The sequence below is a fragment of the Camellia sinensis genome, chromosome 8 (assembly GCF_055761805.1).
Source record: "Camellia sinensis isolate YWXY chromosome 8, ASM5576180v1, whole genome shotgun sequence".
Lineage (NCBI taxonomy): Eukaryota > Viridiplantae > Streptophyta > Magnoliopsida > Ericales > Theaceae > Camellia > Camellia sinensis.
Genome location: NC_138968.1, coordinates 193755031 through 193825500, shown reverse-complemented (window position 1 = coordinate 193825500; position 70470 = coordinate 193755031). Strand labels below are relative to the sequence as shown.

The window sequence follows — 70470 nt, the reverse complement described above, 5'->3', positions numbered from 1 at the left end:
TACAAACAATAAATAAAAACAATTCCAAAATCACCAAGACCTCCTATACAACAACTAGCTTCTCAAAGAAACTACAAAATCCAATAAATGATCAATATTCACCAATTACCAACAACACAAAAGTGCTAATTTGTAAAAAAATCTACTATTTTCAACTTAAACAAAGGTTCCACCTCCACCCATCAAGAACATTAGTTGTGCTCTCACCCATAATCCACAACATCAAACACAAAGGCCCAAAAAGCCAAGCCTTGCTTCCTTTTCTTCCCCTCTCCCCCTACTAACTATGAATAAGGTTTGCCACACAACTTGAGAACACCCAATGAACTATATACATGCTTATAATCATTACCCAAAGTTCCCTCGCCACCGGGCAATGGATAGAAGATGATTGACCAATTCACCATCTTGCTTTTTGCCATCACCAAATCAAGTTGCCAACAATATGAATATTTCCATGTCCCCAAAAAGAAATCTACCATGGAAGGTGACCTAGACAACTAGAAGAGTGACCTACCTTGCAATGTGCTGAACCAACATGTTGTATAGACCAAAGCAATGCATCACAAAGTGGAGGCGTGGTGTGAGCCACCTTTTAAATCACAATAGAACATTGACACGTGAGAATGTGTGGTCCTAAGAGGGCAAGTGTAGAACCCAGTCCCACATCATTAGGGTCAAAAAATAAAGTTCTTGCTCTTTATAAGTGAATTCACATCCCTTCCTAGTATTTACACATTTAAAGCCACAAGAGTTTAGCCCTAAACAAACAAGGACAAAATTGTTAATGATTGAGATTGAGGTTGCCTCTGTTTTTTTCTTGGGATGCCCCCAAGGTGCAGGAGACGATCTTGCATTTCTTTGTTTATCTAGTGCATTCATTCTCATGTATTTGCTTCCTATTTTCTCTGAATGATTTCTCATCCTTCATTTTTTTTACTCTTCACTATCCATCTATAATTTTTTTTACTCTTCACTATCTATCTATAATGTTCTTTAGCTCTTGTCAAAGAGAAAAAGCAAAGAAAGTTATATATTGAACCCAAGGGTGGCAATAGGTCAGGGATACCCCCACAGCCAAGTTTTCTCCTCTCTTGCTGAAAGCTGAAAGCCACACACACCCCAGCATTGGAGCCATGTCACATCCTATATTTAGGCTGAAATTTCAGACTATTTGACCCGGACCAGCATTATGGGCACAAGTTCAAGAAGAACCAAACACCAAGTCAGGGCAATCAGCATATGCAGTGAAACCCAAATAAAAACAATAGAATATCAAGAAACAAAAGAAACAGATAGCAGACACAGTAGATAAACAAGGTAAAACATCAACTATCTAATGAAATAACTAACCCACAATTGGTTATATCAGGAACTGAAATATTCTCTCTATGAATTTCTGAGCCCTAACTTTCAAAAGAAAACACTAATCCGCTGTTGCTTATCTAATATCCAACTCCAAGAAGCTTCCTCCACCATACAAATGTCACCAATGTTATCACCCAACAGATTCCATCAATAAGTAAAGTTTCCAACCATATTCCATTACACCAAACACCTGAGTTGTATGAAATATCTTACATTCTCCAGATGACATACACATTATGATTCTCCTATAACTATCCAGAGAATAAGACAAAGAAAGTTGAGATGCTGACTTAATTCTTTTAGACATAGAAAAACAAATAGAATGACAGAGACTTTCATTATAATTCCATCTAACCACAAAATTTCTGAATTCTTCCTTGGCAAAATTTCAAGGGCACAAAAGAGAGGAGGTTTTTTTTTTTTTTTTTTTTTTTTCAAGAAAGAAAGAATATCAATATGTCATCTGTTATTAAAAACAACATCACAAAAACAAAATCAATATACTTGGCATAAAAAGCAATTAACTTCGTTATAATTTCAACAATTTCCAAAACTAACAATCCGTGCTTAGTGTCAATAAGAAAAAAGTTAAAATTCTTCAATCCGATTCTAAGTGAAAGAAACAATCTTTAGACCATCAAATTCTGGATAAACAGTGGGTCAATCGCTTTCCGATCATTGCAAACTACGGAAATTACTTTGATGGTTCAGTGAAAACATAAACCCTAAATAATCACACACTGAAAAAACTAATACATTCATCAATCAAAAGATTAAAAAAGAGAACACTTATTGTACCACTTCCGAAGCCCTCCTCCTCTTCAACTTCATCTTGAAATCAACAAACTCAGACCATTGCACGATTCAAAGAATCAAAGGCGAAATCGATCGATTCTCAACACTGTGATTGATAAACAAGAAAAGTTAAAAAAGATTAACAAGATGAAGTAAAAAATAGATCGGAAGATGGAAAATTGAAAGATGATGGATTGATGATTGTGAAGTGCGAAGAGGTTTTAGAGATCGAATTTTCTAGGGTTTTGTTTTCAATTGGCTATCGATCGCACATATAGGTAGATAAATATAGAGAGAGAATAGAATTACTCAGCGAAAGCTAGAGAGTAGTGTCGTATATAAAGAAGAGAGAGACACAGAGAGAGAGAGAGAGAGAGAGGGAGAGCTAAAAGAACGTAAGCACGGGTAAACGAGAGATTGGGGTTTGGGAGAGGGGAGAACATGAAAATGCGACTCCGAATAATCGAGCCGCTTTCAGGTGTTGGAACTCAATTTCTTTAAAATTAGTCATAATTTTTTATATTAGGCCCTAGGGACTTGCTTTTTAACTAATTAGCTAAAAAGTTATTAAATTAACTAAAAAGTCAACAATTCATATTAAAAAGTTAGAAATTTTCTTTTCTCTCTACTTTTTACACATCTTTTTGTAATTAGTCAAAAAATCATCTCAAACATACAAGTTTTTTTTACCTACCTTTTTAACTAAGTAGTCAAAAAGTTACTAAATTAGCCTGTTCCCAAACGAGGCCTTAATAAAATTTATATATTATAAACATTTATAATTTTTATTAAATTATCATAACTAAAATTTATTTATAAAATAATTTTAATTTTTTTCGCCCTCTCCTACCGATTTCAACTACTACTCACAATATCACATCTGTCGTGTTTTCAAAACAAATTTTTTTAATGTGAGTAATAAACGTTTTTTTTTGTTTTGTTTTTTAAAAATTAAATATAAATATATTTAATATTTTGTGTAAATCAAGAACCGTAAATTATAAAGGTAGTGATAAAGAACTCTAATTTAACTCTAGTGACGTCGCAAATAAAAAAAAATTACACAAGTCAAAACATCACATTATTATGTGAGACCCACCATTAGAGTTCTATTAAAAATGTAAGACCCATCATTAGAGTTCTATTAGAACTCTCAAATTAGAACTCCCAAACATTATTCACTGTGTTTGGTTTAAGTTTTCTAAATTAAGTTTTTTGAAAATTAAGTTTTTTGATTTTCGTATTTTTTTGTTTTTAGTGAATATTTTTAAAATTTAAAACATTTTTTTTACTTTTTTAGATGCACCTTACTTTGATGTATCTAAAAAGTAAAAAATTTGTGAAAAAATATTTTAAAAAATTAATAAATACATAAAAATATAAAAAAATGTACTGAATTCTTGTATTTTTTTATATTTTTGGTATTTAGTAAATTTTTAAAAGATTTTTTTTACAATTTTTTTACTTTTTAAGTATATTTATGTTAGGTGTGTCTAAAAAGTAAAAAAAATTGCTTAAAATATTAAAAAAATTCAGTAAAAATAAAAAAATACAGAAAATAAGAAAGTAAAATTTTTTGAAAAGTGTTTTTTAAAAAATGAAAACAAGTAAGCTGATTAAAATTATAAATGTTGCCAAATGGTCTCAACCAAACGGATCCTCGTATCCAACATATTTTCACTAATATTTTTTTAAAATCTTTGTTAACAATTTGTCCTTGGAATACAATATATGAAAATAAAACAAGAGGAATATGGGACAATTTCCATGAATTGCAATAAATTTTTAACCTTTTATCTTATATATTTGGAGTCGACATTGACATTCAGCTCATTTGTTAACGTTTTATTTTTTTATTTATTTTATAAATCAATAATAAAAATTTAATGTGCATTTCATTTTTCCTTTTATAATAATTATATGTTTTTTAAAGTATTTTTTTTTTAAAAAAAGAGCTTAAACCATGTCCTCACTCACTCCCTCGCCACCTTTGGAAACCATCCACCATCGACTTGCCAATGGTCAATGTCTTGCGCTAACCAAATTACGCTGCATCCAACAATCCTCTCGTTGGCTTTGTCGCCTCTGTGATCAATCTCCTATGACTGCTAGAGGCATTCAACGACACTTCGATCTATTATGTCTAATGCCCATGTCTGGCTACTTAGTCATCGAACATTACATTTAGTCACCCCCACCAACAGTTATTATTTTCGACAACTTATCAAATATTTTTTATTTTTATTTTTATCTAGTTTTAAATATTCACACATTTAAAGACATATACATTGGTCCGCTTGAGAAGAGGGTTGGAGGTTAAAATAATTAATAAGACAAAATATCCTATCTAAATCATAATTATTTAATTTTTTTCTCTCACAACTATCAAATCAACTATAAAAAAAAAAAATTAAAAAATTAACTATATTCTCAAATACAACTTTTTAAACTAGATTAAAATAACTAAAAAATCAACTAAAATAATAAAATTCTCAAACAGGGTCATTGTAACAATTTACATCTTATCAATGAAAAAAGGTGTCTTTATGATGTTTGCTCTTGATTTTAAAAACCTAAAGAAAGGAATAATATGCTTTCAACCAACCTTTTTTCTTGCACCCTTTGCAAAGAAAATATAAAAAGGCTCATTAAGGAATCAAGTCATCCAAAGTAACAAGAAAACAAGTGGGAAAAAAAATATATATATATATATATATATTTTTATTAGTGAGAAATTTAGCTAATGTGGTTATCATTTTTAAATGACAAAACTAGCCAAGTATTGATAGCCTTGGATCCTTTCAAAGTATAAAATGGACGGTTCAAAAGTGATTAAAAAATATATGGCAAGTACTCGATAAAAATACATAACTTTTTCCTCACAAGTCACAACCGAGATGACTGCTTTGCTTATATTACTTCCAAAGTAAGCAAATGTGCAAAGGTTTTGCCTATCCAGTGGGAGGTGTGAACTAACGGATTATTTGGAAAGTATTAGATTAGTAAATTTTTTAATTTTTTATAAAAAAAATGTAAAATATAGATTGAATTTAAAGTGATATAATAAAGAGGTGATATGATATAAATAAGATAATTGTGACCCGAATAAAATAATATACTAATATAGTATGTGTTATTTTAGTACATGCCAAACAAAACCTAAATTTAATTAGTGAGAAAATGTCCTTTTTTTATACTGTGTAATCAGTTTCAGAATCATCTAAGTAGATATTACAATTTAAAGTATTGTAAAAAAGTGAATCCTTCAAACAGATTTGACTATTTCTATCATAAATATCTCAAATTTATTATTGAGTTTAGGACGAATTACATTAATAATCCCTATAATTTGAGATTTATATAATTTTAGTTCTTAACTTTACAATTGTGATACATTTGATCGTGAATTTTGAATGTTATTTTAAGTAAAGACAATCAAAGATATTTTCTTCGCAAACGGTTTATTTCAAGGACAAAATCGTCACACAATTTATTTGTATTGATTAACTTGTATGTTATTTGAAATGTGGTGGCCTTATTTTAATGAATAATACTAACACTTTCTTTGTTATAAAGTTCTGTTTAGTTTGGTTTTCAAAACCTATTTTCAGAAAAAAAAATTCTAAGAAACTAAAAATTAAATTGATGAAAAAAAATTAAAATCACATAATTTGTATATAATTTTATCTTCCAGGAGGGTAAAGATAATTTTTGTTTTATATTTTATTTTCGTTAAATTAGTTTCTAATTTTTCAAATGTCAAACTATTGACAACTTTGATGTCATTATTAAACCAATCCATTAAATCAAAAACTAAAAATATTTCATATATTAAATATATCGATTACATATTAAAAGTCTAATAACAATCCATTAAATGATAGCCATCAAAAAATATTTGTCAACAACAAATGATAACTATACAAAAATATCAATAAAAATGTGTGTGTCAATTTTTGACCACACTGCCAAACTGGTACTCAGCTGGAGAACACTAGCAGAATAGATTGATCGAACGACTTGTCACAAAAAATAAGAGACTCCGGCGGTGGTTCGTCCGCCCGGGGGCACTCCGACGATCAAGTCAGTTATCTCTCAAAAATAGCAAAAGTGCTTAACTCACAATTCAGAGCATAAAAAGCATACCTTAAACCCATGGGGGTGCCTCTCTTTTATAGCCAACACTTACCTAATTCCAATAGAAGCCTAGTTTCAATGGACTTAGGATTACTACTAATCTTTGACTCCCAGTATGATTAGGATAAACTCTCTAAGAGTCTTATCTTTACCCAAATTGAAGTCCTCTCTCATTCTAGGACTCTTGCCCCTTATCCACTTATCCCAAATTCTGGTATCTTCGCAAATAACCTCGGCCTAGCCGAGATAATCTCGGCGTCATGACCAGGACACGTGGCACCTTGTCTGGCACTTCAGTGACACTTCGGCCACGTGTTGTCATTCAAAAATTATGTCCCTACAAAAAATATAGATAATTGTTGAAAAATTCAAGGTAAGAGGGGTATAAGGCATTAGGTCAAGTGGATTTTTTTTTTAAAGAGAGGTTGTAATAACCTCGACCTGTGATTAGCCTATAATCCTTAATTAAGAATACTTAATGAGTAATTAAGGAGAAATCATGTGTTAATTATGCATTAAATGTGTGAATTATGTTTATATCTGTTCATAGTAGGAATATTTGTCTGTATTTCTGATTCGGCACGCGAATTGAAAACCTTATCAATATCTGATTACAATATTGACCTGGCTTATGTGTCATTTGGAATTTTTGGAAATTTATAGTAAATTTAATTGAAATATGATTCGAAACCAAATAATTAGAATTAATCATGACAATTTGATTAGTTTAAACCAAACTTGATTAGCCAACACTAAAACAAGCCTATATAAGGCTTCTAGATTACAAAACACTCTCATTTTGTCATCCTTAAGAGCAAAAACGTGAGAGAGAAAGAGACCAAGAGAGATTGAGATCAAAACTTGAGGTTTTGAAGGAAATTGCTTGGAGATTTGGATAGGTGCTCAAGATTATCAATAAACCTCAAAAAATTAAGAACTCTAGATAAGAATCTTGTCCTTAAGTTTTGTATTCAAGACATTAGTGTAAGAATTCAAGAAATTAAAGTGGTTACACATGAGAATTAAGCCTAGATCAAGGAATTTGGGAATAGTTCATGCATGCATGTATAATTCATAAAGTTTTGAGCTCAATTTCCAAACATTTACACATGCATGAAGCTTTACTTACATACTTTGAAGAATCCAACTTGGTTTCACTTATATTCCTTAAATTGTGCATGTTTTAGAAGCTTTAAAATTAAATCATTGCATGCATGTTATATACTTATACATTTCAAGTTTGGTTTTGCATAATTGATTTGATTTTGGGCTTTGATTTTGCGAAATGATTTTCAATTCATGATGTTATATTAGTTTAGACATGTTTTCTCAAGTTTTGGATCCAAAATATGTGTTTTGACACTTTAAATTTGAGTTAATCTAAATTCAGTCCCCAAAGTTTGTTGCAAACTCTACCAGAATCTCAAAGTAAACTTGGGGTTTCTATCAGATACAATAGATATCAGTAATTTGTGCAATCTCACAATCTCATTCATATATATGTTAACCAACTTGTCTGCATTATAAAAGGTTTTCACAAACAAAAAATGAGCAGATTTAGTTAAATGATCAACAATGACCCAAATAGAATCCATACCTCTGGAGGAGCGAGGCAGTCCAACAACAAAGTCCATCGTAATATGCTCACATTTCCATTCTAGTGTTGGAAGTGGTTGAAGTAATCCAGTGGGTCATTGATGTTCAGCTTTAACTTGTTGGCAATGCAACCATTTAGGTACAAAATCAACAACACATTTCTTCATTCCAGGCCACCAAAAATTTTGTTTCAAGTCATGGTACATCTTTGTATTTTCTGGATGTATAGAAAATTTGGGATTGTGAGCCTTAGTCAATATACGCTTTCTTAATTCTGAACAATCTGGTACACAAAGTCTACCCTGAAATTTCAACACATTATTTTCATTCACAAATCCCGACCTTGGTTTTGATTTAATTTTGTCAACAATCTTCTTCAGGAATTCATCTTGTAATTGCTTTTCTTTTACTTCCTCAAGTATAGCTGGTTGTGCAAAAATGGCGGCTAAAACTCCACCATGTTCACGTAAAACAACTTCAATTTCATCTTTTTCTAGCTCATACAACAATTCTTTTTGACCAATAAGCAAACATGCCAAATTCCTAATAAATTTTCTACTCAAAGCATCTACAACTGTATTTGCCCTTCCCGGATGATACAGAATTTGTAAATCATAATCTTTAATTAATTCGAGCCATCTTCTTTGTCTTATGTTCAGTTCTTTCTGAGTGAAGAAGTATTTCAGGTTTTTACGGTCTATATACACTTCACAAGTTGCCCTAAACAAGTAATGGCACCAAATTTTTAAAGCAAACACTATAGCTATAAGTTCCAAGTCATGGGTTGGAAAATTCTTTTCATGTGGGCGGAGCTGCCGAGAAGCATAGGCAATTACTTTTTTGTTTTGCATTAACACACATCCCAAACCTTTGTACGAAGTATCACTATAGATTTGGAACCATCAGTACCATTGGGCAAAGTTAAAATTGGTGCAGTCACCAATCTAGTCTTTAATTCTTGAAAATCAGACTCTCTTGATCATTCCAATCAAATGATACATTTTTTTGTGTCAACTGTGTCAGTGGCATGACGAGTTTGGAGAAATCTTTCACAAATCTTTTAAAATAGCCAACAAGCCCCAGAAATCTTCTAATTTCTGACACATTTGTTGGTCTTGGCCAATTCACAATGGCTTCATTGTCACGCACAGTCCTTTCAACCATTTCCTCCACGTGTCCCTTCCTCATTGGTTTGTACCTGACACGCGTTATCAAGTCGCGTCGTTTCTGCCCACGCCGCCTGACAAGCACGTCGTCCAAGGCTAATTCATTATGGTTTGCCGTCTTTTCGTATTTTTGACAAAATTCCCTCTCTCTCTCTTTTTGCCTTTTCATTTCTCATTCTCGCATCCTCTCTTTGCTCAGACTTTCTCTCTCTAAAGTTCCCAAGCCTCCATTTTCAAGCCCATCGAAGCTCTGCAACTGCTCCGTTTATGTCACAACCCAAACCTACCCCTAAAAGTTTGGACATGACCGGCTTGAACTTAGGCTTCAAAACCAAATGACCAACACATACTTTATACCATATTGGGGCCTAAACGAAAGCAATTATAGTAACAAAGTGAAACACCCATTAAGCAGTGTCTAAATGTCAGGATCTCAAAACATTTTTCATCACAAGGCCATAATACGTACATAGTCCACATATACATACAAGTCTAATTCATGGGGATATAGCCAAAACGTCAAGGATTTAAAAGTTATACATATTTACAGATTGTTTGACAAAAACACCAATGACTCGACAATGAGTGCTATAAAAGGGGACTTCGCAAAAGGCAAAAGGCTTTACTTAACCGGCTTGACACAATAGGGTCAACAAAAGGCTTTCGGAGCTGAACTAGGATTAGCCCCCAGGTTGATTACCTACATAAATATACATAAATCTAGAGTGAGCAAGGCTCGTGAATAATAGCAATGTAAGGAGCTTTATGTGTATGAGCATAAATCATGTAAAGCATAATCATAAGTCATAAGTCGGGCTTATGCATATTCTTATTTCTGAACGGCCTCGGGCCCACATATAATAGAATGGCCTTAGGCCCAACACAATACATAACGGCCTTAGGCCCATCATATCAATAGCTGTTCGGAACATTATAGGGTAGATGGAACATCGGCATGTCCCTATCTCTCTCGACTTGCAGCCGTGAATCATAGCTAATCCATACACTTACAAGGTGGATACAACATCGGTATGTCTTCATCACCCTCGACCTTAGTCCATGGATCATGAGTAGTCCATATCATAACGGCCTCTGGCCCATTCTTTACAATTAAAGCAGAACGGCCTTGGGTCCATTTCATGTATCATTGTTCAATCATATGCAGTCCAATCAAAACACAATTGTTATAACATGCGCCATTCACAAGTAGCAATAGAAGAGTCGTAATCACAATACATAAATGAAACATATTGTTACATTACTATTATTCACTGTGATGTGGCTATGCAACGGTCCCTTCTGTTATGTGACCTACATATGACATACAACTTGTAAGTAAGTCACTTTTCATTAGCCTTTTCTCTTTATTCAATGTCCGATTCATTTAATTCGTGTTCAATTAAAGGTATCTCAAAAGGATCAAATGTACACATTAATAATTTTAGAGGGTCAAACAGAGGTAAAGAAGCTGACAAAAATTTCCCCCACTGACCGCACGTGCAAAAATCCCCACCACACATGTGGGAAGGTGTGCCGCATGTGCGGCTCCGCACGTGCTTTTATTTTAGAATGCTCAATCTAACTCCCTTGTTTTCTGCACGTGCGGCTGTACATCCCACACGTGCGGCCATAGGCCTCACACGTGCGGTTCTAGGCTTTGTTTGAGTAGTCCGAAAATTTAATAATTTCTGCTTTTGAAAGGCATTTCGAGGCCCTAATTCAAGCAATCACATTTCAAAAACATAATATATGATCACAATAAACATAAATCTCAAACCCAAGCAAACCATAACTCATCTCAATTGCATATTTACAAATCAATTTACCACATTCACTCATTTCTTCATCTATGCATGGTTCATCAAAATATATACAAACATATATGCATATAGGAGCCAAAGCATGCAAGATTAAAGATTAGAAGGTATTTCCTCTCAAACTAAATCAAATAAATTCCAAACATAAGGATCAACTCCCAAATTAAACAAAAACAATGAATCTTAATGATTTTCATGGATATTTACTCTAACATGATTATTATTTCAAAACCGTAAGTTTAATGAGTGGAAAGACTTCATTTTAAAACTTGATGCTATCAATTAGAGAGAGCTTTTGGGTAGTTTTCTTAATTTACACATACCTTGAACTCCACTCTTCCAATCTCCTACTAATTTCTTCAATCTTCAAGCCTTGATTGATCTTTTCTCCCTTTCTCTCCTTCCTTTCTCTAGACCTCTCCTAGGAGATATTTTTGTTTTGCTTTTATGAGGCTAAGTCCTCTAAGACTTATATAAGCATCCACTATATTTACCAAGGCTTAAATGGTGAGTCTAAGTAAGCCTAGTTAAGATTTGAGCCCAAATTAAATCAATTTAATTCATTACGAATCAAATTTTTATAAAACTTCATATCATGTCCTTAAAATCATGCTGATCATAATTGTAAAGTCAATTTCAGGTTATCGTGCTTTTAAGGCTCTCAATTTCTAGTCCAAATATCTAAATTTTAACAGATTTTCTCATAACCGACAGATATAATTTCATAATCATTTAATTCACATAATTAAACATAATTTCACATGGAATTTCACATCAAGCATATAATTACACATATAATTAAAGACGTAAAGTATGTAAGAGGGTCAGGTTATTACAATTTACCTCCTCCAGTGAGTTCCTTATTGTTTGTTTCTAGTCATTACCGTCGTTTGACTTCGGCGAACCTCATCCTGACGTCCATTTCTTCAGCTCCAATCGGTAAGTCCCGCATTTCTTCCTTCTCATTCTTTTTTTTTTTTGTTTTTCAATGGTCTGCAAATAATTTATTTCTGAACTGTTGTACTCATATAAAATTTCCATACAAATCTTCTTCAATGATGCTTGCTGCTTTTCATGTCTTTAGATCACATCCTGTTTGTGACACACTAACACCATTATATGTTGGGATGGTATTCTGGTTGCCATTCGTATTTCTGTTTACATTTCTTCACCATTGCACTGATCATGGCCGTATTCTTGAATGTTTGGCACAGTTCTTGTCATATTGTTATTTGTCTTTGTCCTTTTCTAAATCAAGTTTTGTCTCTGCTTTTCTTGTTTGTTTCCAGATTCTTGCCTTCAAATACTGTTCACTTGCATAGATTTCAAGGTTTTGGGATTTAGCTTAGAAATCTTTACAGTTTAGGAAAACTTAAACAAAAATCCTTCCCTCAATCTTTAAAAACCCTCACCCTAGTGCTCTCTAATGTTTAGCCGAGGTCTTCAGACCCATATCAATCACTTTTCCCTGAAATCCAGTACCGATTTCCTCAAGCCGACATTGTGGGTATGTTTAGGTGGAGGGTAGATACCCCGACCAAACTATAATACTTTAGGAAAGAGTTCTCCATTCCAACTGACGTTCAACTCCGGTTAGTTGGAAAGGAGGACTCTATTATGCCTGAGAAGGATTACATGCCCTTTCCAGTAATCTCCATCATTGAGGGCGGAGTCAAGTTTCCCCTTGACATCCTCTTTAGGGAAGTCCTCAATTACTACAAGCTCAATCCCATGCAACTGGCCGTAAACTCCTTTAGGATCATTAATGGCATTGTTGAGTTGGCACACCGACAGAATACTAGAATTACCCTATCTAACATCCAGTATTACTACACTATGCGTGGCCTCAAGACCAACACCAGTTACACGTACTACCTTAAGCCGAGATCTACATAGTACAAGTTAATAGCCGACATTTCAGACTCCAATAAGGGCGCCACAGACGACTACCTAATTGTCTTAGGCAATTAGGAGTTCGCGCCAGACGATGAGCTCCACCTTTTTCCATTGCGCTGTGAAGTTTTTAGGGATGACAAAGGTAAGGACTTAGTCCCTCCCCCTAAAGTCCCTTCTCTACTGCCTTATTTAACAATCTTTATGTTAATCTATTCTAATGCTCTCTCTTTTTATTTTTACAGCCTTTCCTCAGCTAGAAAATAACTTTCGACAGACATATGTGCCAAGCAAGGACTTGGTTTGCCTTTTTGGCTTACCAATTGAAGTTCGCAAAGCTCTAATTCTGCGCAACTACATTCCGACGTACCAAAGCCCTCTGTCCGACGTCCCTAGGAGAAGTCAAACGCCTCCTTCTGCCACCACTTCACTAGTTGATTCATCACCAAGGCCAGACCAAGCCTCCACCTCAGATCCAGTGGACCAGCCATCCACTTCTGCCCCCCAACTGATTCCTCCGGCCCAACGCCAGCGCCGACGCTGAGCTCCTACTAACACCCTTGCCGACAGAACTCGCAATCACAGAAGCCAAAATCCAGTTTTCTCGACCATAGACCCATCTAATCCTCTCCTTGCCTTATTAACGATTTATTTCGACACTAGTGTAACTGTTGCCGCAACTACCGAGGATATGGGCCGACAAAATCTGGTAGCCAAAGACCTTCTTGCCAATATCCTAGGCATAGTCACCGTTCAGTCTTCTTCCCAATCGCAGCCAAGACCGAAACCTAAAAATGTTAAGGAGATGAAAGCCAAGGCCACCATCACCCAGCTCCCTTCTGACTCTGAGAAAGACCTAGAGGATTCAGTCTCCATATCAAAGCTTGCCGAAACCGAGAAGAGGCAGGCCAAGGTTGAAGCATCTGACCCTCCGCCGCTCAAGAAGCTGAGGTCTGAGGGTGTAGAAAGCCCAAGTGCTTCTCATTCCAAGGAGTCCTGGTCTCTTACGCTTATGATTGGGGACTGTCCTGTGTCGGCTGATGACAGTGCTATAGATAGCATCTAGGTCGGCGCTACACTTTCCACAGCTGTTCTCCTACTAGCCGACATGGTTCGAATAGCCAAGATCATGGAGTATGAAAAGTTCACGCTTATGATGCAAGACTATGTTCTAGTAAGTCTTTAATTTAGGCATTTTTCATTCGGTTTTTGTTATCTTTGGTACTGTACTTAGCTAAGAAGTTTTTCATAACTTGTTTTTCACTTGCAGGCCATTCAGCATACCCACTCCTTTGTAGTCAAAGCTAAGGAGGTGAATAAAAAATTAGTGCGCAAGACCGATGAGGCTATCAAACTCCTTTCTTCACTAAATTAGGTCGAGGCGCGTGTCCACCAATTTATGGACATGGCAAAGGCTGCCTAGTCTGCTCAAAGTATAGCCGAGACTACTAAGACTATCGCCGAGGTCGCTAAAGCTAAGGCTAAGGAGGCTAAAGCAAAGGTAGCCCAGGCCAAAGCTAATCTTAAGAAAGCCCTTGAATCCAAAGAAGCTGATATCAAAGCGGCTAATGAGAAGGCTTATGCCGTGGTGGTCGCTACCGTTCGTAATGATTACAAAGCACAAGTGAATCTGGCCTATAACAAGGGATATTATCTCGACTGGATGGTGGTCCTCAAAAAGCTATATGTGTCTGGCGACTTCCCTCTGCGAGATACCAATCGTCTCAACGTGTCATTCCCTCCTTCATCCAATCAACCCGACAAGGATGATGAGGCTGATGAAGAGGAAGCCAAGAAAGAAATTGAGAGTGCTGTTGGGGCCAAATCCGTAACCCTTAACGATCAAGTTCTGGACTTGATTGGCGATGATGATAACGAGATGCCCGAGAGTGCCTCTCCCAAAAAGACAGCTTCTGGGGCCGAGGTCCAGGCCGTCGAGAAGAGCCTTGATGAGACCTTACTAGAGATTGACGTCGAGATTCAAGCCGAAAAATCTGCCCAGCTGACTACCAAGGTTGAAACATTGCCAATTGCCACAGCAAGACAATCTGAGGAAAACATTGGAGATTCATGTACTTAGGATTTTTTTTCTCTTTTCTTTGAACTTTTCTTTTTTCAATGTTTGTAATCTTTTTGCTTGTGAACAATGCTTGCTACTTTGGCTAATGTGCATTTTGTTATAATCCAAAACTCCATCTTTGAATGCAAGTCTTCTTTTTCACTAAGTGTTGAATGCCTATTTCCTTATGCTTTATCTGTCTTGTATGCTTTTATACTTGGAATATGTTTTCACTTTTCATAAGTACAACTTACTTGTATAATCATTTTGGGTTGAAACATCTCAGACCCATATCATCTCAAGTGCAGCTTTGATTAGTCACCTCGGACCAACTTATCTCGGAGTACATCTTTTAATGTGATCTTAGCCAACTGGCACTTTATAAAAATTCTTTGAATAACTTTCAACAAGTGTGGTTTCTGTATTTATACTTGCTGTCTTCTAGCAAGACTTCACCCTTCCAAGTCTAGCACCTTGGCTGGGTATCTCAGACAATTACACTTCGAGTATAATATAGTACTCTCATCTTGGATTAACTCATCTTGGATAATTCCATCTATCAATGATCCCGACTGAAATTTATTCTGTTTTATGCATAACTTCAATTTGAAATTTCAAAAAATTTTACAAGTGTTATGCTTATTCTCACTTCTTGCCCCCCTAATGTGAACCTAAGTACCACTTATGTTCACATTAAGCATAAATCCCTAATTTTTGCCGAAGTCTGATTCAAACAAATCTTAGCCGAGATTTTCTACCTCAGTGTCTCTGTTAATCTGACTAGATCGAACTTAGTTCAACTTTACCGTCATGGCAAGTCTAAGTTATTCGTCATGTTTCATTCAAAAACATTGTCAACTTAGTTTAACTCTACCATAGACAAGTTGAGTTCAACTCTACCATATGGCAAGTCTAAGTTATTCGTCATGTTTCATTCGAAAATATCGTCAACTTAGTTCAACTCTACCATAGGCAAGTTGACTTCAACTCTACCATATGGCAAGTCTAAGTTATTCGTTATATTTCATTCAGAAATATCGTCAACTTAGTTCAACTCTACCATAGGCAAGTTGAGTTTAACTCTACCATATGACAAGTCTAAGTTATTTGTCATGTTCACCATGGGAACATCGTCATAAGACTGTCTATTGCACAAGTGTCAACAATAATCCCAAAAAAAAAAAACTAATATTTTATTAAAACTTCGGCTAATAAAATTATTACATGAATCTCAAAAAACAAAAACTAATGGTAGAAGAACTTTAAATTACAAGTGTTCTAGGGTCTTGGCAACTCCTTGCTATCACTGTCTTCCAGTCGATATTCCCCATTGTCGGTAATCAAGATGATTCAATACGGCCTTTCCCAGTTTGGGCCAAGCTTGCCCTCCCTAGAATCCTTCTTATTGCCAATGACTTTTCTAAGGACAAGGTCCCCAACCTCGAACTCCCTTGGGTTGACCTTTTTGTTGTAGACCCTAGCAAGTTGTTGCTGGTATCCCCCCAACTGAATTGTTGACAAATCCAGATCTTAGGCAAGGAATGCCTCATTAGTTCCATTCTCCACTTCCTAGGTTCTGATTCCAAGGATACCGACCTCCAATGGGATGACTACTTCAGTGCCATATGCCATGCCAAAAAGAGATTCCCCAGTTGATCTTCTCGGCGTAGTCCGATATGCCCATAACATGTTGGGTAATTCTTTTACCCACTTTTCCTTAACTGTTTCCAACCTCTTTTTGATCCCATCCAGGATGGTCTTGAGTGGAGTAATAGTTCTTGATCTTATATTTTGTACATAAGCTTTTGATCAACTTACTGTCAAACTGGGTGCCATTGTCTGCCACAATAGCTCTTGAAATCCCAAACTTGGTGATTTTGTTCTTCCAGATAAAGTTCTTCACATCAATATCTCGAATCTTAACAAGGGGTTCAACCTCTACCCACTTTGTAAAGCAGTCTGTGGCTACTCGCAAAAACTTTGTCAGTCCAGTTGCCTGGGGCAGTTGTCCCACTAGGTCCATGCCCCACTGGACAAACGGCTAAGGACTAGACACTAGGTTCAAATCTGTTGCTAGCTGATGTATCGAAGGTGCAAACTTTTGACACTTTTCACACTTCCTGACATAAGCTTTGACATCCTTCTGCATGTATGGTCTCGAGTATCCCTGGGATATGGCTCTGTGGACAAGTAACCTGCTCCCTGCATGGCATCCATAAACTCTATCATGGATCTCATATAAAAAGTCATTTACCTGAGAGGGGTGCACACACCGCAGCAAAGGTCCAGCGAAGGATCTTCTGTACAGATGGCCTTCTGTCGATAGGCAAAACCTGGCTGACTTCAACCTGGTTTTGTGTGCCTCTTTTCAGTCATCTGGCAGTTTGCCCTCTCTGAGGAACACAATGTTGGCGTCCATCCAACTGGGACCCATTTTTACGTACGTACTCCGTTATCAAAGGCTCTACACTTGGTCCTGTCAAATAATCGACCATGATTGTCCTTAGTTCCCTTGACTTTGTTGCACTAGCCAGGTTTGCCAAGGCATTGGCATGACTGTTATCATCTTGGCTGACCTACTGTAGTCAGCAATTCGGGAACAGTGTTCACAGCCTGGCAACCTCCTTGACATAGGCTATCATCCTTTCATCTTGGGTTGCATACTTGCCTATTGCTTGATTCACAATAAGCCGTGAGTCACAAAAGACTACCACCTCATTGGCTTCCTTGACTACTGCTAGTTTCAGTCCCGTAATCAGTACTTCATACTCTACTTCGTTATTTAAGGCCTTAAACCCCAAATGAATAGACTGCTCTATCATCCGCCCATTTGGTGATACTAACACTATTCCCGCTCCTGCTCATTGTTAGTTAGAGCTGCTGTCGATGAAGAACCGGAAGGAGTCTCCAATATAGATATCGTAGGGCTTTGGCTTCTCTTTCTTCTTCTACACTGCTGGTGTGGGGTACTTTGGCCCCAGTTGGGTTTCTTCTTATTCGTCTGGACATCCTAAGTCGCGGCTCATCGAAGCCCATCTTGGGATGGCACCAAAGGGTGAACTTCGCCACAAAGTTGGCCAGAACCTGGCCTTTGATTGCTGTTATAGGCTTGAATTCCAAGTCATATTATCCCAGCACCACTGCCCATCTGGCTACTCTGCCTGTCAGATCTCCATGCTGCAATAGGCACTTTAGGGGATGCTCTATCAACACCACAATCTTGTGGGCTTGGAAGTAGTGATTCAACTTTTTGGAAGCCATCACCAGGGCTAGTGTTAACTTCTCTAAGGACATGTACCTAGTTTCTACACTTGGCAGGGTCTTGCTCACGTAGTATACCGCCTTTTGTTCCCCCTCCTCTTCGCGAATTACCACCGCGCTGACAGTGTGGTCTGATACCGTCAAGTACAGGAATAGTTATTCTCTAGGTTTTGGACTTGACAAAACTGGAGTTGTTGTCAAATATTTCTTTAAGTCAGCAAGGGCGACTTCGCATTTTTCTGTTCATAAAAAATCTGTGGCCTTCTTCAACAATTGGAAAAATGGTTTACATTTATCAGAACTTTGGCTGATAAACCTATTCAGGGATGCTGCCTTGCCAGTCAGGATCTGGACCTACTTTGCTAACGTCGGGTTCTTTAAATCAAGGATCGCCTTGATTTGATCCGGACTCGCTTCAATGCCCCTTCTTGTGACCAAGTATCCCAAGAACTTGCCTGATCCAACTCCAAATGCACACTTTGATGCATTAAGTTGAAGTCGGTAAGTCTTCAATATGTCAAAGACCTCCTGCAAGTCTGCTAGATAATTCTCTAGTTCCTTGGTCTTCAAGACCATGTCGTCAATGTAGACCACTACTGTACTCCCTATTCAATGCTTAAACATCTTGGTCACTAATCTCTAGTAGGTTGCTCTTACATTCTTCAACCTAAAAGGCATCACTCTGTAACAATAGAGTCCTTTCGGGGTGATGAATGCTGTCTTTTTTTCATCTAGGGCATATATTGTTATCTGGTGGTTGTCTCTGTATGCGTCCAGAAAACACATCCTCCCATGCTCTAAAGTGACATCTACTAATTAATCAATTTTGGACAGTGGGAAACTGTCCTTAGGGCAAGCCTTATTCAGGCTAGTGAAGTCTACGCAAACCCTCTACTTATCGTTCTTCTTTTTCACTACCACTATGTTGGACAGCCAGGTAGGGTAGTTCACCTTCCTAATAGCCTGGGCTTTCAACAACTTATCCACTTCTTCCTCAACCGCCTCTACATATATCAAGGTTAGCCTTCTTACTAGTTGAATAACAAGCTTAGCCGACCTGTCCACATTGAGCCTGTGACAAGTGACCTCGGGGTTAATGTCAGGCAACTCATAGGGCGTCCAAGCAAACACTTCTATGTTTACTCGTAGAAAAGTCTCTAACTCCTTTTCCTCATCCTCGACTAAGCCTGAGCCGAAGAGGAAGAAACGCTCTTCATCATCTTCTTGGACCAGAATCTTCTTCAAAGCTTCCTCACTCTTGTCGGTTGGTTCTTTGCTGAAATCATTTAAGACCTCCATATCCTCGTCATCGATTTCCACTGTCTCTGTTTTTCGTATGTTGCAAATGGACTTTATTGCTGTCATGGAGTAATTTTTTGCTTGCACCTGATCCTCTCTGATCTCTTCAATCCCCTGTTCGGTTGGGAATCGCAACAGCTAGTGCAGCATTGAGGGAACAACCCTCATTGCGTACAACCACGGTCTTCCCAAAATAACATTGTAAGAGGAGGGGGTATCAATTACTGTAAACTTTGTGCTTACCTTCTTGGTGCCTGTCTGCACTTCCAAACTCGTGGCTCCTGGTGGCTATGTTGGCATCTTGTTGAATCCAACCATCGGGCTGTCGGATTGTTCTAGATCATCTAGGTGAAGGCCAAGTTTCTTGTAACATCTAACATACATGATGTCACAAGAACTGCCCTGATCAACCAATATACGCACCACCTGGCATTCTTCAATCTTCAGTGTTATCACCAGGGCATTGTTGTATGGAAGCTATACCATATTGTCATGACCCAAACCCGTCCCTATAGGTTTAGCGTCGTAACTGACTAGTAATCCTTGGATTACCAGAGGTCTCTTAACATAATAACATATAATAAGGGGCTGGGGAAGCAAATATAGAAAATATACAATGTCTATAGAGTTGTGTTAACGTATATGAGACAGAAAACTTCAAAACAACTTATATATATGTGACGTCATAAATATACGAGTCTTACGTCACCCAAGTACACAGATAATGCCAAAAGGGAACTTAACCCAATGTACAAAAAAACAAAAACATTTGTAGCAAGGTTACAAAACTAAACATTTCAAAAGGAAACCTCCCTGGGAGGCACAGTAGCTGGTTATCCCAAAACTCCAAGCAGCAGCTTGGGCCTGGTCATGTGCCTGTTCACCTATATACATAATATAAACAGTGAGCAAAAGCCCAGTGAATAATAATAGAGTAAAGGGTTTAAATGAATGATGTCCATAATAGAATCGGAAACCAAAGTTCATATTAGAAATAGATTTATATTCATTTTCCTGTTCAACTTCATACAGAAATTAAAGTTCATGCTTCATTATACATGGTACATCCAATAACGTTATCATGTTTGTTAGTTCCATAAGGAACCTCCGATACCAGAAACTTGTAATATACTCGGCCCACGGTATTGTTACCCCTGGATGACGGCCATGAGACCATGGTATTATTACCCCTGGGCAAGGGCCTTGCTTATAAGCAACGGTATTGTTACCCTCAGGTAAGAGCCTTGTGCTAAGGATGCCACGAATATTTGTCAAAAATTGAACAATCATTCATTTGATAGAATATAACATTTCATAAAACAGAGCATTTCTTGTCATATCATATCATATAAGAAATTACTTAGGCGTAAACATAGCTTTACAAAGTTATTACTCATAGATGGCCCCACTTGCAGAACAGACAAATCAGATAACTGGTGGCGCGTAATCTACACACACATAGCAGAAACATATAATGAAACACACACTCGATTAGTACTTAACTTCTTTCATTTCTTTCTTAGTGTGTTTCTAATTCTTAACCTCTTATTGAGTCTTAGGGGTTGTTTGGGATAAACTAAATAAGTGCACTTTTTGACTTTTTATGAAATATGGGTTGGGTATGGGTTGAGTTTGAAGTAATGTGATAGAGAGGTGATGTAACTTAAATAAGATGATGTGACTTCAATAGGATAGTAACTTTTTGACTTTTTGAGATTATGCCAAACCAAGCCCCTAGGAATGCCTAGGATGTAATGTAGATGCCAAAATGCACTTTGGAACCTTAACAAAACTTGCTGAAAATAGGGGTCTCGCTCTTACGCTCGAGCAGACATGCAATCATGTGAGGGGCCACTTGAGTGCAACTTCCTTCGCTCAAGCGGTCTGCAAACTTTGAAAAGTACTGGTTGTGTAATTTTTACGCTCGACGGACGCTCGAGCGTGAGACTCAAGTCCTCGCTCGAGCGTAACTCTTGTCACTAGAGTTGTCTGCAAAAACATGAAACTTCTGGGAGCTCGCATTTCACGCTCGAGCAGACTTCTAGCCGCTTGAGCGGAAGTGTAAGATCACAGAGTGGTCACTCGAGCGCAGCTTCTGCCGCTTGAGCGGAAGTGTAAAATCTGGAATTTCCAGATTGCACTCCCAAGCTCTAAACTCGAATTACATACTTCAAAACTTATTTTTTTGGGCCAAAACTCCAGAAAACATTTAGAAACTTGTAAAATACCATGGTTTGAAGATCATTTCACTAAATCAAGGCCCAAAAGCATGCTAATTGACCAAAACTCCAACTTGAAATTTATGAATATGCCATGAACATAATATGCATGAATTACTTTGAACTAAAGCTTTCCAAAACATGATTAACTAAGGTCAAATGATAAGAATTATGATGAATTCTCAAAACCAAGTCAAGATAGGCACATGCATGTGACAATCCTTTAGAAATCTATTCAAAATGCCATGATATATGCATGCATGCATGCATGGAATTCATTCATGAAAGCTCAAGTCTCTTACTTAGTCACCAAAACTTCTTGAATTGTCTTTATTAAAAATTTAAATACAAAGATTAAGAATCGAACACTGACCTAAGACCTTCAATTGAGCTCTAGGTTGTTCTATCTTTAAGTCTTCAAGTCAATTTTCCTTAGATGGCTAGCAATTTCCTTGTTTGATTTAAATTTTCTCGGTCTCTCTCTCTCTCTCTCTCTCTCTCCCTCTCTCTCTCTTCACACGTTGGAGCCAAAAGATGAGGAATAAGAGTGTGTAAAAGGTTCTAAGGTTTATATTAGCCTTATATAGGCTCCACTAGTGAGCATAATTAATCTTAATCAACTTAGGCTAGGCAAGGGTATTAATTAATCTAAATTGATTTGTTTCGAATCAAATTTTAATTGAACCTACCATAATGTTCTAAAAATTCCAAATAACACATATACCAAGTCAATTTCGTATTCAGTTGCCGATAACGCCTTCAATTCATAAAATGAAACAGAAACACAAACATATATTTCTACATTAGACAAATATAAACACAAATAATGCAATGCTGTCACGAACCAAACCCGCCCCTATGGGGTTAGCACCGTAACCGGCCAGTAATCCAAGATTACCGAAGGCCTGCTTAACAGTAATACAGTAAAACAGAGTACAGGGGCATGACAGAAGCCAAAACAATAAATAAACAATGTCCAATGAGCTGTGACAGTCTGTATGCCAAAAAGACTTTTCATACACATATACATGAACAGTACAGAACAGTATGTACATATTAACAATCATTCAGTTCAGGGACCTAATCCCTATCAAACAGTACAGTAACAATCTATATAGTTTACAAAACAGTTATAGGGACAAATGGGGGAAATTAAAGCACCCCTAAGCCATAGCTTGACAGGCTCGGAACCTCGCAGTGAGGCACAGTGGTTGGCTTGAGAAAACTGGAGCTTACCCCGACACTTCTAACCACGGTCTGGTGCCTGTACACCTACATATATATATGAGCAGTGAGCTAAAGCCCAGTGAATAACGTAATGCGTAAAGAGGTTAAGAATGAATGTTCTTACAGTAATGAAAACAGTTCATTAATTCAGTATATCAGTCATTCAGTCATATGTTATACATCCATTAGCGTAACAGTACAATAAACAGTAGGTCTTAAAAGACCGAACAGCAAATGATGGCCATCAGTCAGTAAACAGTAGTGGTTCCAACAAGGGAGCCGACAGAGATCTTTGTAACAGTAACAGTAAACAGTAGTTGTTAAGGATGCCACAATACAGTTCAGAATATAGGACATACATTCATTCAATTAACAGTATTAGTTCAGAAAGCAGTACAGTTCAATTGTTCAGAAGATAATCATTTTGAACATATCTTTACACAAATGCTACTCACAGAGTTCTGGGCTATAGTAAAGCTAAAGCGCATCCTCAGTCGCCAACCTTACACAGTTACAGATTGAACACACACTAAGCTACACAGTTGGGAAAGATAATAACTTAATCCCTAATTTGCCTTGGTGTGTTCTATATCCTTATTAAGATGTCTTAAACTAGGCCTAGGAATGCTTAGGATGAGATGAGGATGCAAAGATGCCCTTAAAAGTATTTTCAGAATTTTCAGAAAATAGGGGTCACGCTCGAGCGTAGATTACTCCGCTCGAGCGGACATGCAGACAAAGGTTTCCGCTCGAGCGTAGACTTACCCGCTCGAGCGTTCTGCAAAACAGTCAAAAGTGCTAGAAATGTGAAAATCACGCTCGATTGGGCGCTCGACACCCGCTCGAGCATGAGACACAATGTCCCGTTCGAGCGTCAATTATTCCGCTCGAGCAGAATTCAAAACAATACAAAGTATTGGGAGCACGAATTTTACGCTCGAGCGCCAGTCACCCTGCTCGAGCATGAGTTCAAAATCTGGAATTCCCAGATTTGAATCTCAAGCTCAAATCCAAGTTTTAAAACATAAGTTTCGATCCTCTTGGGCCAATTTTCCAGAAAACATCCCAAAACTCATAGTTTAACATGATTCCAAAGCTCAATTGTAAAATCAAGCCCAAGGGTGTTTCAAACAACTCAATTTCAAACCAACTTTCAAGAATATGAAAAACATGTAAACATGCATGAATCTAACCAATTCAAAGCTTCAATACAAGCTCAAATGAGCTAACTCTTACAAAAACATGATGAAATCATGGTCTACTCTCAAAATATGGACATACCTGTGAGGAATTATGGACTACAACCTCAAAACTTCAATACATATACATGCATGCAACAATTGAGCTCTAATTCAACACTATTGAACCAATTCTTGACTTAACTCTTTAAACTACCATGATCCATGCTAGAAAGAACTTAAATACACAATAAGGAGGATGAAATTCATACCTAGGTTCCTCAATTACAAGTCTAGAGGCTCAATATGCAAGAATCCTTTAATCTCTACAAGACTCTAAGCCAAATTGTGAAGAACTCAAGCTTTCTCTACCTCTCACTCTCTCAAGTCGGCAAGAACAAGAAATGGGCTGATGAAATGTTTTGTTAAAGTGCTGTGAGGCTCAAATATAGTCTAGGTAGTGGGCCACTCATGTGGCAAAATGGTAATTACGCCAACTCTTGACATTAAGCTTATTTTAATCTAATTTAATCATATCAAATCACATTTTAGATAAATACGCTATAAAATCATATAAATTCTAAGGATCACAAATCATCAATCAATTTCAGATTCGGCCGCTGATAAGGCCTTCAATTCGCAATTTAAATACAAAGGCATGAACAGATAATCAAACAGTCAACAGATAGACATACAATTAAACAGATATATTTAATCAATTCAGTTCCAAATTTCAGTCAGTCAGTTCAGTACTTCAATCAATTCAGTTACCAATCATAATCAGTCTCAGTTTAACAGTAATCAGTGGTTAATCAGTAAACAGTGACGAGGGTTGTTACAGTCCCCCCTCCTTAAAAAGAGTTTAGTCCTCTAAACTCGAGTTACCTTCATTTTGGGGAGAAAACAGGATTCAGTGAAAATAGTTCAGGATATCTTTTAGCCATGTCATCTTCCCTCTCCCAAGTGGCATACACGTCACCATGGTTTTGCCAGTCAACTTTCACTAATGGGATCTCTTTGTTTCTCAACTTCTTGATCCGTCTGTTTACAATCTGAATAGGCCGTTCCTCGTAAGTGTAGTTATCACTTAGCACTACACGAGTAGGCTCTATCACATGGAAAGGATCCCGGAGGTAGTCCCTCAACATAGAAATGTGGAAGACGTTGTGCATATGCTCCATTTCAGGAGGAAGCGCAACTTGATACGCCATCGGATTGATTTTCTCAATAATCTCATATGGTCCGACGTACCTCGGCGCTTACTTGCCTTTGACTCCAAAACGAGTCTGGCCTTTCATCGATGTCACTTTCACAAATACGTGATCACCCACTTCATATTCTCTATCTGGTCTTCTGACATCAGCATAACTTTTCTGTCTGCTCTATGCGGTTTTCAGTCTCTATTGTATCAGTTTCACTTTCTCAGTTGTTTCGTATACAATCTCGGGCCCAAGCAAAGGCCTATCTCCAACTTCTGCCCAACAAATCGAAGATCTACATTTTCTGCCATACAATGCCTCGAAAGGCGCCATACCAATACTTGAATGATAACTGTTGTTGTAGGCGAATTCAGCCAATGGCAAATGGCTTTCCCAGTTTCCCTGAAAGTCAAGGACATACATTCTCAGTAAATCCTCCAGAGTCTGGATGGTCCGTTCTGACTGGCCATCGGTCTGAGGATGATAAGCACTACTCAGTCTCAATTCAGTACCTAATGCAGTCTGTAATCTTTGCCAAAATCTCGATGTAAACTTCGAATCCCTGTCAGAAACAATGGACACAGGCACTCCATGCAGTCTAACAATTTCATCAATATAGAGTATAGCCAATTTGTCCGCATTATAAATTGTCTTGACAGGTAAAAAGTGAGTAGATTTAGTCAGTCTATCAACAATAACCCAAATTGAGTCCATACCTTTACTGGATCAAGGCAATCCCACAATAAAATCCATGGTGATATGTTCCCATTTCCACTCCGGTATGGGTAAGGGCTGCAATAAGCCTGCGAGTCGTTGATGTTCGGCTTTAACTTGTTGGCAATGAAGACATTTCGATACAAAATCAGCAATTTTTTTCTTCTTCCCGGCCACCAGAAATTCAGTTTCAGGTCTTGGTACATTTTTGTATTCCCTGGATGGATAGAAAATTTTGAATTGTGGCCCTCTTGCAGAACTCTTCTTTTTAATTCAGTATCATTTGGTACACACAGTCTTTCTTGAAATTTCAATACATTACTTTCAAATTTAAAACCCGGTCTTAGTTTAGTTTCCTTTTCTTCAATGATCTTCTTCAAGAAGTCATCCAGTTGCTGTTTCTTTTGAATCTCTTCAATCAGTGCTGGTTGAGCAGAAATAGCAGTTAAGGTTCCATCTTGTTCTCGCAAAACGATTTCAATTTCAGATTTTTCAAGGTCACAAAGCAATTCCTTCTGCCCGGTGAGCAAACAGGCTAAATTTCCAATCGATTTTTGGCTCAGTGCATCGGCAACGGTGTTGGCTTTTCCCGGATGGTACAAATTCTGTAGGTCATAGTCTTTAATCAGTTCTAGCCATCTCCGCTGTCTCATGTTCAGTTCTTTCTGTGTGAAGAAGTATTTCAGACTCTTGTGATCTGTATACACCTCACATGTCGCCCCATACAGATAGTGACGCCAGATTTTCAATGCAAATACCACTGCGGCAAGTTCCAAGTCATGGGTTGGGTAATTCTTTTCATGCGGTCTCAGTTGTCGAGAAGCATAAGCAATAACTCTCCCATTCTGCATTAAAACACATCCCAAACCCTTATGAGAAGCATCACTAAATACAGTAAAACCATCCATACCTGAAGGTAGGGTAAGAATCGGTGCAGTTACAAGTCGAGTTTTCAACTCTTGGGATGCTGATTCCCTTTGGTCAGTCCAGTCAAATGATATCCCCTTCTGAGTTAACTGAGTCAACGGTAAGGCAATTTTGGAGAAATCTTTGACAAATCTTCTGTAATACCCGGCTAGTCCCAAAACGTTTCGGACTTCTGTCACATTTGTTGGTCTAGGCCAGTTTACTACAGCTTCAATTTTCTGCGGATCAACAGAAATTCCATCTTTGCTAACAACATGCCCTAAAAACATAGCATGATCAAGCCAAAATTCGCATTTAGACAGTTTAGCATAAAGTTTCTGTTCTCTTAGGGTCTGTAGGGTAAGTCTCAGATGATGTTCATGTTCTTCTATACTTTTGGAGTAAATCAGCATGTCATCAATGAATACTACAATAAAGTCATCAAGGTATGGTTTAAAGATTCTGTTCATGAGGTCCATGAATGCAGCAGGTGCATTGGTAACTCTGAAAGGCATAACTAAAAATTCGTAATGTCCATACCTCGTTCGAAAAGCAGTTTTATCAATGTCTTCTGGTTTAACTTCCAACTGATGGTATCCTGATCTGAGGTCGATCTTAGAGAACACTTGAGCACCCTGTAACTGATCAAATAAGTCATCAATACGTGGCAATGGGTATTTATTTTTCACAGTTACCTTGTTCAGTTCACGGTAGTCAATACACAGCCTCAGTGACCCGTCTTTTTTTTTCACAAATAAAACAGGAGCGCCCCATGGCGAAGTGCTAGGCCTGATGAACTTCTTATCTAACAGTTCTTGCAGTTGCACTTTCAATTTCTTCAGTTCAGTTGGAGCCATTCGGTAAGGAGCTTTAGATACTAGCTGCGTTCCTGGAATCACATCAACGGTAAATTCAATCTCCCTATCAATCAAATCCCCTGGCAGATTATCTGGAAAAACATTTGGGAATTCTCTGACTGTAGGAATACTGTTCACGTTAGCATTATCATCAGTAGATACAGTCAATACAGAACACAGATATCCCTTACACCCCTTTCTAATCAATTTAACAGCTTTCACAGATGAAATCAAATACGGATGAGGTACTACTCCAACCCTACTAAACACAAATTCGGGTAAACCCGATGGTGGAAAACTACTTGTTTCGTTACACAGTCTATGGTAGCATGGTATTTCGTTAACCAGTCCATTCCCAATATTACATCAAAATGATCAATGTTCAGGGGCAGTAAGTCAATAAACAAATATGCATCTCCAACAATAATTTCACAAACAAGGTACATATATGCACAGGTCATAGATCCCCCAATGGGTGATGATACAGCTAACAGATAATTCATGGGTTCTAATGGTCTATTCAGTTTCGCGAAAAAGCATGCGACACATATGAATGCGTAGACCCCGAATCAATCAGTACTTAAGCATTTTGAGTACAAATAGAGAGAATACCTGACACAACAGTCTCGGTATTCTGCATGTCTCCTGGTACTAGGGCAAAAACTCGGCCCTGCCTCATGGGCTCTTTCCCGGTAGCTTTGGGGTTCGGTTTTGGTGCAACAGTTGATGCTACCACGCTCGGTGCAGCTTTACTATTGGCTTGTGGAGCAGAGGGGTAGTCTTTAACCATGTGGCTCACCTTGCCACACCTGTAACAGGCTCCAGATATTTTGTAACAGACCCCTTTGTGCTTCTTGCCACACTCAGAACAGGGTGGTATGAAACCACTCCCTTGGCTGGGGCTAGTTGTTGACCTCGTATTCTGTTTCTTGTTCAATGGGTTATGCTTGCCTTTCTTGAATTTAAAACCCTGCCTTTTACTACGCCATTCAGACGGTGGTGTTTTAGTTTTCAGTGCCTCGATGTTCGATTTAGCCATCAAGGCTCGGTCAAGAACATTTACATAATTCGGTAATTTCAGAACATTTATTCTGTCGAGTATTGCAACATTAAGTCTGCCTTCAAACTTTCTGGCCTTTTTGTAGTCAGTGTCAACCATATGTGGTGCATATCTAGCAAGCTCGGTGAACTTCATTTCATATTCAACAACGGACATTGTACCCTGTCTCAGCTGTTCAAATTCAGTTACTTTTCTGTCCCTAACACACTGAGAGAAGTACTTTTCAAAGAAGACTCCTTTGAATTGAGCCCAAGTCATTACAGTGTTGTCATCACGGATAAGCATCCACCACTTTCTAGCTTCTTCTTGCAGAGTAAAGGTGGCCAATAGCACTCTATGTGCTTCGGAGCACGGAAAGACCTCAAACAATTTTTCTGTCTCGAGAACCCATGCTTCAGCTTTTAACGGTTCAAGGCCTCCCTGGAAGGATGACGGTTTCATTTTGCTGAACTTATGGGTGAGAGCAATTATGTTCCCCATCATTAACATTCACATTCTGTTCTGGCTGTACTAGAGGAGGAGATGGGGGCTGTTGATTCTGTTGTTGATCTAGTCTTTCAGTTATTAGTTCCATCATTCTTTCCAGTCTTGCCATTCTTGCCTCAGAGGATGAGGATTCAGATTCATTTGCAGTTCTTGTATTATCCATTTCGCTATAAGCAGTTAAAGCAATTTTAAACATAAGCAGTTGCATACTTAAACAGTTTATCACATTAGCACTATTCCACATTAGCACTATTCAGTCATGTCATAGCCACACACACTTTTCATGCTCATGTAATGCCCTAATCGCTTTTCTAGGACATCCTATAGCTCATTTGGACATATGTGTGCAGTATAACTCGTGGTAAGTATCGCTCTGATACCACTTTGTCACGACCCAAACCCGTCCCTTTGAGTTTAGCACCGTAACCGGCCAGTAATCCAAGATTATCGAAGGCTTGCTTAACAGTAATACAGTAAAACAGAGTACAGGGGCATGGCGGAAGCCAAAACAGTAAATAAACAATGTCCAATGAGCTGTGACAGTTTGTATGCCAAAAAGACTTTTCATACACATATACATGAACAGTACAGAACAGTATGTACATATTAACAATCATTCAGTTCAGGGACCTAATCCCTATCAAACAGTACAGTAACAGTCTATACAATTTACAAAACAGTTATAGAGATAAACGGGGGAAATTAAAACACCCCTAAGCCATAGCTTGACAAGCTCGGAACCTCGCAGTGAGGCACAGTGGTTGGCTTAACAAAACTGGAGCTTACCCCGACGCTTCTAACCACGGTCTGGTGCCTGTACACCTACATATATATATGAGCAGTGAGCTAAAGCCCAGTGAATAACGTAATGCGTAAAGAGGTTAAGAATGAATGTTCTTACAGTAATGAAAACAGTTCGTTAATTCAGTATATCAGTCATTCAGTCATATGTGATACATTCATTAGCATAACAGTACAGTAAACAGTAGGTCTTAAAAGACCGAACAGTAAATGATGACCATCGGTCAGTGAACAGTAGTGGTTCCAACAAGGGAGTCGACAGAGATCTCTGTAACAGTAACAGTAAACAGTAGTTGCTAAGGATGCCACAATACAGTTCAGAATATAGGACATACATTCATTCAATTAACAGTATCAGTTCAGAAAGTAGTACAGTTCAATTGTTCAGAAGATAATCATTTTGAACATATCTTTACACAGATATTACTCACAGAGTTCTGGGCTACAGTAAAGCTAGAGCGCGTCCTCAGTCGTCAACCCTACACAGTTACAGATTGAACACACACTAAGCTACACAGTTGGGAAAGATAATAACTTAATCTCTAATTTGCCTAGGCCTAATAATGCCTAGGATGAGATGAGGATGCAAAGATGCACTTTAAAAGCATTTTCAGAATTTTCAGAAAACAGGGGTCACGCTCGAGCGTAGATTACTCCGCTCGAGCGGACATGCAGACAAAGGTTTCCGCTTGAGCGTAGACTTACCCGCTCGAGCGTTCTGCAAAACAGTCAAAAATGCTAGATAGGTGAAAATCACGCTCGATTGGGCGCTCGACACCCGCTCGAGCATGAGACACAATGTCCTGCTCGAGCGTCAATTATTCCACTCGAGCGGAATTCAGAACAGTGCAAAGTACTGGGAGCACGAATTTTACGCTCGAGCGCCAGTCACCCCGCTCGAGCGTGAGTTCAAAATCTGGAATTCCCAGATTTGAACCTCAAGCTCAAATTCAACTTTTAAAACATAAATTTTGATCCTCTTAGGCCAATTTTCCAGAAAACATCCCAAAACTCATAGTTTAACATGATTCCAAAGCTCAATTGTAAAATCAAAGCCCAAGGGTGTTTCAAACAACTCAATTTCAAACCAATTTTCAAGAATATGAAAAACATGCAAACATGCATGAATCTAGCCAATTCAAAGCTTCAATACAAGCTCAAATGAGCTAACTCTTACAAAAACATGATGAAATCATGGTCTGCTCTCAAAACATGGACATGCATGTGAGGAATTATGGACTACAACCTCAAAACTTCAATACATATACATGCATGCAACAATTGAGCTCTAATTCAACACTATTGAACCAATTCTTGACTTAACTCTTTAAACTACCATGACCCATGCTAGAAGGAACTTAAATACACAATAAGGAGGATGAAATTCATACCTAGGTTCCTCAATTACAAGTCTAGAGGCTCAATATGCAAGAATCCTTTAATCTCTACAAGACTCTAAGCCAAATTGTGAAGAACTCAAGCTTTCTCTACCTCTCACTCTCTCAAGTCAGCAAGAACAAGAAATGGACTGATGAAATGTTTTGTTAAAGTGTTGTGAGGCTCAAATATAGTCTAGGTAGTGGGCCACTCATGTGGCAAAATGGTAATTACGCCAACTCTTGACATTAAGCTTATTTTAATCTAATTTAATCATACCAAATCACATTTTAGATAAATACGCCATAAAATCATATAAATTCCAATGATCGTAAAACGTATATCGATTTCAGATTCGGCCGCCGATAAGGCCTTCAATTTGCAGTTTAAACATAAATACACAAACAGATAATCAAACAGTCGAACAGATAAATGTACAATTAAACAGACATACTCAGCCAATTCAGTTCCAGATTTTAGTCAGTCAGTTCAGTATTTCAATCAGCTCGATTACTTACCATAATCAGTCTCAGTTTAGCAGTAATCAGTAGTTTATCGGTAAACAGTGGTGAGGGTTATTACAGTCACCTACATATAAAATTTAAATAGTGAGCGGGAGATCAGTGAATAATAACAAAATAAAGGGGTTTTAATGAATGATGTCCATCACAGAGTTAGAAATTAGAGTTTACATCAGAAACAGAGTCTTATACATATTCATTTTCATTTTCAAAGTTCATACATTTCACATCATAGTACGTGGCACATCTATTAGTGTTAAGAAATTCGATGACCCATAAAGGGACAGCTATGAAGGCATTATAATGACCATAAAGGGACAACCATAAGGCATTCCGATGACTCATGTGTACAGAGACGTTTTCGATAACCCATAAAGAAACGACTGTAAAGGCATTCCGATGACCTATGAAGGGACCTGATCATAAAGGGACCTAATGACCCATAAAGGGATGCAAAATATCACATGATACTATGGATGCCGCGAGTACATTTCAGAAACTTGGACGATCATTTATTCATACAAAACATAGCATTTCAGAAAACTAATCATATCGTATCATCAAAAAATAATCAAAGTCTAACATAACTTTACAGAGTTATTACTCACAAATAACAGATGGCTCCAAATAGACGAATAGAGGCAATTCAGATATCTTGCGGCGCGTGACCTACACAAGTACAAAACGAATACATACTGAATTACACACCTGGAAACATTTACTTTGTTATTTCTTATCTCGATGTGTCTTTATTTTTATCTTCATTATTGTGCCTTAATCATGGCTTAGGAATGCTTATGATGGAATAAAGATGCAAAAATGCACATGAAAACACTTAACAAAACTTACTGAAAACAGGGTCCTTACTCGAGCACAACTTCCTACGCTTGAGCAGACATACAAAATGTGAGTGGTTGCTCGAGCGCAAGATCTGTCGCTCGAGCGGTCTGTAAACTTTTGCAGAAGTGCTGGTTACTTGATTTTTCTGCTCGATGTTTACTCGACGCTCGCTCAAGTGTAAGAGACATGTCCTCGCTTGAGCATAACTTTTATCGCTCGAGCGGACTGCAAAACATAAAAACTTTTAGGAACATGCATTTCACGCTCGAGCGGACTTCTGGTCGCTCGAGCGGAAGTGCATGCACTCAGAGTGGTCGCTCGAGCGTAGGAGCAGAATTTTGGAATTTTCAGATTTGCTCTAAAGCTCAAAACTCAATTTCAAAACCTTCAAATACATCATTTTCGACCAAAACTTAGTAAAACATTGAGAAACTCATAGTATATGGTGAATTACAAACTATTTTGCAAAATCAAACCCAAAAACTATGTCAATTGTAATAAACAAAACTTGAAACTTAGATCACATGACTTGCATGTAATGTCATGGATTCCAACTTTCCAATACATGATCGAATGAGTCATTAAGCTCAAAAACAAGTTGAATTCTTTGAACAAAACTAAGATATGAACATGCATGTGAGAATTCTTGTAAAAATAACTTCAAAACTTCATGATATGCACATGCATGTATGATTTGAGCTACAATTCTTTAATTCTAGCTCATTCTCATGTTAGTCCACCTCCTTTACTTGAATTCTTTCAAAAACTAACTCAATTACACAACTAAGGGGTAGATTTCTTACCTTAGATGCTCAACTATGGTCTCTCTAGAGTTATTTGGTTGAAATTCTTAGCCAAATCTCCAAATTCTCAATCGACTCCTATGTTGAAGCCACTTTCCTCTTAGTCTTTCTCTCTCTCTACACGTTTGAACTCAATCAAGAGGAAATGAGAGTGCAAAAAGTGTATATGAGGTGTTGAGGTGGCCTTATATAGGCTTGGTTAATGACCTAATTACTTTGTTGATCAATTAATCAATTGGGGATTAATTTATTCTAATTTAATCGTTCCGAATCGAATTTCAATTAAACCTACCACAAAATTCTATAAATCCCAAATAACACATAAATCAAGTCAATTTCTGAATCGGAAGCTGATAAGACTTTCAATTCACAAACCAACACGGAAACATGGACAGATCTTCCTACGAGAGACAAATAAAAGTACAAATAATGCATCACATATGCAATTAATTTAGGATTTGATCTCAATGACTTATTAGACATATTAAATCATGGATTAACGTTAATCATGGGTCGGGGTTATTACATTCATCCAGGTCATTTTTAAAAGATATGATCGCAACTCCTGGTTACAAGCAGGAATTCGGTTGAACACCTCGTAGTAAGCCTTGAGACTTTTACCATCGCTAATGTTCACAGTTAGCAAGGAGTCTACCCTTAGTGGCTGCAACTTGTTCATAATAAACCTGGCCACAGACATCTTGGCCATGCCTTCCCAACTCTTCATAGTTCCTTTCGGCAACTTATGAAACCAGTCAGATATTATCTTACCAAAAGATGAGGGGAACACCTTGCACAGTAGCTGCTCATTCCCGCTCCACAAAGTCATTGAATTTAAATACAAGCCGACATGAAAGTTCGGATTAGACTTACCGTCATAAACCTGGAACCTCGGCATATGGAATCTCTTTGGGGCCTCAAACGCATCCAACTCCATCGAGAATGACGTCATCGGCTTGATGGGGGATGTGATATCGGCGTTATGCCACTTTCTTTGGAGATAGTCTCTCAAATCCTCCTTCGTTTTACCCGGAGCTCGGCTATCAATAAATTTCAGTCTCTTTGGCACGCTGCTCCCGGTGTAATTATGCGTCTGTTTGGACTTCTCTTCATCCACTGCATCAAAACAAAGGCCCTTTTCCTAGATATGTTGAGGTTTTTTGACATAGGTCCCCTTGGTTCATGGTGTCTTCTGCGACTCACCTCTTACTGACTCTGATCGCCCAACATCCCGTGATGGCTGATGTGAATGTTCTTTTTCCTTGCCGTGCTGCGAGACTACTAGGATTGTTTTCTACCTTCTTTTCTGGGCGTTAGTCTTAGCCACTGGTACCGCGTGTTCAGCAACAGGAATGATGGTTACATCATGTTGTTCTATATCATAAAGTTGACAACCGACTGTAGGTTTGCCAACTTGTTTTCCATCCCTTTTATCTTGTCAACCTTCTTCAGGCATCTATCATTCCATACCTAAAGGTCGCTTTCGTTGTAATACTTATCTCGACCACTCTTCTTCAGGGGTTACCCTATTTGAAGACATCATTCTCCCCAGGATTCGGATCCTGCTCTCCTTCATTGTTGTTTTCCTCCCCGAAGTTAGGATCTACATGCTCGCTACTCTCACTGTGGATGTCATCTATAATCTTTTCTTTCTGCCGGTTGTTGGCCATCTATTCTCCTTAAGTTTCCACAGATAGCGCCAAATTGTAGGTGTTGATTTCCTAGCACACAACTAAAAGGGGAACTTAGTTAGAGAGCACCGACAGAATAGATTAAACCCAACAACCTGCACAAGAATCTAGCAGTAGTTCGTCTACCCGGGGGCACTCCAACGATTAAGTCAATAAACAATATCTCTCACAGATAGCAAATAATGCTTAATTTCACAAGAAATAACTTACCTTCGACCCACGAGGGTGCCTTGTTTTTATAACCAGCAGTGACCTGATCTTTTTAGAAGCCTCACTTCAGTGGACGCAGGCTTAATGCTCATCCTGGACCTTCATTTAGATAGAGATAAACTTTCCTGAGCCTTATCTTTATCCAGACTGAGATCCTCCCCTGTTCTAGGACTTTAGTTCCTTATCTGCTTATCTCGAATTCTGATATCTTTGCAGATAACCTTGACCTAATCGAGATTATCTTGGCAGCATGAACAGGCCATGTGGCACCTCGACTGACACTTCTGTGTCACCTTAGTCACGTGCTGTCATTCATAAAATACTCCTCCATAGTGGAGTCAAAAAGAAAAAAGAAAAAAAAAAAGAAAAAGAATGGGCTTTGTGAGAAAAAATATATATATAGTGAGGAAAAAAAATAAAGATAAATATGATAAATAACAAGAAATAAAACTAATTTATTTACCATCTAAAAAAAAAACCTAATTTATAATGCCTAATTCGTGTTTAATTAAAAAAAACAACGTTGCTGTAGACCTCTAATTAGAGTTGCAGCCGTACAGCTCTAGTGAGCTGTCAAGTAATAAAAAAAAAAAAAAAACAGTGAAGTAAAAGACAAAAAAAGGGGAAAAAAAAGACAAATTAGATCTCCATTAGTGATCTTTTTTTAGAGGTTCGAATCATTTTTCTTAAAAAAAATTTAAGATTTGATGTGAAACAAATTAATTAGTGGTAAAATATTTATAAATCATGATTGCCTTTAAATGAGTATCGCGATACACTGGATCATAGCCAGGCATAAGCCAGCCGTCCATTTACTGCTCTTTTGATCCCAACCATCCATCCGCACGTATCAAAAATCGCGCTATCATCTCTTCACTGGTCTCTCTCACTCTGGCTCATTCACTCTCGCAATAAACCCCTCAAATTTTGTTCTTTCAATGGCGTACTTGCTTTCAAATTCGATCAGAGTACTCAACTCTGCGGAGCTATATAAAGCTTCTAAGCCATCCAAGTTCGCTAACGAGAATCGAGGCCTCAAATCAACAACTTCTCCTCGCGGTAGAGGTAATCTCTCAGTTCTTTGGGTTTGGTTTCCTAGAATCTGTAGGAAAAGAATCTGGATACAATTTGGGTCTTGGCTTTTCAATAAAACTAAAAAACCCAATTAAGTATTCACGGAATTGAAAGTAGCAAGAACACAGTGTGTTGTGGCAACACAAGCAAACATTTTATCTTAATTGATACTCATTCAGTTTCTTATTGTATTGGATAGCTCACACAATGTGATTTGTAGGTCCTGTACACAAAACCCAGAAGCTGAATTTGGAGGTTTCTCCTCATAGAGCTGGTAATTTTTAGTCTATTTTTATTTATATTGTTCTTTAGGTTCAATTTAGCATTTTCTTTTCACAGTTGCATGATACAGCTGGTACTGTTTGTTTGTGTGCCTCCCCAAAGTAATTGCTTCCATCACCAGTCTCTGCACACAGTTGCCAAAACAGAGTTGTAAAAGGGTGTGTGAATTTGCACTTGTTTGTTGACTTATTAATTGTTCTTGTTTTTGGCTCATATAGTGTCTGCAGTGAGATTGATGCGCATAGAATTTGGTGGTGCTTTTGCGGACCTTTTGAATGAGAATGGAAAGGGTTCAGGTGATAATGAGATGGGATATGTTGAAAGGACTCTGGGATTTCGTACTCGTGCTTTGGATGATAGAGATCTCAGACTGGTCTTACTCTTTATTCCTTTCTCATATTTTGTTTCCACTATAATTTTTTCACACCTCAGTTATTATTGGCAGCAAGTTCAGTGAAATCTCCAAAGTTTATTCCATATTAACCTTGACGATATACTTATATAGAAGCTTTCCTGTAGTGCATTTAATCTATGGGGGCTACATACTAGATAGACCAAAATTTCATTTGATGACATTCTCGATTCTGTTATTGAAACTAACTCTTTCTGAACTTTCTCACTTCGCAGGTCACAGACATTGTTGGAGGCACCATTCGCTGGAGAAGATATCTTGATCATTTGATTCTTGCATTATGCCACGACGAGAACACTTTTAGAAGCATGGAACCTCTGCTGTTACAGGTGGATGATAATAGAACATTCTCATGGTTATAGGACTGTGGTTGACAAATATATTATTGCTTAAATTGTAAATTGTAAAGGTGGATTTGCAGACATCATGAATATATCTGTTTATTGGCCATCGAAGCTATACCTTGTGAATATCTGGGTCCTGCTGTATGAGGAACGGTAGGAATAGTTTTCCAAATAAAGCTCTAATTGCCCATATTGATAAAGTTTGGAGGCATTCTCACAATTGAATAGTATATGGATCTCCTTTCTGTTTGTGTAGTCTAAATTGCTTGCTTCCATTTGGTAAAAGTTCATGTTTTTGTTTATATGTTGTAGTATGTGGACAGATATGCTTAAATTTGCAGTGGCTTCATTATCCATTTGATTTGATTGTTGTTTATGAAAATGCATATTTTTGGACCTTAACATTACCAAAACATCTCTTTCTACTTGAAATTTTACATCTTTGTTCTAGATTCTTCGGATTGGTTTCTACGAGATTGTCCAGCTGGAAATGCCCCCTTATGCTGTCGTAGATGAGGTAAAATTTTCATATTTAGCTTCCTCTTCCAGAATTTCCCTCATTGTTGTTTTTAAGATTTATTACAAGGGCTCTTTGTTAAACAACAATTTCTTCTTAAGATGAGTAAGCTGTAAATGGGATGGAGGTAACTGTTCATTTCCAGGAAATTCTCAGATGAAGCCTGGTAGCATCTCTGTCTCTCAGCTAGAGATATGACAAATTGACTCAATCAACAAGTTCTGGATTTGAATTTAAATAAAATGAAAAAGAAAATTATGGTTATCGATACCTAAATCTTAAATATGCCCTTACCATTCTCATAATAACCTCCATTTGACCAGGGTTCTGTGCGCCTTGCCCATTTAATGTTTCCTCAAACATTTTATTGTCTATTGTGGGTGCTTTACTATATATTATATTGATGTTGCATTCATTGTTTGCAGAATGTAAGGCTTGCAAAGGTGGCTCTTAGACCTGGTGCTGGTAACATGGTCAATGGTGTTCTTAGGAAATTGGTTTTGCTTAAGGTTTGCCTTATTTTATTCTTTTAAATCATAATTAAGGCTTGTTTTGGGAAGATGGTAAAAAGTGGCTTTTTGGCCTTTAACCTAGCTTTTTAGCTTTTTCATAAAGTCATTTGGGAAGTTGATAAAAAGTTACTTTTGGACTTTTTTAGTTAATAATTTTTAATGTTGTCACATCACCATGCCATAATGTAAAATGACCAAAATATCCCCTCCCCATGCAAAATGGTGAAGTGTTTGTCTCAACAAATCTTAAAGTGAATGGAGGGTATATTCATAAATTAACATATGACTTATAGCCAACTTCCCAAATGGCATCAACCACAAAAAAGCCAACTTTTGGCTTTTTCAAAAAACGCCCAAATGTGAATTTTGACCACATTCCCAAAATAAGCCTAAGTGATAACTGTCAGTTTTAGTGACTAATTATTTTGGGTCTGCAGGAGAACGACTCCCTTCCTTTACCCACACTAGAAGGCAATGACCGTGCACAAGCACGTGCTCTTGCCACTCTTTATTCTCATCCAGTTGTAAGTTTCCAATTCTTATATATTATACATAGTCTTTTTTAAAATTAAAAAAAATAAATTAACAACTGCCAAGGCTTATGTATATTTAAGCCTAGAGGTGGTTGCTATAAAGTAAACCACCTGATTTATTTATGGGCCTTTTCAAGGAATGCTCTAAATTGAGATAATTTACCATCTCTCCAGTAAAATTTTGAAGACCCTGTGTAGCCGTGCAATAGCGATACTTAAGGTTTTGGTTTTAAACTCTTGTATGGTTAAGAAAGCTTATTTTGCTCCTGCAAGTGCAAAAGTTACTTGAAATTGGAGTTCAAAGCCACGGTCACAAACGATCATTCTGCAGACAAAGAGCCTGGACTCTATCTAGTCATGGAGAATCATCTGATCCACTTTCCTTGATCAATTGCGATGAGTTAGTGGATGCTGCAGCAGATCTCAATGCATGTTTTATACACCCTTGTTAATAGGTTTATTCATGGGATGCTGTCATACTGTTTGATTTTCAATGTTTGTTATAAAGGTTGCTTTATGTGACAAGTTCAGTCTAGTTAAACTAAACGAAGTTGAATATGATCTTTTAACTTTTTCATAATGGAGGTGCAACAATTGATTGATAAAAGCAGTATTGTTTCTTGTTAATTCTCAACGTTAACAATACTCTCTCTCTCTCTCTCTCTATATATATATCTTTTCACTTTTTCCTGTTTTGTGTTTGTTAGTGGATGGTGAGACGATGGACAAAGTATCTTGGGCGTGAAGAAGCTATTAAGCTGATGATGTGGAATAATAGCAACCCAAGTTTTAGCCTGAGGTTTGTGATCGCATCTTCTTATCTTTTAGTAAGGACATGAAATGGATCTCATAGTCAGGTCTTCAATGCCTATGTCAGGGCAAACAGTGGGAAAGGTTTTACAAGAGCTGACCTTGTGATGCGGCTTCAAATGTTGAAGGTGCTTGATTAATGTTGTGTTCATAATATGTTTTCTCAATAATTACCAAATTCTCTCTCTCTCTCTCTCTCTCTCTCTCTCTCTCTCTCTCTCTCTCACACACACACACACACACACACACACACACACACACACACACAGCTTATTCAAAAAGGAAAGGCGCTACTTAGCCCTTCATGTTGGGAGGGAAAGACATGTGATCAGATAATATTATAAAATACACATAGCTATTTATTTTTCTTGATTTTCAGGTTCCACATGACATTTCTCCTTATTTGAATGATTTTGTTCGCATCAAAACTGGGATGCAGGTATGAAGATCAATTTAGTTGTGTGGAGCATTCTTAAGTTCTCTCCTCCCTCTCCCCGCCCCCCCTCCCCTCTCTATACAGTATGTTGAGAAGATCTCCAGCCTTATTTTCGTTACTTTCTTCAACTTGAGAAGTTACTCGCTAATTGGATTCTATTCCCTCACCAAAAATGGAAAAATAAATGAAGTTGGTTATGGGTCAATCATCGGAAGATGCTGAAACTGCTCCTTGAATTCTTCCTGGAGAATTTGAGTTCTAGTGTTATTTACTTGTGTCATTGTTGGTGCAATTGAATTATATATTCATGCACCCTTCAGATCCGTATCTATGTGCAAGTTAGTCAAATTTCATTGTTTATTCAATAACTAATCCAATTATATATATAATATTTTCTACATACATATATGAATGTATGTATGCATCTCTCTCAGTGGATTAATTGATAAATTACAATGCTTCTTATAAATAAGAAAGGTATATGGCATTTCCAATGTAAATGTCAATGTTCAGTATTATTTGTTCTTCGCTTCCAATCTGTTATTCAAGTATCCTAATTAGTCCTAATTGTTCTCTGTTTCCATCTTCTAGATTATGATGCAAGCTGGATTACTAAAAGAAGGTTCATGTTCAGTCCAGGATGAGAGTGCAGGTTAATTTTTTTATCCCAATTCTAGTAGGATAGGACATCGGTTGAGGTAAGAATTTGATTGGAACATATGGATTCCGTTATAATATGTGTTTGCTTGTGGAATAAAAACTGTATTTTAAATATGGAGTATAGGTGTATGTCTCTTTCCATTGATTGAAGACTTGAGCTTTCATTAGGCAAAACACTTGGGCACAAAATTTGTGGGTCAAACTGAAATCCCTTATGGTATTCAACTTCTCCTTTTCTTGAGTATTGGAGTGTCTTAAATGTGTGTATGTGGCATAGACTGTATGAAGCTCTGTATAACTGTTTGTAGTACAACCCATGGTCAAGTAGACAGACATATCAATTTATCAAAAAAAATAAAAATAGACAGACATATCAATCTATCTATGTTTCTATATATACATATACATATATTGTCATGTAACACCTGTTTTGAACAGCCACTGGACAAGTAGACAGACATTGTCCTCCTTGTTAAAAGAATATAAACTGTGACCTTGTGTTGATCTGTATAACTAGAATTGCATATTTTTGGTGCATGGTGTCATGTTTTGGGCTGATTTGCTAATCATGTCTTTATGTTACTCAAGAGGTGAACATTTTATTCTGAAATGGTTCCTATATATACATTAATCTGTTTCTCAGTACAGGTTTGATAGTTTCTGTTGTGGATCCACAACCTGGTGAGAGCATTATTGATTGTTGTGCTGCTCCCGGAGGGAAGACCTTATTCATGGCATCCCGATTAAGTGGTCGAGGTAATTTCTAAACAAGAGGAGGAGGTCTCATCTACTTGTCTTAAAGAGCTTGATAAAAAATCAAAAGGACTTCTATCTATATAGACCACTCAAGTAAAGAGATTATATTAAAAAATTACTAGCATATGGAAGTGAAAGTGTGTAAGACTAAAAAGTTTAAACTGGGTATAAATGGATCCCCCCCCCATTATTGTTATAATTCTTTTTCTTTTCTTTTCTTTCACTTGACAGATACAGTTGAGCAGTTTTGAATGATATTAGACATGCCTTATTTGAGAATTCCAGGTGTCGTGTCTGCAATTGACATAAACAAAGGCCGGTTGAGAATCCTGAAAGAGGCTGCCAAGTTGCAACAAGTTGATGATGTCATAACGACCATCCATGCTGATCTTCGTATATATGCTGTAAGTAGTTACTGCTATGGAAAATGAAAGTATTTTGAAATATGCGGTATCTGACTTGCATCTTCCCTCTTTTCTCAAGGATGATAACCATGTCAAGTCAGATAAAGTTTTGCTGGATGCTCCATGTTCTGGATTAGGTGTTCTCTCCAAGGTATACACACAAGGACATCTATCTCTGACATTTTGTTCAGAGCAAGTTTTCAGCTACATTGGGGAGTTATATGTTTCTTTGTTTCATTCTTCTTTCCAATTTTTCCTTCTGTTTTCACATTAAGCTAGTGGGAGCTTGAATCTTATGCTTCTTCTTTACTTATTGAAGAGAGCAGACTTACGTTGGAATAGGAGATGGGAGGATATGGAACAACTCAAGAATTTGCAAGATGAACTTCTTGATGCAGCTTCTATGTGAGGCTAACATTTCTCTTGATATTTTCCTTTTTGTATATTCATTGTTGTTGAATAGGAGCAACATAAGGCCATCTATTGTTGGGGAAAAACCAACATGATAGTGTAATTCTACTAACTAATGCATTTGTAGGTTGGTAAAGCTTGGTGGAGTACTAGTATATAGTACCTGTTCCATTGATCCCGCAGAAAATGAAGAGAGGGTGGCTGCATTTCTTCTCAGACATCCAGTAAGAGCTATATACTCAATCTTTCAATGCTTTCTTTCTTATGCCCTGCGCAATCGATATATTTTCTGCAATGAACCCATCTTATTTGCTTATTTTTGAAAACTACAAAATCTTGTTTGGGTGGTGAACTATACCTCCTAGCTCATGACTTGACCTAGTGAAATTGCTATTTCTCTTACACTTATCTTTAATATATATATATATATATAATAGAATTAACAACGCAAGATTAATTTAGTCTTATTATTGTATTGTTGTTGTTATGCATTTTTTTTGGCAGGAATTCTGTATAGATCCTGTTGACAAATATGTTCCAACTGATTTTGTTACGGAACATGGTTTCTATTCCTCTAATCCTGTGAAGCATTCAATTGATGGAGCTTTTGCAGCTCGTTTTGTTCGATCATTATAAATCAAATTTGAGTGAAGAAATGCTCGACATTCTATTGAAGTTGCTTATGGACAGTAGGAGAGCAACTTCAATTAATAATTTCTAGCAGCCTATCAAGTCTTGGTCAATTTGTGGTGGGCATGTTGTCTCTCTGCCCCTCTTTGGTGACGAGAGGTGAAAGCCCTTTTGACTTATTGAGCTGAAGCTAAGACAAGTTATATGGCAACCAACGACCTTCATCACGTGTTTGAAAAGTTCGCTTTAGCAGAGATCCTACATATTTTTGTGGAAGAACAGTAATGGCTGCTTTTCCAAGTACTACTAACGAAAGTGAGTAGGGGTATATAAACAGTGTGATAAATGATCTATCACGTGCCCATTTCGGAGATGATGAAATTATTGATTCCTCCTTGTATCCTGCTAAAGCTTGGCTCAGCAAATTTGTGATTCACAGGACATAAGCTGTATATCTTGCTAAATTAATTTTTCTGTTTAAGATATTGTATTTAAAGGTTTTGCATTCAAAGGACAGTTTTGTTGATAGCTGATATTGGCTTGTCTTATTGTCCATTTGCCCAAAATAAAAAATAACAATAAAAAATGCAGTGTTCTGTTCAATGTCTTAAATGTATAGAATTGCTTTCTCTGAAGTTGGTGATTTTTACAGTTTCGGTTTGAAATAGTTCTTTGGCTACTGCTTTTGCTCAATGATGGTGGTGTTCATGGTTTTAAATATTAGTTCATACATTTCAATATTGATAAGTATATTGGTGGGAACAAACATCACATCCATAGTTGGTTCGATATACATTTTAGTTCATAGACAATCCATATGGTCGATTTGGCTACTGTAAAACTCATTTTTCCATGGCTACCGATTTTAAAAGATTTTACAGTTGTATCATCAATTCTTGATTCGTATAACTCAATATTTTTGATATGGAAACCGAAATATCTCAATACTATTATTTTAAAAACCTTAGGTGTAACCATGAATGATTTGATGGAACACAAGAATTCAGTTTAACCTTAGAATGGTTCATTGCTTTTTTAGATTTCATTGTTGTCAAGGTTGTGAACGTTGTAGGACTGTTTCTCTGGACGAAAGTAGGTGAAAAACCAAATTGAGATACATAATGAAATTAAACAGCCAAACAAGGCAGTCATCAATTAACTAAAACGCCAAAGAAAACATCAAAGCAAAACAACCACGAAATCAAAACAATTTCAAAACCTAGTGAGAAGAAAGGTAAAAACATCACTCATCCTAGACCCTACATGAACAAATAGAGAATGATGAACAGGGCAACAAAAACAGTCATGAAATGAGACACAACAGACAGCTTTGTAGTAGAGTTGAAGAACCCAGGTGGTCCAAACACATCAGAACTCCAACTACCACCGTGGCCTCCACCCGATCCACTGCCGCCACCAGCTTTATCATCAGGTGGCGGCGCATTTTGTGGCGACTCAACCTCTGGATGCACCATGACCCGGACGATCAGTTTCTGCCCCGATTTGCAGTGACCTAGCTGCCCGCTAATGAAGTAGAAGAACCCGAACCGATCGAATTCAAAAACAGTGTTTCCATCTTCAAATTTGGAGATTGGGTTCGATGTGGTGCAGTTTTCATAATCTGGTTCCTTCACTACCAGCACAGAGTCGTTCTGGTACTTGAAATCTGAAACAAATGAATTAAAGTGAATATAAGTAATTCTATAAAGCTAATATATACGGTACTGCAATAACAAAAAGAAAGAGAGCAATATGAGTAAATTTGCAGACAATAATGAGAAATCATGAGATGTGTGTGCAGAGTGTAAACTTACAAACTGTATCTCCAACATGGAACCTATTCATGGAAGCCCAGTGATTGAAGTATGTCTCTGAGTCGTTTCCAGTGGGTTTGGACCAGCCTCTGTCACCACCGACGTCGAACCGATGAGAAGACACCAAGAGGAGAACCATGGAGATGGAGATGATGAAGAAAAGAAACAACAAGAAAGAAGAAGAAGAAGTCATTTGTGGGTCAATCACCGAACAGCAGAGAGATTAAAAGCTAGTGAATGGGGAAGCCAAATAGCAAAATGGGGAAGAAAACAGAGACAGAAAACAGAGTGTGAGAGTTTTTTTATATAGAAGGTGGAGTGAGGGAGTGGGAGGACATGGCGGTTAAGTTAGTTATCTCTCAGGTGAGTGGGGAGAGGTGAGGTGAGTGGAGATGTGTTGGGCAGTTAAAAAAAATGCTTACGTGTCATTTGCTGTTTGGGTTAATGGTGGGTCTTCATGATTTTGGGTTGACTATTAGCGGCTCCTACTCCTACTACTGGTTGATGGATCGTGGAAGCCCTGAGCGAAGATCTCCACCGTTGTTTTCAATCTTGATAGATAGTTTTAAAATTTCAATTGGTCTAACGATCGTGATCATTTCTCTTGTGGACGTTTTCATAAATTAAACAAATGTGTTGTCTTAAGTGTAAATTTCATATAATAAGTATAGATAAATCACATTGTTCACTCCCATGTATTGACTTTAAATAGGACTATAATTAGTGGATTGTTTAGTACTAATTTGAAATCTGAAAAAATTTACAGAAGTATTTAACTTGAATTGTGTCCCAAATAAACTTCTAATTAGTCAAAGTCCTGTAGTTTGATTAATTATAACATTAACTCTAAAGTCTCAATTTTACGAAATGTTCAGAAAATAGTTTAGTGAAACTTTGTAATTTTTATTTTTAAAACTTTGTATTCATTCTTATTTGATAAAACTTGACATAGAATTTTAAAAATATAAATTTTATAAAAATAAATAATTAAATTAAAATTTATTAAAATTTTAAATTATTACAAATACAAAAGAATGCTAATCTACATGACTTCTAAGATTTTAGAGGACAAAAAGAAAAACAAATTTCCCCCATCTTTATACCAGTAAAATTTTATGATAAAAAAAAAAAAAAAAACAAGAAAACAAAAGAGCTCCTAGTCCAAGATTTAAAAATTAAATGGTAATCTAATATCCATTAACTTTTTTAATAAAAATTACTATTTGTGCTCTTCTTTTATAATAAGATCATTAATTTTTCGGTAGTATTACATATACCAATTGATATACTAATTAATGTACCAATATATAATATGATTTTATTACTCACTCCACCCATTATACAAATTATAAATATTTAAAACTTCTAAAATTATGTTAAACCATCCGTTAATACACTAATTGATACACTAATTAATACATATAACATTATTCTTAATTTTTAATTTCGTCATTTAATTTGTGCATTGAACTAGTCCCATTAGTTTTATTTTATGTGTGTTAAAAATTAGTATAATTTCTTATGGTAAAAACAAGAACATAAAGTACATTTCTAGCACTCGGGAATGTAAATATTAATTCCCTTTTAATTCTTAAAACAAAATCTAAATATATATATATATATTATTTAAAAAAGAGAGGTTGACCAATAAGTGTTGTACTTTAGACTTGTAATCCATTGCCATGACCCGAATTAAACACAACAGCCCATTCACAATAGTGATTAGAAGACGACATATGAAGAGGTATCACTTTCATAAATTTTAAATTTCTTATACAAAAGAGCAACACATGCAACTATACATTCATAAACCTAATCTTGAATTTATAGCACGTGTTAAATGGTGAGGAACAAATGAAAGGTAAACAAATAAGAAAATGCTCTAAAGGTTTATAACTTTCTAAGTTAGAACTTGGTTACAACAAAAATGGTTTTAAATCCTAATACATATAAAAGTCCTTGACTTGTACAAAACAAATACACAATTAAACAAAATGAAGTTCTTACTCCATGTTCTCCCAAGCTGTTGCCTTGGCAGAGGCATACCATCTGCACCTGAAATGTTTTTCCCACATAGGGTGAGCCAAAACCCAGTAGAAATAATCCAACACAACATATGAATCTTAACAAAACTATAAGGGTAAAATGCACATACAATGCTCATGACAAGATATTTTATATCTCTTTCAAATCATGTCATGCCAGGTTTATATTACTATTCATGAAACACTTTCATTTTTATGGAAAATCAGTTTGTGAATACAACTCTGTGAATTTCTAAGTACGTGTCTGCTAGCAGGCTATACAAGTACTACTTTTTTGTCATTTTTACCAGTATTAACCAGAAGGTCAGACACCTATTCGCGCGGGTTTCTAGTATTTTACCAAGGACACACATGCCAACCTATCATAGTAACTACACCCTCTACCCAGATTCACCAAGTATTCACTATTTTGTCAAAACAATGTAATTATTACAAATGTGTAAATGTATAACAGTGCTTGATGCAACGGATGAGAAGTAGTTTTCATTCTTCTAGTCCTCATGCAATTTTTACAATAATCATAACTATTCTTCACCAATAGGCAAAAACAGATATCTCTAAACAGATAAAATTATTTCCATAAAGATAAACTTTCTAAATTTTGAGATACCCAACTCCACCATCTTAATCAATAACAATTAAATTCCATATTTCCAACATCTATATCATTATTTATACAAAAATCAACATTGACCTCTCCTTCAAAATCACTTCAAAATTTTAAAATCAACAATGTTGTCATCTCTATACCTTATTTCTAACGCTACAATCATTTCCATGAAAACATTTGAAAACCTTTTTTTTTAGTTTCGAACCCAAAATCCAAGATTTGTTCAAAAGTCCATTTCTTTCCCAAACAAATAGATAAGTTAAAACTCATAAAGAGGCGCAAAAAATCCCTACCCCAAGCTTAGAAGGGTGAAAGAGAAGAACTTGGAAAAAACTCGACGTCAACAAAATCATGAACCATTCGGATCAAAGGAAAGCTCTTGATGCGATCTACACTTTATCTCAAGGGATCAAGGTGAGAAGACGTCTCTAGGTGAGTAGATCTAAGGCTTTAAGTGAGAAAAAGTGAATGTTGTGAGATAGAGAGAGAGTTACCGGTGAAAGAGCGAAAAAGAGAAACAACTTATGAGAAAAGAAGACTTTGGGTCTATATATAGTGACTATGTATTGGTAGAATAGTAGTTCTAAGGTCAAATGAAAGAATAAGTCAAAAATTCTCAAAAAGTAGGGCCCAAGCCGAACAAAATCTAGAAAAAGAGTCACAAGGGTCGACCCCTGCGATAGTGGTGTCAACCCTCAAGAAGAAAAACTGAAACACTTGTGTTAGGCATCAGGCAACGTGTCGACCCTTAGACTCAAGGTGTTGACACTAAATTTCAGCAAACAAACCCCAGATTCTGCAATAGACAAGGTTCGTCCTTTCCAGATTAGTGTCGACTCTTAAGGCCAACAAAAAGAAGTAAGTGTTAACACCACCAAGGTTGGTGTTGGGGTGTAATTTTGGCTTGCGGCCCGTGAACGGCCCGATGTGGGCTCGGCCCATTAAGGCCCGTTTAGGCCCGAGCCCAAGTCTAGCCCGAGGCCTTGGGCCAGGGCCTAGGCCATCGTTTTGAAGCCCGGCCCGGCCCGCCCGAGGCCCAGTGTTATTTTTAATGGAAAATAATAAAATTTTGGTAGAAAAAATTTAAAAAAATAAAAAAATTTGTTTCGGCTTGCCCAAAGCCCGAGCCCAGGGGCCCGGCCCGAGGCTCGGCCAACTGGCCCGTCCATAGCCCGAATACCCCTAGGCCTGGGTTTGGGCCTGTACCTAGTTTTTTGGCCCGTGGGCCAGGCTGGGCCGGCCCGATTTTTTGGTGAGAGCCGACAAGGCTCGACATGGGTCTGGCCCGGCCAAAATTACACCCTTAGTTGGTGTCGACCCTAAATTTCAATAGCCACCTAGGGACATAGTAGCAAGAAAGTGTCGACACCTCCCAGACTGGTGTCAACTCTTGGAACAGAACAAGGCAAGGAAAAAGAAGACAGTGTCGACACTAACAAGGGTAATGTCGACCTCTGAAGCCAAAACTAATATGAGGAGAAAGGAACGACCATCATGAATATGATTTCCTAGATTCAAAGGTAATAAATAGTTTAGGTCTAAATTAAGTTCGCTATATCCATATAGTCTCATATTTTTTCTTGTGATTTATTTAGTTTTTTTGGATGTATAATGACTTATTCGCCCGCTGCATTGGAGTCACATTTAGAAAAAGTACACTAAGGAGTTTTTTAGTGTCACATCATACCCGCCACATTGGAGTATCACATTTGGAAAAGTACAAAAAAAAGTTTTTAATTTTTTTACAGTGTCACATCATACCCACGAAGTTGGAGTGTCATATGTCACATTTGAAAAAAGTACGCTAATTTTTTTTTTTAAAGTGTCATATCATACCTGCTACATTGTCATATTTGAGAAAAGTATACTAAGAATTTTGTTATTTTTTTTAGAGTATCACATCATACCGGTCACGTTGTTATATTTGAGAAAAGTATACTAAGAAGTTTTTGTGACATACCTGCCACGTTGTCACATTTGGAAGAAATACACTAAGGAGTTTTTAGTTTTTTTGGAGTATTACCTCATACCCGCTACATTATCACATTTGGAAAAATTACAATAAAGAGTGTTTATTTTTTTTGAGTAAAAGTTTTGGAATGTCACATCATACTTGTCACATTTTCACATTTGAAAAAAGTATATTAAGAAATTTTTATTTTTGTAGAGTGTCATATCATTTGAGTCTCACATTAATATGTGCTACATTAGAGTATCACATCATATCTGTTACATTAATAAAAGAGTATAGTTGTCCACCAAAACACTATCAAAATAAAAAATAGGACTATATGGAAAGAAACTCTCTACTAATATAACTTAATAGATCTATAGAAAAAATTTGGAACTAATTGGAATATTTGTTTTTGATATAGGATTTATTGATAAATATCCTTTTAAAAAATTATAAAATGTGTGACATACCTTTAAAATTAATAAATATTAGTCATAATTAAAATAAATTTGGTCAATAAATATATATATTTTAAATTTTTTTGAAGCATTGTTAAACAAAATTTGAAAAAAAATATTAGAGATCTTAAAAAATTTACTAATTTTTTTATTAAATATTTCTGAGTATAAGATTCATATCATATAAGTCTCACCCATGTAAAATATTAATAAAAAATTTGATAAAATGTTTTGCCCCTCTAACTTCACATTTCCTGTCTAAAAACAAAAAAACTTTACTCAAATTTGAAACGGCTGAGATGTGAAGTGGGCCCAATATCAGATACCAACTAACTGTATAGTGCATGTTGGCCACGTGGACTGTGATCACGTGAAGACTGAAGAGAAGAGAAGACCATTTCAAACCTCACAGGAAGCCTGATAAATCAAACATGAAAGAGAAAATAAGAGAACCTGCAACAGCCGGTCACCATCCACAACCCTTGATTAATACCTCTGGATGGTGACTCTATACATTTGGGCCCACTGCTTATGAAATGTGACAGCTACTCTCCCTCTTGCCAACATTGGGTTGGTTTAGAAAGTTAGTTTTTTTTTTTTTTATTTTAATTTGGAATTAAAAGTTTTGTTTATGATAAATTTTTTTAATTTTTACAAAAAAAAATAAAATAATTATAATTTAAATGTGATATTTTATCTTATTAAATTAAAAAATTTATTTTATCTTTTTATACTTATTTTAACTAATTTTTTTTTTATTTTCACTTATGCCAAATGAAGGCTCTCAATCCCCATCCCTCCACATAAACTGTCACATAACTTTAATTTTAAAAAATAATAATTATAAAATTGTGCATAATTTTTTTTAATACATACGATGAGTTTCACATCTAATTTGAATAAATATTAAATATTATTATAATATTACATGACGATAATACCTTCTAATAAATATTATTAATTTGTAATAAAAATCATAATAATATTATTAAATTAATGAGAGATAAAAAATTGTCTACTTAATCCCTTAATAGAGGGGTTGGTTAATAAAATTAGTTTATACTAATCATGTAGTCCAACACCGGTCAAATTACTTAGGGGGTATTATTGTTATAAAAAATATATATTAATTATATGATTTAAGTTATTTAAATTTTAAAATGATATTTTTATCCACCATATAAAGTTTCAAATATTACTAATTTGTATAATCATTTGACCTCTCATGAAAAATTTAACATTATATCCATCATATAATGTTAAATTTCATGAAAAAATATAATATTTTTTTTTATAAAATTTATTCAATTTTAAATTACACATATAATAAAATATTACAAATTAATTAAAATATGAATAATTTTTATAAAATTTTTCACAATATATATATATATATATATTTTTATCAAACCTAACATTGTTAGGAAAAGAATAATATAGAGAAAAAAATTTGTGATAGTGGACCACTTTTACCCTCTATAGCCTGTAACCCCCGTGCGTTACAGGTCTTAGCCGGTCGCCAAGTCCCTATAAATTGCCACCTTCTCACACTGTTCCATTGCACCTCACCATACATACAGTTCTTAGTTTCTCTCTCTCTCTCTCTCTCTCTCTCACAGCTATCATCTTCTGTTTTGATTCTTTTGAATGATCGACTGATATATATTCAGATACAATATTCACACACACATCTTCTGTTTCGTGCATGTGTATGCTATATATACAAATCTATATATAGAGTCACTGTATCAGTTGTTTGAAACATATATAGCGTATATATATATATATATGTGAATGCTGGTAATAGCTTTCTGCATGATATATTGCATACATGCATGCAGTGTCATTCTAATGCATTTGTCTTGGTTGTCCTTTACAGTGATGCTATTTTATTATATATATATATACACTATTAAATATAGTTTACAATTAAATTTATAAGTTTTGTAACATTTTTAATTTCCTTCTAAAATTGCCAACACAAGCAGTTATGCTACAAAATTGCATCAGTTTTATGTATTTCTCTGGGCAAATTCCTAAATCTATGTGGTCAGGTTCGAATGGTGACAAGAAAATAAAATTTCTGAGTTGTGAATTTATCTGGGTTGAGTGATTTGGAGAGGGGAAATTTCAACACACTAGAAGAAGTTGATTAGTGAAAGTAATTGTCCTGGCCTTTTTGGGGTATGTAAGAGCATGGCGAAGGAACAGGTGGCTCTTCAGGTTCTTTGTGACCCTCCATCAGCTTTCTTTGAATTTTCTGTCCAGAGAAATTTTGTCTAGAGAAATTCTAGGAATTTCACTGGAATCACCCAAAGAATTTCTCTGAGAAAATTTACATAGTGGCCAAAATCCCAGAGAATTTATCTCCAGAGAAAATGGGTTGGCCAAGAAGTGGCTTTGATTCCACGCTTTTCCAATGGGTAGTGTAAGACAACAGCATCAAAGAATTTCTCTGAAGCAGAGCACTAGTTCAACCTAGAGAAAATTGAGTCTAAACCAAAGAATTTCTCTGGACCAACTCAATTTTCTTTGGTTTGTCTAGTTTGGAGAGAATTTCTCTGGTTTTGGACCAGAGAAATTTGTGCGTTTGTAGGTTTGTTAGACATGGGTTTAATTGTAGTTAATAGAGTCAGAGAAATTTGTGAAGTCAGAGAAATTTCCTAAATAGCCATACAAATTTTCTCTCCACAAATTTCTCTGGATTTCTTTGGTACTCAGAGAAATTTCAATTTTCTCTGGAACTGAAATTTCTCTGGATTTCAATTTTCTCTGGAGAGAATTTCTCTGGGACTGAAATTTCTCTGGATCCTGTTGAGGGACCTTAGACATCATTTAAATATTTGATATCCTTTATAATATAAAGTCTTAATATCAGGGACCTTAAAAAAAATTCCCCTTTAAATTACACATATAATAAAATATTACAAATTAATTAAAATATGAATAATTTTTATAAAATTTTTAACAATATATATATATATTTTTTATCAAACCTAACATTGTTAGGAAAAGAATAATATAGAGAAAAAAATTTGTGATAGTGGACCACCTTTACCCTCTATAGCCTGTAACCCCCGTGCGTTACAGGTCTTAGCCGGTCGCCAAGTCCCTATAAATTGCAACCTTCTCACCACTGTTCCATTGCACCTCACCATACATACAGTTCTTAGTTTCTCTCTCTCTCTCTCTCAGCTATCATCTTCTGTTTTGATTCTTTTGAATGATCGACTGATATGTATTCAGATACAATATTCACACACACATCTTCTGTTTCGTGCATGTGTATGCTATATATACAAATCTATATATAGAGTCACTGTATCAGTTGTTTGAAACATATATAGCGTATATATATATATATATATGTGAATGCTGGTAATAGCTTTCTGCATGATATATTGCATACATGCATGCAGTGTCATTCTAATGCATTTGTCTTGGTTGTCCTTTACAGTGATGCTTTTTTATTATATATATATACACTATTAAATATAGTTTACAATTAAATTTATAAGTTTTGTAACATTTTTAATTTCCTTCTAAAATTGCAAACACAAGCAGTTATGCTACAAAATTGCATCAGTTTTATGTATTTACTTATTTTTAAATTTTTTTTTTTTGTGACTGTTTTAGTTGTAGATTTCATAGCACAAAGACAATCGTGTGTATCCATAACCACTAATGTGTATACATATATGTGATCAAAGAGAGCAATGTAATGTTGTGCAATGACATGGAGGGTGAATAAGAGAGATGGGTTTCGAGAGAAATGTTGACAGAAGAGAGAGAGCACAACCCGCCATCAGCTAAAGAAAATCTTTACGTGTTGTGGGAGTGTGCTCTTTCTTCTTCTGTCATCATCTTTGAAACTCTGTCTCAACATTTGATCACCACCGTCAGATCCTGATCAAACAGCCCTTTGATTGTGAGATCGATGTAAGATCTCTAATCTAATCCCTCCAAATTAAGTTGTTATACTTGTTTATGATTTATTATAATGTGCATGAAAGATGATAAAACCAGTTTATTTAGTCATCCACTAGAATATCTTTTTAATAAATTGGAAAAAAAAAAAGAAGAAAAAAAAAAGCAGAAAAATTTAATTAGAATCTCCTTGTCTTGTTTCATATAATCTAGTTTTCTAATTTTTTAATATATATGTGAAGATTCTTGCTACATACATAGAAATAGAATTTAGAATGAGACATTTTATATCTGCCTTCTTAGCATTAGTATATGAAACATGGTACAATGACTTGATGAGAGGGACATGAATCCTATATTGAAAGGAGAAAGGAAAGAAGATGGCTTAATGGAACACAGAAAAGAGCCGAAGGATACAGGAGAATGGACTTTATGTTTGAACTCCACTTTATTACTTTTGAGGACAATAATACTATAGAATAATGTTTCGGACTACTAAAACAACAGTTTTAAAGCTGTACAAATGAGGTGGCAATGCTGTGATTCCCACCTTGATGTGATATTTTGGCTTAATTTTTATTTTTATTTTTTTTGTTTTGTGATGGTGCCAGCTCAGTAGAACTCTTTTAGAGCTCTACTTTTAAAGCTATTAATCATCACTGTAATACCATATGCATAAAAATTCTCAGTGCTATTGCAAATAACTTGTCAGGATGGCGTCTATCATCAAATTCATGCCACCTGGTCCTTAAGCATGCAAAAGGGCCGGACCGGTGGTTATTTATCAGGCGAGAAAAAGTAAGCATCTGATTAGATTAATCAAGAGATAGTGGTTCGGTGTTCAATATATATTTTTTTGAAGTTAGACAAACCTGACAAATGACGATTATTTTATCTCTTAATAAAGGGGCTTTGGAACCCAAGCTTGCTTTATTATTAGAAAAAGAGGGTATTCCCGACAGAATTGACATTTCGCTCTATTATTATTTCCTATTATGCTCTATTTGCCTTTGATTAAGGAGAATGGACTTTGTGTGGACTCCACTTTATTATCTTTCATGACAATAATACTACATGCACAAAAGTTCTCACACGAAGGTGAGATTCACACATGTGGAATCTATATAGGACTCAGCTTCACGTAAGTTTCTGTTCTCTATGTAGATAGTATTTCCCAAAGTTTCAGTTTATAAATTGTCTATGAGATTCAAGGTTGCTGATCAAGGGCACGGTCTTGTTGCTTTTTAAGATTGTACTGCTGCTTCCAACCGTCAACGTGGCACCGCTAAAAAGTATCCACCAGTCTAACTCGCAACATGTACTCGACATTTGGCCTCCTCGCCGTGTCCACCATTGTTCTCTACATCAGCTTCTTAGAATGGGTTTATATACATATGTGAAAATAAAAATTTACAGATTCATTACACTAACAAAGTTTCTTCTCTGTTTTCACATGAAAGTTCTCTCATCCAATTTCATTAGATTGCCAGTTCAACATAAATCTTTTTAATCGTCCCTTTGGTGAAAGAGAAAACAAATTTGTAATTTTAATAATGGTTCAGTTTATAATAATCTTTACATCTTTCCTTAGAAAATCCAAGATGACCCGAATCCTTCTTTCATTGCTTTTGGGTACCGTCTTTCTTTAAATCCCCTTGATAGAGATCTTTGAAAATTAATTACAAAGTTGTGGAAAAGTATATGAATTTACCTTTCAATGTATGTAAAATTTATTACAAATTTAAAAATAACTTTTTAAACCCCAATGAGGTGAAATTCCCCCATTTTATTTTCTCATAATGATTAATTTGATAAAATTTTGACATCAAATAGTGATGGTGATGGAGTGTTAATGGTGCTTGCAGTGTTGATGACCGGAAGCAATAGCACAATTTTAAATCGCAGCAAAACCGCGCCCACTGCTCAAGGCCAGTGCCATATCATTGTGAATGTTCTGTGGGAAAGCACATTGATGGAACTGAGAGGGGAGATTGGTACTATAGATCTCACATCTGTGTGATAATGTGATGAGAGAGGGGTGTACACTGTGATGATGTTACACAGAATACTAAAAATCTTGTTTCTGGGAAGCTGATAACCAAAGTTTTATCTCAATGATTCTCTCTCTTTTGGCAGTGTCTTGCCCTTGTGTAACTTGTATAGATATCCCCTTTGTGGATGAGTATATGTATGTATTTCTAATCAATCACTTTAAGGAACTTGTATCCCCTATTTGGTTGTGTTTTTGTTTAATGTTTCGATTTTTCAATTAACATAGAATACACAAGTTTGGCCAACTGTTTCAGAAAATTATATTATTTTTAGAGAAATCAAAATGATGTTGAAAAATTTAAGAAATGATTTCATTGATATGTCCGTTGCCTTGCTGCTTTTGGGAGCGGGTCATGCATGAGAATAGGAACTGTTGAACTGCTGCCTCCAGAATAGTAATTAGTTGGAGATTATTTTCAATAATGGCTGTACTGGTTGCTTATGCTTCCACAATTTGTGCCTCGTTTTTATTTATGGTTGTTACATCTTGTAGTTGGTGTGTTCTCATTTGCCTTATAAATGCCTGGGGACTTTTGGAATAAAAAAGGTAGTTAGTTACAGTCTCAAAAACCTCTCTCTCTCTCACTCCAGTCTCTGTTCTTCTAAGCCTCTGTTCTCTTCGTATACAAAATTCATATTATTTGGTATCAGAGCCGGGTTACATGGATACGCGGGCCAAAAGCAACGCTGAGTTTCGTAGTGAAGTCAACGAAGCATTAGCTCGTCATGAATCCAACTTCGACCAAATCCACGGCACCCTCCAAACTGTTTTGACAGAACTCCAGACCATGCGAGTCTCGCAGAATACCCCTTCCATCGATAACCCATTTGCCCCAGCCGAAACCTCCCATAACCAACCCCTTTCCACTACCCACAACACTCCAGACCGAAATCGCAACAACACCCCAGACCGAAACCACACACACTTGAAGCTATCATTTCCTAAATTCAACGGAGACGATCCGACGGGCTGGATCTTTATGGCTGAACAATACTTTGATTTCAAGAGTGTTGCTCCTGACCAACAAGTTCAGCTTGCTTCTTTTCACTTCGAAGGCATAGCTCTCCAGTGGCTTCGATGGCTAACCAAGTTCAGAGGTCCATTAACTTGGAACGAGCTAACCAAGGCCCTTTTGCTCCGCTTCGGTCCCACCGATTATGAGGATCCCTCAGAAGCCTTGACTTGCCTCAAACAAACTTCGACAGTGGCTACCTATCAAGAAGCCTTCGAGATGCTCTCACATCGTGTTGATGGGTTGCCTGAAAATTACTTGATTGGGTGTTTCATTATGGGACTTCGTGACGACATACGCCTGGATGTCAAACTCAAGCAACCCCGCACCTTGACCGACACCATTGGAGCGGCACAGCTAATTGAAGAGCGCAATGCTCTACAAAAAAAAAGGGAATAGCTCCTTTCGTCCTCAAGTGGCAGCCTTCATCTCACGGTCTTCTCCAAACAACACAGCCGGTGTTCTAGGACCTCCAGCCACATCGAAGGTGGGTCAAACCTCAGCCAATGCTCCAGTTCCAGTCTGACGAATTACCAGCCAAGAGGCACGCGAACGTCGCGAAAAAGGACTGTGCTATTATTACGATGAGAAATTCACTCCGGGTCATCGCTGTCAAAGACCCCAGTTGTTTATGATTGAAGAGTCACTAATCCTTGAACCTACAGTTGCCATGGACCCTCCCGAAGAACCCGATATGGCCGAGCTCCTCCCTGAAATCTCATTCCATGCAATAGCTGGGACGACACATCCTCAAACATTCCGGGTGGTAGGCAAATTACAAAGTAAAGTAGTGACTGTCCTCATTGACGGGGGAAGCACCCACAATTTCATTGATCAAGCCATAGTCACGAAATTCGGGTTGCCCGTAGCACGCGATCAAAAGTTGCAAGTAATGGTAGCCAATCGGGACAAAATCAACTGCGATGGACAATGCCTTGGGCTCACCCTCCTCATCCAAGACTTTCCAATTCATGCAGATTTTTATGTTTTACCTGCAGCGGCCTGTCAAGTGGTCTTGGGAGTTCAGTGGTTGGCCACCCTGGGTCCGATCGAGACTGATTACAGCCGTCTCACAATGTCCTTCCAGCAATGAGGAAAAGCTTGTATGTTTCAAGGCCTTAAGCAACCTACACCCACTGCCTTGAGTGATAAGGAACTACTCCACCTCAATGGCACAACCTTATTCTTTCAATTCATTCCAAGCCATGAACCAACTTCAGACAAGGACCACCCCCCCGACCTCACCCAAATCCTTACTGAGTTTGAGCATGTCTTTGCCGTCCCCAATACCTCGCCACCAATACGAACCCATGATAACCACATACCATTACAACCAAATCAAGAACCACTGAGCGTCCGACCCTACCGATATCCTTATTATCAAAAAGCAGAAATTGAAAGGATGGTGAAGGAATTTCTTGACTCAGGTTTGATTCGGCCCAGTACCAACCCATTTTTTTCACCTGTGTTGCTCGTCAAAAAAGCGGATGGAGGTTGGCAGTTTTGTGTTGATTATCGAGCTCTCAACAATATTACAATCAAAGACAAGTACCCGATCCCGATCATAGATGAACTCCTCGACGAATTACATGGGTCTAGGTATTTTTCGAAACTTGACCTTCGCGCCGGATACCGTCAAATACGGGTTCAAGAGGCTGATATACACAAAACTGCTTTTCGCACACATGACGGACATTATGAATTTGTTGTTTTGCCCTTTGGCCTTACAAATGCCCCCTCCACCTTCCAGAGTTTGATGAACGACTTGCTACGACCTTACTTGAGGAAATTTGTTCTGGTCTTCTTTGATGATATCTTGGTGTACAGCAAAAATTAGGTTGATCACCTCGGGCACCTCCGTGCAGTCCTTCTTGTTTTATCCAGCAATCAGTTGTTTGCCAAACAATTTAAATGTTGTTTTGGCGTGTTACAGGTGGCATATTTGGGACACCTCATTTCATTTGCAGGGGTGGCCGTTGATCCCGGCAAGATTAGTTCAGTTCTCGAGTGGCCAACTCCCACTTTCACCCGAGGTGTTCGCGGCTTCCTTGGCTTAGCCGGATACTACCGAAAATTTATTAGTGGATTTGGAGGGATCGCTGCGCCTCTCACTCGCTTATTATCCAAAGATGGGTTCCATTGGACTTCTGAGACCACCGCCGCCTTCTCACAACTCAAACAGGCCCTCACATCTCCTCTAGTCCTGCGTTTACCAGATTTTTCACAATCCTTTGTGATTGAGTGCGATGCTTGTGGGGTGGGCATTGGGGCTATTTTGTCACAACAAGACCATCCTGTAGCCTACTTCAGTGAAGCTCTCAAATCGTCGGCCTTAGCTCTATCGACCTACGAGAAGGAGATGCTAGCAATAGTGAAGGCCATCCGCAAGTGGAGACCATATTTAATCAGTAAACCTTTCATTGTTCGGACGGATCAGAGGAGTTTAAAATATTTGCTAGAGCAACGGATCACGACACCGGCACAAACACGGTGGTTACCAAAGATCCTTGGCTATGATTATGTCATTGAGTACAAGAAAGGAAGAGAGAATTGTGGTGCGGATGCTCTCTCACGGGTTGGCGAACTAGAGTTCCTCGCCGTGCCCCTGCCCGTTGCCGATTGGTGGGCCACACTCCAATGTGAGGTAGCCAACGATCCATTCTATAGTCAATTTCTGGAATCAATTCCATCACATCTCCAGCCGCAATACTTTTTACGTGATGGGGTTCTTTTCAAAGGAGAGTGCATTTATTTAAGTCCTACTTCGCCACTACTTCCAGCAATTTTGTCAACACATCACTCGTCACCAAGTGGTGGACATTTTGTCTATCATAAAACATTGAGTCGCATTAACACAAGCTTTACTTGGCCTCACATGCGAATTGCAATCAAGGAATACATCAAAAATTGCGATGTCTGTCAACGATGCAAATCTAATTGCTTGCGACCCGCTGGCTTATTACAACCATTGCCAATACCAGCCAAAGTATGGACTGACATTTCCATGGATTTCGTAGAAGGGTTGCCGCTGTTCCACGGTAAAACTGTCATCATGGTGGTTGTGGATCGCTTGACCAAATATGCACATTTTATTCCACTCAAGCACCCATTTACTGCCATCATTGTGGCTAAAACCTTTATCGAACAAATTGTTCGACTTCATGGCATGCCGACATCCACTGTAAGTGACCGAGATAAAATCTTTATGAGTTTATTTTGGAAAACTTTATTTTAGATCCAAAGTACAGATCTTTGCATGAGTTCTAGTTATCACCCACAAACCGATGGTCAAACGGAAGTGGTTAATCGCACGCTCGAGCAGTATCTTCGGTGCTTCACACATGGGTAGCCAAGAAAATGGATGGACTGGGTTGCATGGGCTGAATATAGCTACAACACTTCCACTCACTCATCTACCAAAATTTCCCTTTTCGAGGCCGTGTACGGGTTACCTCCACCCACTTTACTTTCTTACATTCCAGGCACAACAAAAGTTTAGGCCGTTGACGATCTCTTGTACAACCGAGATGACATCCTTAGGGCATTACGTCGTAACTTGACGGTCGCTCGTGACCGAATGAAATCCCAGGCTGACCGACATCGACGAGAGCTTGTTTTTGAGGTCGGTGATTTTGTGTACCTCAAACTCCAACCATACCGACAGAAATCAGTGGCTTTTCGCAGCTCTATGAAGCTCTCACCTCGGTTCTTTGGTCCTTATAAGGTTCTTGCTAGAATTGGTCCAGTGGCGTACAAGCTCGAGCTGCCAGAGGGTTCCCAAATCCACAATGTTTTTCATGTTACTCTTCTCAAGAAACACGACGGTCCCACCACCATTGTTTCCCATCAACTTCCGCCAGTTTTGGACACATTCGAGATCCTTCCTCAACCTGAAGTCGTGTTGGACCCTCGTATTGTTCAAAAGGGACGTTACCACCCCAAAATCGAGATTTTGGTTAAATGGATTGGGGCGCCAATTGAGGATGCAACCTGGGAGAATCGTTGGCGTTTTTTGAAGACTTACCCTGCCTTTATCCTTGCGGACAAGGATAATTCCAGGGAGGAGGAATGATATATCCGTTCCCTTGCTGCTTTTGGGAGTGGGTCATGCATGAGAATAGGAACTGTTGAACTGCTGCCTCCAGAATAGTAATTAGTTGGAGATTATTTTCAATAATGGTTGTAATGGTTGCTTATGCTTCCACAATTCGTGCCACGTTTTTATTTATGGTTGTTACATCTTGTAGTTGGTGTGTTCTCATTTGCCTTATAAATGCCTGCGGACTTTTGGAATAAAAAAGGCAGTTAGTTATAGTCTCAAAAACCTCTCTCTCTCTCACTCCCGTCTCTGTTCTTCTAAGCCTCGGTTCTCTTCTTATACAAAATTCATATTATTCATCCAAATTATAAGAAAGCTACTAAAAAACATTGCGCATCTAGGCTTCAAACCCATGTTCTTTTTATTTTTGGCTTAATTGTAATTTGCACTTGCATAAAAAATAGTTTATTCCGAGAGAATAGTATTTTAGCCAATTTTGTTCCTATCCCAAAATAAGCTTTTGTCAAACCTCTCTTGCAACAAAATAATCCCATAAGTCTATAGTACATTTTGTTTAAAAAGTGTATGGTACATAGAAAATCAATGGTTCAGATTGAGCCACATTATTAAAAGTGACCTGGTAAGCAGGTCACTTTTTATAGTTATGAGCCAAAATCATATTTGTTCATAACTAGAATCAAATTAATCATAACTTAGTTATGATCTCTCACCACATATCTCATAGCCACATCTCATAACCAGCACCATTTTGTTGATAACCAATATCACATATTTTATAACTACAATCACATATCTCATAACTACATCTCATAACCAATATCCTTTAGCTCATAATCACACAACTTTTATCATAACCAATATCACATATCTCATAACATTAATCACATATCTCATAACTACTACTCATATAGCTCATAACCACATCTTATAAACCAATCCCCCTTTGACTCATAACCAACATTACATATTTCATAATCAACACCCTTTTGCTCATAACCACATCACTTTGATCATAACCAATATCACATATCTTATAATTAATAATCACATATCTCATAACCAAACACTCTTTTGACTCATAACTACGCCACTTTGCTCATAACCAAAATCACATACCTCATAAACAACAATCATATATCTCATAACCATTACCCACATATCTCATAACCAACACTCTTTGACTCATAACTAACATCACATATATCATAACCACTAATCACATATCTCATAACACCCTTTGGCTCATAGTCACACCACTTTAATCATAATTAACATCACATATCTCATAACCATTAGTCATATAATCACATATCTCATAACCAAACACTCTTTTGACTCATAACTACACCACTTTGCTCATAACCAAAATCACATATCTCATAAACAACAATCATATATCTCATAACCATTACCCACATATCTCATAACCAACACTCTTTGGCTCATAACTAACATCACATATATCATAGCCACTGATCATATATCTCATAACACCCTTTGGCTCATAGTCACACCACTTTGATCATAATTAACATCACATATCTCATAACCATTAGTCATATATCTCATAATCAATACTCTTTGGCTCATAACCATACCACTTTACTTATAACCACTAATCACATATCTCATAACCAACATTCTTTGGCTCATAACCACACCACTTTACTCATAACCACTAATCACATATCTTTGGCTCATAACCACACCACTTTACTCATAACCACTAATCACATATCTCATAACACATCTCATAACCAATACCTTTTGGCTCGTAACCATACCATTTTGATCATAACCACCATCACATATCTCATAACCACATCTTATAACTAACATTATTTTCACCCATAACCCCTAACTTCGATCATAACCAACTCAAAACCACTAACCACATATCTCATAACGAACTTTGATCACATATCTCTATTTTAGATTTATTTTAGTCGTAGTATCTACTAAATACAATAAAAAGGGTAATATACAAACAATATACATTTTAAAATATCTATATACACATAGACATACATATAAATAATTTGACGAAATTTTAACAAAAAATGTGTTGAAAAATTTTATCTACAATTTGATTTTATTTATTTCTTAAATTTACTCTTTCAACCTCAATGATTTTACTAAATCATTGTGCTCTTAAATTTTTTTCCAAACTTTTCCTCTTTTATTTCCCCGTTCTATTTTCTGTCCCTCGATTTGTCCTAGTTGTGCGTCAGCTCTCTCTATTTCTTACTCAAACTCCTCTATTTCGCTCAAATTATCAAATGACCAACATTGATAGTTCTTTCTCGCTGGATTTTTACTCTTTCAACCTCAATCGTCTCTCTCTACTCCTGTGTCTCTGTACAAGATCCTTGAGCTCGTTATTGCTCTCTCTGTCCACTTCAACTATATTGATAGTGATATTTCTATGTTTACTAAATGCATCTATCTCGAAACTCTAGTTCCTTCACATTAATGTCATGCATACACAAACCTTTGGACCAAGTATTGATTTAAAAGGTTTTGTTGTTTTCAATTTGTACACACATATGTGTTCTATAACTGTTGGAAAATGATTTTGGGCATATATAACTAGTGGTGTGTGGTCGCTCGATGAGTGTGTAATAAAAATAAAATTTTTGATTGGAATATAATTTTAATTACTTGCAGGACACATGTTAGTTACAAGTGATAATTATGCGAGGTTATTTTGAATAAATAAAAAAATTGTGACATTACACTAGGGGTGGCCATCGGCTCAATGGCCCGTTCAACCCAGGCCAATATTTTTAGGATTTGAAAAAATTATTTTGCCTATAGTACTGGGCTGGGTTGAAATTTTGCACCCATTTAATATTCGAGTAAAGCTGCAGATAGAGTTACAACCAAGTTCATTTATTTATATAAATAGTAATTATAATTTTATAACATTTTAATTATAAGACAAAGTAAAAATATATATAAGACAAAAAAAAAAAAAACATATATATAATTTTTTGTATGAATTAAATTAAAACACTTGTTAAAAATCATTTTCATTTTACCATTTCATTTTATTAACATTCTGAATTCAATGATATATAAAAAGATTTAAATAATTTAATATACATTCAAGAAAATAATAGTTTACATTTATTGGATTAAGTGACCGGACTTGGAATTTGAACTTTTTTAGGATTGGGTTTGAGATGGTTAGATTAGTCTCGATGTCAAATTGAGTTTGGGATGACACATATCCTAACTATTCCTCTTTTTCTTTTCTTGTTATATTTTATTTCCCTCGATTTGTCTTAGTTGTGCCTCAGCTTTCTCTATTTCTCACTCAGACTCCTCTATTTTGCTCAGATTATCGAATGATCAACACTGGTAGTTTTTTCTCGCTGGATTCTTGCTCTCTCAACCTCGATCACCTCTCTCTACTCCTGTGTCTCTACACTAGTGAGAGGGTAATTTTGGTGAAAATTGGGCCGAGCTATGAGATTGACATTATGGCCTCAGTATAAAGGGCCGAAGTGAAATGGCCATGGAAGATACTCCGGTCGTGCGATATTTTGGAGTTAGTCCGGTCGTAAGGCTGCGGAGATAGTCCGGTCCGACGTAAGAACGAAGTTACTTCGGTCCGGAAGCAACTTGAAGTTAGACCGGTCTTGGAGTTATACCGGTCGCGAATCGTTAGTTCGGTCTAAACCGTGCCATGTACAGTGCATGAGAAGTCGACATAAGAAAAGTAAAAGGAAGAACTAGTTCGGCTCATTCTACAACTATGCTTAGTCGTGTTTACTTCGGTCGAATTAGAGATCGACCATGATACAACCATCTCACTTGGTTTAAGCAGTGAGGGGGGTGTTGAAGGATAAGCATTGTCTTTCAGGAGTATGAATCCTGGGAGGACTCTGCATGGAGGAGTAGAAGTCCTACTAGGATTGTGCCACACGAAACCTATAAAAGCTCACAAACATCACCTTTGGAGAGGTAACACACAACTTTGCTTTCTGTATACACGGAGCTTTTGTCTATTTGTCAAGGTTACTGACTTAGGCATCGGAGAGGTTTCCGGCACACACCCGCCGGCTAGCTCACGTTTGTGTTTTCAGGTGATAAAGTGACGACGTATGGAGGAGCGCAGACTTGGTCAACAGGATTATACGAGAAAGTATATTTCTTTCCCGTACAATTGGCGCCGTCTGTGGGAATTACAGACAGAACAAAACCTCTTGACTAAAAGCTTCTCCTCTATTACAAACAATGGCGCACATTGAAGAATTGCCGCAGTCCGCCGTCGACGGGCTAACTCCAGATGGAGGCGCAAGGCGTGAAGTATTACCTTCTGTCCCTCCCATGGCGGACTTGGAGTCCCAGCGACATAACCCCAGGAGGGATACTAGGGGAAGGCGGACTCACAGCCCCCGTCAATCTCATTCTCAAAGTCCTGACAGGCAAAGGCGGAGGGTTGATCCTCAAGTTCTGGAGGACCGCGTGAAGGAGCAAGATGAATTAATAAGGAAGATGGCGGCGGGCATGGAGGCCTTGAAGCGCCAGATGAAGAGAAAAGAAGTGGCGACAGGAGAGGGGCACAAAAACAAGACGCCCCTTCGCCACTCAGAAAATCATAGTAGGAATACCACACCCTCGCAAGGAGAGAGTAGAAGCCTCAGGACAGGCGATACTCAATCCTGGTCTTCTAGAACTCGTCACTCCAGGTCTGAGAGGACGAGATCTGAAAGATCATACATAGAAGGAAGCACGTATTGGCCCTCGCATTCGCACCAAACCAGATCTAGACAGACGGAATTACCCAGATCATCCGACTTACGAACCGTGCTTGAAGCAAAGGCACGATGCAAGGAGGATGCCAGGACAAGGGATCCACACAGAGTTTCGGCCTTACAGCGGTTGGCTCCTCGGACGCGTGGAAGCGTCGAGGTTGGAATGCCAATACCGCGCCCTGCCTATGAACCAATAGACAAAGCATTAGCAAGGCTGCAGACTTCGCCGTTTGTTTCGGCGATTGAAAACACGCCCCTACCATCAGGCTTCCTTCAGTCGAAATTCACTACATATGAAGGAAAGACGGATCCCTACTCACACTTGAGCCACTTTCGCCAGGTCATGGCTGTGTACAGGTGAAACGAGGCCTTAATGTGTATACTCTTCCCGTCACCCCTTGGCGACCTAGGCTTGACTTGGTTCGAGAAACTTTCAGAGGGCAGTATAGCCTCCTGGGCACAATTGGCAGAAGCGTTCGTAACATGGTTCCGAACAAACACTAAAACCCCGGTGGAGATCGACCAGCTACTCTCCATCGACATGGGCGATAAAGAGACCCTAAGATCCTACAATAGTCGCTACTGGGAGACATTCAATCAGATTGGAGACTGCCCCACCAATCTTGCCATTGCACAATATAAACGAGGCCTTCCAGTCGGGAACAGACTAAGGGACTCGATCACTATGACGCCACCCCTCACCATGGAAGCCCTGATGGAAAGAGTGCATCAGCACATCAGGGTAGAAGAGGATGGCGCACGTGCCAAGGCAAAATCTGGGGCAACCATAGTACCAGAAAAGAAAACCTCAGCAAAGGTCAATGCAGTAGATCGTCAGAACAGAAACGGACGTGGCAGACGAGATAACGGAGAAGACCCGGATAAAAAATGGTTGAGAATCCGCACTACCATAACCACGGTATTCAAGAAACTGATATATCGAATTCTGAGCGAAATAAGAGATGAGCCTTTCGTCAAGTGGCCAGCCAAACTAGGGGAAGCACAGAAAGACTATGACGAAAGATCGCGGTGCACCTTCCATAAAGAAAAGGGACATCGCACTGAGAACTGCACACCATTGAGACAACACTTGGAGGAGTTAGCGGCGGCAGGTCACTTGGATAAATACATTGAAGGAGGGATGCAGCCAGCCCCCCAGGACCATAATAACCACCCTAACGGAATGCCAATTGACGCCCCGCCTCAAGGCATTATCAATGTGATACATGGAGTTTTTGAACCTGAGCGTGTATGCGAGCTCAGGGGATCAATAAAAAAGGCTGAGCACTTTAGAGAGGTGCTAAGTGCCCAACCTGCCATCAAGAAGGGGAAGACAGAGGCAACAAACATCATGTCTTTTTCGGATAAAGACTTGGATCGAATATATTGTCCTCACAATGATGCCCTAGTCGTCACTCTCTGAGTCAAGGATTTTGACGTCAAGCAGATTCTGATTGACCAGGGTAGTTCATGTGAAATCATGTACTACGAAACATTTAAACAACTGAAGCTACAAGACAAAGACTTGGCGCCTGCTGTATCACCTCTAATTGGATTCAACTCTATGCCAGAATGGCCTATCGGCAAAATAATTCTTCCAGTTAGAGCAGGAAGCGTGACGAAACAAGTGGAGTTCTGGGTATTGAAGGTCCCCTCCACTTACAACATCATTTTGGGCAAAACATGGCTGCATGCCATGCGATCCGTGGCGTCATCCTACCACCAAGTAACGCGGTTTCCCAACGACACCGGAGTAATTGAAGAAGTCTATGGAGATCAGATCATGTCGAAGCAATGCTTCGTCACGGTGAATGGCAGTCGCGCTGCCAAAGGATACGTTCATTCGGTAGAAGAACCTGAGAGTAATGAGTTATTTGCAGATGTCGGCAAAACGGCAGATCAGAAAGCAGTGGAAGACTTGGTGGAGGTAAAAATAGATGAAAAAAACCCGGATAAGTTCTTCTTGCTCGGTTCGTCGTTGTACAGCACTGAGAGATTAGAGGTCTTGGAATTCTTGACCTCTAACATCGAAGTGTTCGCTTGGACACCCTACGACATGCCAGGCATTGATCCAAACTTCATCTGTCACCAACTCAATGTCCACCCATCCGCCAGGCCAGTCATTCAACGCACTCGTCGATCGGCACTTCACCATGTCGAAATAGTGGCGGAAGAAGTAGGTAACTGTAACAAGTCTGCGAGGGGACCCCGCTACAGTTCGGACTCTCGATTTGTTGTCGCGGTTCTTAATCTGAACCAAAGAGTCCAAATCTGGCAAATCGTTTTGAGAAACAGATTTTTGAAAAAAGTAGTGCCAAACATGGACTGCTTTGCCAGATACAGAGTCGCCACCTAAATATTTTTAATGGGGAAACTTAGGAAACCCTGACTCGGCGCCGAAGGCCACATGTCCGTCATCACCGGAGTTGTCTCGGCTCGGGAGCTCGGGTACGATCGGGGAAGGTCAGCTATGAGCACCCCTTTCGCCCGGTCCGAAGACCGGCCTCTACTAATCATGATATTCTGTTTTGAAAACGTTTATGTATTCTTACTCCGGTTATTAGCCTAGGATTACTATGTTATGCGCGCAGCAAACAAGTATAGACTAGATTGCCTAATTTGGGAATAAACATTGCATATCCGTTTGCTTTGGAAATACTTTGGATTTTGCTACTCGCAAGTAGGCTAAAACACGGATTTCAATGAGTTTTTCCAACTCAAACAATCCAACCTTCACCCACAGGCATTCAAACAGTTTAACACATAAGCATTTAGCCGCATGGCAAGCATACTGTCATGTTAACATTCACACACATGCGAGATGCTAAAGCATAAATACTTACATCGTACTCCGTGCCAAAATAGTAAACTAGTTAGCAAAACGTGCATGTCCTAGTTCATGTTAAATTGCCTAATGCAACGCATACAGGATGCAATTTAGATAGGCTCGGTTAACCTAAGCATGGCATATGTAATGCGACCAATTATCACATATTCGATTTGTAAATTGAAGTACAAATGCAGTTAGCGTGATGTACCGAGCCTAATGCATGTAGTACAAATGCATGAATGCACGCATGCATAGCATAAGGTATGCTAAATTAAACATGCCCTAATCTACCATCATAAGCAGGTAAATAAAAGGGAAGAAAGACGTGAGGTTGGAAGACATACACACACTCACGCACACTTATTACATAATTGCCCTCACTCGGAGGGTACAAATAAATATTACAGTCCCAAATAATAAGCAAATAAAATTATTATAGAATTTCTAATTAATTAAAAGAAAGGATGCAAAAGAAAGAAGAGGGTGGCCGCAGCCTCTGCCTCAGGATACGCAGATGATGCATGCTCGGAACTCGGCTCGCCCGAAAAAAAACCGTACCGTACCCCTGCCACCTCTGTTTGTACTGCCCTGTCTCTCTGGAAAACGCCAAAACTCCAGAACAGGTTCCTTGCATGTTGTAGAGCACCACCGGCCAGGCAGAATTCCCACCGGCAGTCCAGGATTTCCATCGGCATTATTTTTATATATCGGCCGTTAAAATATTACCGGCCGGCACTTAATTCTGCCGGTCGGTTGAAACTTCCTGCAGAAGACAGTTTTGACAGCAAACAGAGAACAGACAGTGCATGGCATGGAGTTTTCAGGCACATGTGAGCATGGTCACGCTTCCTATCATGCTTTGAACTCAAGGAAGCATGACCTTCGATCCTCGAGCCATCAATGGTGCATGATAACCCGTGGGATCAAATTTGACACTTAATGTAAAGATGCATATAACATACAAATGAGATCCAAAGCCTTATCATGTCGAAGTCAAAGACCCCGGTGACCGAGAGTTAAGGCGTGTTTCATCACTTGTAGTATGAACACTCCTTAATACTCACACTTGGTTTGACACCCCAAACCAAGCAATGCAATGCATGTTGTGCAAACATGGCTCAAATGCAACATGACACCAATTATGGAAGACATAGCAAATGTTATGCAACCATCATGACAAATATGCAATGCTAAGCATGCAAGGTGCAAATGTGATGCAAAAATGGACCAATTTGCCATAAAGTTAGCATGGGACTACACATTAATGAAACAATTATGCAACAAACATGAGACAAGCATGCAAGAGGGCCTTAAAGTGATAAAGGTGCAGGCCTTAATTTACCTCAAAACAGTACCAAGAGTGCTCAAAATGATGGACAAACTCTCATGTCAACATGCAAGCCAATAAACCCAAGGTTAAGGCACCAAAAGGGCCACTTCATTTCCAACAACAAGACCAAATCATGGCATGGTTTAGACAAGTAAAAATAGAGTTTTTGCAGACAAAATAGGACTCTAAACCTTCCTAATATGACAGCCAAAATGACTCCAAAAGAGTGTATGCACCAAGGCTCAAATGTAGGCATAAAAGGGTACACCCTCAAGGCACAAAAGGAACGACGAATGCAAGCATGCTAGCATGATTTAGGGACTGAAATAACATGGCAAACAACTTCAACTCAT

General features: G+C 37.6%; 3 protein-coding genes across 8 annotated transcripts in view; 1 reads left to right on the top strand and 2 right to left on the bottom strand.

Annotated features, from left to right (window-relative positions):
- The window catches only part of LOC114303056 (E3 ubiquitin-protein ligase UPL1), an 18475-nt gene extending 15822 nt beyond the window's left edge, over positions 1 to 2653 (bottom strand). For all 4 annotated transcript variants that reach the window (XM_082884863.1, XM_082884864.1, XM_082884865.1 and 1 more), the window contains exon 1: positions 2167 to 2653. In XM_082884863.1, the coding sequence (XP_082740989.1) occupies positions 2167 to 2199 (33 nt within the window). In that variant the 5' untranslated portion in view covers positions 2200 to 2653. The remainder of the gene's footprint in view (positions 1 to 2166) is intronic.
- Positions 2654 to 36353: 33700 nt separating this feature from the next.
- On the top strand, positions 36354 to 43864 carry LOC114303049 (NOL1/NOP2/sun family protein / antitermination NusB domain-containing protein). Of its 3 annotated transcripts, XM_028248194.2 has the most exons (17): positions 36354 to 36545; positions 36775 to 36828; positions 37055 to 37209; positions 37464 to 37577; positions 38044 to 38109; positions 38535 to 38618; positions 39059 to 39145; positions 39862 to 39953; positions 40032 to 40092; positions 40344 to 40403; positions 40992 to 41052; positions 41709 to 41816; positions 42102 to 42220; positions 42300 to 42371; positions 42540 to 42625; positions 42759 to 42855; positions 43136 to 43864. In XM_028248194.2, the coding sequence occupies exons 1-17, from the start codon at positions 36419 to 36421 to the stop codon at positions 43265 to 43267; spliced, it is 1575 nt and encodes a 524-aa protein (XP_028103995.2). In that variant the 5' UTR covers positions 36354 to 36418; the 3' UTR covers positions 43268 to 43864. The 3 variants fall into 3 exon arrangements, with proteins under 3 accessions (XP_028103995.2, XP_082740629.1, XP_082740630.1); XM_082884503.1 differs by lacking the exon at positions 36775 to 36828; XM_082884504.1 differs by lacking the exon at positions 40344 to 40403.
- A 557-nt stretch (positions 43865 to 44421) lies between these two features.
- On the bottom strand, positions 44422 to 45422 carry LOC114302495 (early nodulin-like protein 6). Its single transcript, XM_028247527.2, has 2 exons — positions 45076 to 45422; positions 44422 to 44927 (listed from the first exon to the last, which is right to left on the bottom strand). Exons 1-2 carry the CDS (start codon positions 45266 to 45268, stop codon positions 44521 to 44523), a joined length of 600 nt encoding a protein of 199 aa, XP_028103328.2. The 5' UTR covers positions 45269 to 45422; the 3' UTR covers positions 44422 to 44520.
- Between the last annotated feature and the right edge of the window lie 25048 nt (positions 45423 to 70470).

Excerpts from the sequence above, each read along its gene's own strand:
- LOC114303049 (XM_028248194.2), top strand. The coding sequence starts at position 36,419 with ATGGCGTACTTGCTTTCAAATTCGATCAGAGTACTCAACTCTGCGGAG. Across the intron at positions 42,221-42,299 it reads CTGATCTTCGTATATATGCT|GATGATAACCATGTCAAGTC; the intron begins GTAAGTAGTTAC and ends TCTTTTCTCAAG. Across the intron at positions 42,372-42,539 it reads GATTAGGTGTTCTCTCCAAG|AGAGCAGACTTACGTTGGAA; the intron begins GTATACACACAA and ends TACTTATTGAAG.
- LOC114302495 (XM_028247527.2), bottom strand. The coding sequence starts at position 45,268 with ATGACTTCTTCTTCTTCTTTCTTGTTGTTTCTTTTCTTCATCATCTCC. Across the intron at positions 44,928-45,075 it reads CCATGTTGGAGATACAGTTT|ATTTCAAGTACCAGAACGAC; the intron begins GTAAGTTTACAC and ends CATTTGTTTCAG.